At 41.7% G+C, this 72,089-nt stretch overlaps 1 long non-coding RNA gene across 1 annotated transcript; it reads left to right on the forward strand.

The window, feature by feature from the left end:
* Positions 1-33,257: 33,257 nt before the first annotated feature.
* Positions 33,258-40,020, forward strand: LOC149434832 (uncharacterized). The gene is made up of 2 exons (XR_016308612.1): positions 33,258-33,394; positions 39,344-40,020. It is a non-coding gene; the product is annotated as an uncharacterized LOC149434832 (long non-coding RNA).
* Positions 40,021-72,089: the final 32,069 nt, after the last annotated feature.

The raw sequence follows: 72,089 nt of genomic DNA on the forward strand, positions 1-72,089 counted from the left end.
TTTCGATTTTCCAAACATATGTAGCCCGCTAATTTGCCTTCTTGGGGTAATTGAGGATGATATTATGGATAATGCCACAAGAACTTTTTTGAGATTACTATTTTTGTATGCGCAAAGTGTTACATTGGACAAGTCCCTTTATATGAAATGACATATGAAACTAGAGGATGTTCAAACATTTTTTTGCAAATATAGTCTAGAAGGTCAGAGTCCTCAGACACGGGGAAGAAAGCCCTTTAGGGATATAATTAGTGTATTGTGTAAGGTACAGTATATATTCCATCTGTCCACTGTATCATTTTGTCTATTTGTTGCACTGATACACAATATAACACTAAAGCTAGTGTATTGCTATGTGATAGGAGGGTAGCGGTTTACTCCAAAAAGTTTGTGTTCTTTCTATCTCTTTATATGTAGCAACCTCCAGCCTACAAATCCAAAAAACAAACATACAAAAATACTGTATGTACTTATGTTGTCATTTACTGTTTTATTCATGGAATGGCTTTGCTGATATCACGTGTTTGGAAACTCAGTTGAGCCACACTGTGTCATATTATAACTGGATAATACTTGTGGAAATGATTTTGTTTTTTGTTCTTTCCTGTATTGGGTACTATGTTTCGGGAATGGTTATGCTATGTATATTTGTGCATATGGAAATAAAACCTGTTAAAAATAAAAAAAAAACAGGAGTTTGCATTGAACTGTTTGCCATTCTACCAGATCTGGTCACCACTGTCTGGCTTATTGGAAGATGCATTTTCTAAGTTGCCTTCTATGAGCCTGTGGATCCATATCCTAACTACACTAAATCCAGATTTCTTAAGCCGGCCTTACATGGACTGATTTTCGTCTGGTTCAGCAGGGACTGGATGAATTTCGATCCATGTATGGGCAGGCTGATTTTACCAATCAACCTGGGTACAACCAGCCTGTCAGATGTTATTTACATGCGATTACTACCAGTGTCTATAGCCGCTAGCAGTAATCATTCATGCTGGTTGTAAAGGTCCCCCGTTGGCAGAACACAATAGTGCTACAGCGGAAGGAAAGAAAATCAAAACATCTATGGGCTGCCTTACACAAGTGAATTTAAAAAGATGTTTAAAGACCAATAAAAGTCACAGAAATAGATGCACTGTCATACAGACATCGTAATAACAAGCTATCCAGTGTCAATTTGCTATAACAGAAAGGGTGTGGTGTTTTTAGTACTGTGCATTATTTGCTCATTTTAACAATCAACGGTGACAGTTTCATAAAGGTTTCATCACATGGAGTTGATTAATTTAGCACATGCACTCTAAATTATTAATTTATTACAGGTACTTATAGAGCAACGCTTTACATATATATATATTGTACATTCATATTAGTCCCTAACAGGGCAGACTGACAACTCATGGGGCCCCCGGGCAATAGGGGATCATGGGGCCCCTGTGTCCTTACCCGAACTCAAAAAAGCCTATGGAAAAGGTACCAGGGGCATCTCATGGGGCCCCTACTGACCCCAGGCCCTCTACTATGCTTCACATTAGTGTGGGCTTTTTGCTTGCTTTTGGCCCACCTCAGGATAATCTGTTTGTTATACTATCTAAATGAGTTATAAATAGGCTTGTCATAGATAACTATGATTCCTCATCTATTTTCAAGACCCCATCTGATCCCATGACCACTGCTGCATCTGGCAGTAGCTATTCTTGATGAGCCACCTGAGATGCTGGACAGTTCCCTGCCTGATCCCTTGGACAACCTTAATGTTGTTTCTGGTGGACTTTGAACTCCCTGCTCCTCCCGTGAACTTTCTGTTTAAGGCATGCCTTTGCACGTCCCGTTTTCAGATTTTTATGCTCTTCTCCAGCCAGAATCTTGCTCCTTGTGCTCCTGCTGCTGTCTGTATCTTCATTACCACTCTTTATTGGCCTTTGACTTGTTCCTTTACTACATTTCTGCTTGATACCAACCTGCAACCACTTGTTATCAACCTTTGGCTTGTTTACCTACTACACTTCTGCCTGATTCCTACTTGCTACATCTGCTACCACACCCTGACTTGCTCACCTTCTGATGGGGCAATCCTGGGGACCACGTCTTTGTACTAGCATGCAGTGAAACCCATCTCCACCATCAGTAGCTCTCGAAAAGACCAGCTAATGCTTAGACCCATCACTTTGGGTGAGCCTGTGTCAACTGCCTAGGGGGCCTGCTTCTGTATTTATCTTGCTGGTTTCTGTGTGAGCCTTTCCACTGATATAGCTACTGACCTCCAAGCTATACCCCTGACTCTGACACCAATGTGATTTTTATGTATGCGAATTGAATGTTTGAAGAAAAAAATGACTGTGAGAAAAATGAACAAAGGCTGTTAAAATATCTTTCACAGATTAAAAGATTAAAGTTTATGGGAAGGGGTTAGAACAGGGGTGGGCAAACGTTTTGACTTGAGGGCCGCAATGGGTTCATATATTGGACCCGGGGGCCGGACCAAGAGTAGATGAATGATGTGTATGTGTCATCCATAGTAAGTATAGTAATATTCCCCCATAGTAAGCATAGTAATTCATCCCCCATATAGTAATTCATCCCCCATAGTAATTCATCCCCCATATAGTAATTCATCCCCCATATAGTAATTCATCCCCCATAGTAATTCATCCCCCATATAGTAATTCATCCCCCATATAGTAATTTATCCCCCATAGTAATTCATCCCCCATATAGTAATTCATCCCCCTATAGTAATTAATTCCCCATATTAATTCATCCCCCATATTAAGTCCCCAAGTCCCCCCTGTGTCAATTTACCTTCTTTTGCTCCGCGCGTTCCTCTCGCCGTGTTCCCGCGCCGTTCCGGTCTTCAGGGCGGACTGTGAGAGGAGCCTAGCTCCCTTCACGTTCGTCACGCTGCCCCGCCTACACACATCCTGACAGCCATCCTGACAGTATCACGCTCCGCGGGCCGGATTAAAAGGTCCGCCGGGCCGTATACGGCCCGCGGGCCGTAGTTTGCCCATTGCTGGGTTAGAACCAAGGTCATGTTTTTAATGCTATTATGGGCCCCATTAAATAGAATTCTTTTCACTTCCTGTCTAACTAACAACAACACAGACAGCAAAATAAGTTTCACACGGGTGGACCGATTGGGTCTGCCTGTCCGTTTTTCAAGCAGACACGAGTGGACCACTCATTGTTCTCTATGGGGAGGCAGATGTAAATGGCCATGTGTCCGTATACACCTGCCTACATCCGATCTGCTAAAAACAGATGGATGGGGATCCATTCCCCATCCGTCTAGCAGATCGGATGACAGTCAGATGTAAATGGACAGGTGTTCCATTTACATCCAACCACACCATAGAGAACAGCAGGATGTGCCCGTGTCCCGCTCTGCACAAGTGCAGTAGACAAACCTGTAATCCTTCTGCTCAGCGGGGCTCAGCAGACAGATCCCCTGCTGGGCAGGCAGATACGCTTGGCAGAGTCCACCCATGTGACAGGATCCTTAATCGAAGCTCTTCTGTTGAATGATCTTAACTGGTCTCTTTCTATTGGTACAGAGCCACAAAAGGCAACAGCTTATCTCCTGTCATTATTATTATTACTACGAGTTTATATAGCACCAAAGGGTTTGCTCAGCGCTGTACAATAGGGGGGACAATACATGGCACAGTACAACAACAACAAACAATGTACGAGGGGTAAGAGGGCCCTACTCTTACGAGCTTACAATCTAGGAATTGTGGTTTGATTAAACAATGTTATAATAAGAATATGAAGTTCAGAGAGTATGACATCTTTTTATTTGATATATTTCCCCATGAACTTACCAGCCAGCTGCTGAGCTTCTGTGTGGTTTTACCAGCACATCAAAGCTACAAAAAAAAGTGTTAATCCATTTCCCAGCACAAAAAAATGTACTTTTGCTGAAATCTCTAGTAATGATTAAAACATCTGTATAGTAACTTTGTCAAAAAGTCTGATCACACCTATTCTGGAAAAATATATGTTGCAAAAATGTTCACCTTTTGTTATATTTTATGCTTTATATTTTAATTTCATGAAGAGGATTGTGTGCATTGTCCCAGGTTCAGATTTCCCATTGATAAGTAACATTTACGTTTTTAGACTGGGGTACCTCAGGATTTTGCATATTTTTAAAGGGTGCTGCGAAAAAAGGTTGGGAAAAATTGTTATAACATACTGTAGCTGCTTGCGGTAGTCACAAATATAAAGTCATCAGCAATAGCTGATTAAACAAATGTTCAATACATTCATTAAGTATGTAAAGAAAACTTCACACACTGTATAGTATGTGTTATGTGTTAAGCATTTAACTGCCTACAATGTAGATTATCAGATTACAAAATTATGATATCTACTTCCACATTTCGTCTGTCTACCACCATTCTTTTCAACCACCATGTCATAAAACTATGAAAAATATGTCAAAGTGCTTGGAATCACCTTTATCAACTGAGGAAAAAGTATGAAGAAAATTCCAATGTGCATTCTTAACTACCGCACATAATGAAGTGAAATATAAAAAGCACCCAACCAGCTCAAGGGCTTGCATTTGTGTTCCTAAAATGCACTAAACAAGTTTTTGGTTTTAGCTCATCATCAGATCTGGCTCTGGCATATAGTGTTACCATGGAAATTAAAATAATCAGACAAACGTATGCCAAAAAATGGGAGTGGAACTAAAGCCTCAATTGCCAGGAAGATGGCCGCAGAAAGGCATGATTTTGTTGGATGTTCCATCTTTTTTTTTTTGCTGGCAAACATACATGTCTCATCAATGGGTCTGCTTCTGAAAATGAAAGTGAAGAACTACAATTCAATTATATGGGCAAAGTGGTAGATTCAGGTAGTGTAGTAGGTCCCAGTGAAAATGTAATAATATCTTTCCTATCTTTTCAACTATGTCTGTCATCTCATATGCAGACCCTTAATTATTACCTCTTTTCAGCAATTTCTGTATCTGTCGATACACTTTTTTTTCAGTAAAGAAAAGTACTAGTCAGCACCCAAACAACTCAAATTAGAGACCACTGCCTAATTACTGCCCTTATTCCTCTCCAGCTTGATGAAGTTTTTGCATATGGTAGTAGGGTTCATTTTATTTAAAGCCCAACTCCAGGAACAGTAAAAACTCTCCCTTGCAGTGTAGCTGCCCCACACTTCAAGGGTTACATACTCATTTATGTCCTAGGGACAGGAAAATAAGTTTTACTTACCCAATCCTCTGTTCCCTTGACATACAATGCTCCCCTGTGCTCCAATGGTGCACTGTTCCTCACTATCTTCATGTCTAATGCAGATTGTGATGACGTCAGAGGGCATTCAACTTCTGGAGCATAGGGCAAAAGAAACTGTTGGGACCCAACCTACATCACTGAGGAGCCCATAAGATCCGAGGATCAGGTAAGTAAAACTGTTTTTTTTGGTGCCCTAGATGCAAAAAGCATTAAACCCTTGCAGTACCGGGCACCTTCAAGGGTTGTGTAAGGGAGGACTTTTACTTTACGTGGGTTTCAGCTTTAGCAATTAACCAAAGGTCAGCCCTGTCCTAGAGTCTATTTTATTGGCAAATTTGCTAATTATATTGCAAGCCTCATATGCAGACAAAATGACCTAGGTTCCTACCTAGCCTTCCTTTAGTCAGACAACATTTCAGACTTGCAGTACATTCTTCCTATAGTCAGTGCGCATGTAACAGGAATGGACCATACAGATTAATAGGCAGCTCTTACCTAGCTCAGGGTATACTCCTTCCCTATATGGACATTTCACATGCACACTGAACAGAACTCAGACTCAAGGCTTCAGTGAAATATATCCCCCCATTTTTAAGGGGATAGAAAGTATGGTATGAAACCTCCAAGGAGGTTTTTCAGGATAATTTACAGCCCACCTTGAACTCACAGTTTAAATTAACTTAACAGATTCCAGATTCATCAAAACAAAAGATGTTTAATAGTAGAAAAGCCTTTAACATGAAAGCATGCAAGCATGCTATAAGGCCCCCTTGCTATCCATACGAAAGCAGTGTTTTTCCTGCAGTGGTCCAAAACTAGGGATGAGGTGCTGGTTTGGTCCAAACCCAAGTTAGGACTAAATTGTGCATATTTGGAGGTTTCAGCAAGCCCCCAAAACAATCCGCTCCCATTGTTCACTCACTGCAAATGGCATCTTATGTGACATCACTGACCAAATCATGGTCATGTCTGTATTTGGTCACAGATATCCCCATGTCCCCCAGATCCCACCCATTTGTTTACATTTAGCATCAGGGACTGTCAGTGATGGGACGGGCGGGTTATGTCAGAGGCTTAGTTCACAGCGATTGACATGGATCTACATCACTTGATGAGATGATTAATGATAGATTTACATTGTGGGATTTTTTTTTTTTTTTTTTTTTAATAAAGGGCTTGTTTAAAACCATGTAAGTGTGTTTATTTACTGTTCACTTTTCTGTGTGAATAAATGGGGATACTATGTTCCCATCAGATTCTGAGAAGCCCCCTGCCTGTAAATCCCCAGAGCCTCCAAGTCAAGAATTTGGGGAAGAGGCCCTTGTCCTTATCAATATGTGGACAAGGTACTTTGCAAGGGGGTAAAACCTGCAATTTTGTACTCCCTCTTTATTGATCATGCTTGGATAATGGTTTGGTATGGATTTTGGAGGTTCCGAGCTTTTACTTTAGTTTTTTTGTTTTTTTTTGCATGAGGTCTCCCTTGACATCCATACCAGACCTTCATCAAGGACTTAGGTGTGGTCTGTATTTTTACCACACACTGATTATTTTTATGTTTGGGTCCCCAATTAACATCTATATCAGATCCTCATCTAGATAAAGGTCTAGTTTAGATGTAGGGAATAGATAAGATATGATCGTGATACCAAATTTGGGGTTAACCCAGAGCAGGACCCAGGTATGGGACAGTAATTTGTTTTTATAGTTATACCTTTTATTAATTTTTTTGATACAAACAGAACATAAAATACACACATAAATAAAAACAAAGAAAAAACTTCACCAATACATAAATTCCAATTGCATCGTCTTATCCCCTACCCCCCCCTTCCTCCCACTCGCCCTCCCCTCTATTTCCCCTAGTCCATACCGCAATCCTAGTTTCTATTGTTTCTCGTGATTATCTATCTATATCTGTATTCCTTCCCTCCTATCTCCTTCTCTCTGTTGGGCACTCCATTAGAACTCCCTCTAATACTCTTCCACCTATATTCCAACCAGTTCCAGATATCTTTTAGTTGTTTTGAAAGCCAACCAACTACTCCACATTTTCCTAAATGTTTCTATTCTACCCTCCTCAATATGACACAACTCCTCCATACTGTAGATATTTTCCACTCTATTAACCCAGTCATTTATGCTTGGCGGGTCTGGGGCAAGCCAAAATTTGGGAAACAAGCCCTTAGTCACACTAACTAGATGATATAATACTGTGTTCTTATGTAATTTTATTAAAGGTTCAAATTTATAAAATGAACATGTCCACGGGTCTCTCTGTACAGTAATCCCACACATTTCCTGAATATTTTGTAATATTCCCTTCCAGTAATCCTGTATTTTTGGGCAATCCCACCATATGTATGCCAGTGTACCCTTTCCCCACATCCTCTACAACATAAAGCTGAAACATCTACTTGTTGTTTATGTGCCTTACTCTGTGTAATATACCATCTAACCATACATTTGTAATTCATTTAAACTGTGCTCATTATCGTTACCTCATGTGTTATTTTCAATATATTGTTCTTTTGTTGCTCATTCAATTTTGATCCAAGCTCCTGTTCCCATTTTTCCAAGAACTGGGGAGGATCAGTACCCTCCATATCCATAAGAATCTTATAGATCCTAGAAGTGCCCTGTTTAGGTGCTATAGTTATGTTCAACAGTTTCTCAAATGGATACTGATCCTCCGACGTCCTCAGTGGTTGTGGGAGTATTGAAACAAAATGACCTAATTGACCATACCGAAACTTTTCTAATGTGAAAAATAAATCTTTTTTTTTCTTTAAATCAAAAAAGTGTGCAATTTCCCCTTACTCAGTATATCTTTCAAACATATATTCTGATTTTTAATCCATTACCCAGAGATATTATCCATCCCTGGGGGAAAATGCTCCATTCCTGCCAAGGGAATCATAATTGAATTATATTTCCATCCCTTTTGCGTATACATTCTACCCCAAACAAATATAACTTTGTCAGCGGACTAATATTCACACCTAATGTGCGGAATTTATGTGGCACCCAAACCATCTTCCCTAACTGTGCCTTACTCAAAATCTCTTCCATATTCACCCAACCTTTCCCTTGTGAATTTAATACCCAATGTATTATTTGTGATAATATCACCGCTTGATAATAATTCTTAATTTGGCATACCCAGACCCCCATTCCCTTTTGCCCTACAAAATACCTCATGCCTAATTCTCGGTTTCTTATTTGCCCAAATAAACTTAAGTATCATCTTCTTTACTATTCTGAAAAAAGATCCTGGGAGCATGTGAAACTTATGTAGGATTTTTGGTACTATCACCATCTTTACCAGGTTTATACGACCTATCCAGGAAGTGCCACCTTTTGACAATCTCGCTAGTTCCTCTTTTATTTTGTTTACTAAAGGAATGCAATTTGCCTGGTACAGGGCTTTTATTGAGCAAGTTAGTTTAATTCCCAAGTAGCCTATTTCTTTTTCCCTCCATGGAAATGGAAAGTCTTTTTGTTGACTCAGCCTCTCAACTTTTGGTATATTTAGATTTAAGATCTCTGAATTTGCAGGTTTTATTTTCAAATTTGATAGCTCTCCGTACTGTTTTAATAATCTCATTAAGTTAGGCAACGTTATTCTAGGATTTACTATATAAAACAAAATATCGTCTGCATATGCTGCCACTTTATGCTCCACTTCTCCTATCTTTATCCTGCTATGTATGGTCTGGATAAAAGCGCACAGATGTGTCCCAAAGGAAATAAGTGAATGGTATATGTCAACTATGATTGGTGGGGAAAAAACTCACTGCTGCCATGGTAAAAACACATCGGTTTGTGGGAGGTATGAACAGGAGCCAGGCGCTGTGTAGTTTTGTGATAGAAATAATACACCTTATATGGAGGTGTGCCTTTAATAAGTCATATGGTAAAACAATAATAAATAACCAGCCTGTGGCTTTAGGAAGCCAGGTTCCAAGATGGACGGCCCGTCCGCTCAGAGGGAAGCAGTGGAGTAGAATGCCTGTCAGTGCAGGGACCACGTTTACCCGACGTCCCAGCGTCCTGGATGACGTCACCACGATGTGGAGAGACAGAGGGGGGGAAGACTTGACAAAGCGCATGCGCGCGAAACATGTTGTCCCAGCAACCGGCCTCTTCCTTCTAAAGCTGCGGCTCCAGCAAGAGTTCCCCCCCTCTGTCTCTCCACATCGTGGTGACGTCATCCAGGATGCTGGGACGTCGGGTAAACGTGGTCCCTGCACTGACAGGCATTCTACTCCACTGCTTCCCTCTGAGCGGACGGGCCGTCCATCTTGGAACCTGGCTTCCTAAAGCCACAGGCTGGTTATTTATTATTGTTTTACCATATGACTTATTAAAGGCACACCTCCATATAAGGTGTATTATTTCTATCACAAAACTACACAGCGCCTGGCTCCTGTTCATACATCCTGCTATGTATGCACACTTCCTTACCCTCGCCAGGACAGGTTCCAGGAATAAAACAAATAATAAAGGAGAAAGTGGGCATCCCTGTCTGGTTCTGCTACACATTTTAAAGCACTGAGAGAGGGATCCGTTGACCTTAACTGCAGCTGACAGAGTGCTATAAAGCCCGTATCAATCAAGAAAACCCCAGTTAACCCTGTCAAAAGTCTTTTTGGCATCGATTGACAGGAATAATGTCGGCAGATTCTCTCTTTTAACCATTTGTAGGAGGAGCAATGATCCCAGACCATTGTCCCTACCTTCTCTTCCAGGAATTAAACCTACCTGATCCAGGTTTATCCACTCTATTTTTGTAGGGGAGTTTAACCCTTCCAAGTTATAAGTCATAAACTCATTTCAGCTATTATTTCCCTACCCTACCAGAGTTCCCTTCATAAAAAAGCAGATATGGACTTTTTCCCTTCTCCACCTACAACAGTTCCTCATTTTCTTCCCTCCTTCCCTCTGTTTACCCCCTCACCCCCCCACTTCCCCCCTCCCTTCCCCCCTTTTCCCCCCCCTCTTTTCCCACCCCTAAAACCATCCCGGCCTACATATTGCCCTGGAATCTGTCGCAGGAATTTGCCACTAGTGATTCCTAGTGTGGGGTGAAACTCAAAACACACAGGACAACCCCAATCCTTGACTGATGTCATCCCTCAGGTTAGAGTTGATAGCATGCTTGGCCTCCGGACCACCCGCCAGATCCACGTTCTTCACTACCCCACCTTCCCTCCCACCCATTTACTCAACTTGGGGAGAAGGGACTGAGGGAAAGGGAACCATGCCACGGCTGGGGAAAGCTGGGGAATAGGGGGGAAAGATAGAGAAAAGAAAAACTCTCCCTTAAATTATTAATTAATTGCATGTATCCCTCCATTCTCCCCTCTACTTCTTCAATTTGAGTTAATATCCGACCCAGGTCATTGTGTAATTTCCCGATCTCATTTTTCATGGACATCTCTAGTTTTGCGAACATTTCTGTAATTTAAATTTTTTTAAGTGATTGTGACATGGGTCCTTGCTGTTTCATATTTTCATGTTCTCTTACACTTTCCCTATTTACAGATTCTTTAATCTGGTTCTCTTCCAGTGTCCCAAGTGAAAATCTGGATTGATCTGTGTCATACATTTTAAATCCTTCATGCTGATTCTCCCGAGTTTGGGTCTTTGGGCTTTTTTCTTGCGTGGGCATGTACTTTCTTATTGTGCTAGTGTTTACTTTTGATTGGGAAGTTTTTGACCCCACCCCCTTTAATTGATCTACTCTTCATTTTGTTAAAGAATTATAGTTCATTTTCCTCTGTTCCAGAAATACTGACCACAGGATAGCCCTCTTTTTTCTTCTTCTAGAGTCCCAAAAAATCCCTTTGTATCTTGTGTATAGAGAGAAGTAGACCCACCGACCCCCAAGACCCCATAGGACCCTCCAGTAATGTTCTTTTCCTTCCACACAGTAGTCCCAGCAAACAATTATTTACTGCAAAAGCAACAGTTCTTTAAAGATTTTTACTGCTACCTGCGGCAACTCACCATCACCTTTTGTGCTGCAAGTGCACTTCTACTCTGTCCCTGTTCGCTCCTTCCTTTCGGTCTGATCTTCCAGCCATGGTTCCTGGATTAGGATATGTGCTATGGAGTCTCCACCAGTCAGAGGTCTTGGGTTATCTCCAGGTTTTGGATGTAATACAGGGGTTTCCCTGTATGTACCGCCATCTCCTTCAGCTCACCTGCAACTTCAGGGGGCTTCAGCCACTGCCACACAGGCAGGCCTCCCACCCCTGCTCCACTCCACTGGGCCCACAGGACCCCCCAGCCCTGACCCTGAATCCCCGCCGACCTCCCACAGGCTCCACGACCCGCAGGCGGGCAGCCAGCACACTCCACCCGGGATCCTTCACTGCATCAGCCGCCAAGGGAGCATGCAACCACTGGACCAATTGACCCACAGACTTCAGCATGGGCAGGGCTCAGGTAGGCTCTAGGGCTTATCCCTCGTGGTGCTTATAACGGGCGTCCAGAGCTGCTGCGCTGTGCTGCCTCACAGCTCCAAGTTTCGGCTCCTCCCCCCAATGTATAGTAATTTAAGCACGTTATGGGAACAAGCTTATATCAAAAATATGACCACAGCACAGCCACAGCATGTACGTCATTTATGACAGAGAGAGTAGAATTGTAATGTTTATTGGAAATTCTCCACTGAATGAGTTCCTGTGGAAAAAACTGTATGCCACCTAAGTTACTTTAGTAAAAGAAGTTATGTTTAAGAGCAACGTCTGGTCTGATTTACTTGAAGGGAGAATGTGCTCTACAGTGTATTAGAGAACTGAGGAAGGAAGTGTACAATACCAGTTAACCCTTGAGGTTATGAAGTGAGGTGTTATAAGGATGGGCAGCCAGTTCGGCAGAGAGAATGGTGTTGGCCAGTGTAGGAGGCTCCATAGGTAGGGGTTTCTTGGTACTTGGTGCACTCCAGTGAGAAGCTGGGTGGCTATCTTAGGGCCTGCTGTGAAAGAGAACCCTCCTAGGGAATGGGCCTGGAAACGTGTGTGCAAGACCTTGAGACAAAAGTGCGGTGGCTCCACTCTTTGGCTTTGGGCGGGGCACTATGAAGTATACAGTGTGAGAAGAGATGGTGGAGGAAAATCAGCGCTCAATGCTATTTCCCTCAAAATGACTCTTTAGTTGTTGGGATAGGTTTCAATGTATCATTCTGCATGTGGGGCCCAGTAAAGAAATATGGCCTCTGCCCATGAGGAGGTACTTGTCTACATGTGAAACAATATAAATCTATCAGCATCACTCCCATGCTAACATGTTGAAGGGACTTGTTGGAATTTTTTCCTAAATCAGCAGCTGCAGCTAATCAGTGTATTATGACAGCTAGGGGTACCGCAGTCAGAACACAAAGTTTTGGTGTGTGTGTGTGGGTGTGTGTGTGTGTGGGGGGGTCTTTCATCCACTTCAGTTATGTGGACAGAGGTAACTGTTTTTTTTCCCCCGCTAGTTGAACAAAAGAAATAAATAACCGTATACGGCCAGGCTATCTTACTCCCTTCCTGATAAAAGTTGTGAGCAGGACAAGAAATGAGGCCAGATCAGAGTTTTAATTCTTTCCCAGACAGGGGTTCTAATCCATTCTCACTCTTTTCAAAACTAAGAAAAACATTTTGAATGGATATACAATTGTACACCTATGGTCCTTTTTCCTCTCTGTTTAAAACAAGCCCTGGACTGTGCTGTTATTATCATTATTTTCGTGTTATAGTTATCTCTCATTTTCATAGTGCTATCATATTCTGTAAATCGTAAGCATATACATGTCTTTGTTACATGATGGTCTCCCATTCTGTTTCACACTGGTGGGTGTAGCCCAGCTCTAACACATAACAGCCGTAGTGCTGGAAAACCTCTGAACATTTCATTATAAATAATTGTGTTTATTGGGACACGCCTTCCCCAAAAGAGATTCTGCTGCTTAAGGCGATGACACTAAACACAGGTGTGGTTGATATTTACATAAATCAAACCATTATTGGACTACACTGTAAACTGTGAGTTTCACTGGAATTCTAATCATCTTTCTTTTGTTTCGTAATTGATTAATTATAGCATTATTGTTTGGCTTTCAAACAATAATGCTATTGTTTGTTTAGCTTTTTTTCTTAACATTGGTTGGTAGAAAAAAATAAAATTGAGGAACGAACTACTGACAAAATAATAAAGCATGCAAGTCACTGGATGGCCAACTGACAGTGTTCTGATCAAGGGAATGTTCACACTATATGGGGTGACACACAAATCTATCTCTCAACCCCCCACCCCACCCCCTCGGTCTCCGCCCGAATCACACGCCTACTGAGCGACATATCAGACTGGATGTCGCTCCACTTCCTTAAACTGAACCTCTCCAAAACCGAGTTTCTTGTCTTCCCCCCAGCCCAGACACCACTCCCCATTGACTTCTCCATCACATCCAACCACGCCACCATCAAAACCACCTCGCAGGCCAGAGTACTTGGTGTCATTCTGGACTCCAACCTATCCTTCCAGCCCCAAGTCCAATCTTTAACAAACTTGTGCAGACTCCACCTCTGCAACATCCCCAAAATACACACGTTCCTAACCCCAGAAACCGCTAAACAGCTCATCCACTCTCTCATCATATCACGACTCGACTACTGCAACTCCCTCCTCACTGGCCTGCCTCGCCGCTGGCTATCTCCGCTTTAGTCGATCCTGAATACGGCTGCCAGACTCATTCACCTTTCTAACGGCTCCATCTCCGCCACCCCCTCTGCCAATCCCTCCACTGGCTTCCGATTGCGCAACAAATCAAATTCAAAATCCTAACACAGACGTACAAAGCTGTCCACCATACTGCCCCGAACTACATCACTGGGATTCTCTGTGCAAAACCATTACACAGAGCAAGTAACTATAAACCTGTTTGTTATTATTTTTTTTTATTATTGTTAAAAAAAATTAAAGTTGAAAAGCTCCACAGTTCTTGCAGCGCAGAGGTAGTCTAGGGCTTGTTTTAAAGATTGTTTTTGTATAAAAAAATATATAATCAAGTCTCCCTGGAACTTACTGATAAGCTCACCCATCTATTCATACTTCATCATACCAAACCTGATATCCATTTATTCCTGGCTTCTTTTTCTACCTGCTCTGGTACTACCCAAAGATACTTAGTGGAGGCAAATAACCGTATTGCATGATCTCATGCCTTCCTTGGTGCAACAAGACCCTTGACTAGGCCTGTTGGGTGATTTGAAATATTTAAAATTAAACCTTTATCTGCGCATCTTTTTGCATGAGCTATTGTTTATGTATCAGGCTGCAGTGTCATATACTCATTTTTGACCTGTTATATCCAAGGGTACTTCTAAATTCCAAATATCTGTATATGTGCGACGACACACAACTCTTTTGGTTTAGGTTTTCATAGTTTCTCAACTGATTATCCTCTAAATATATGGTGTGACGGAGCACAGGCAGGACAGAACACACCGAGAAGATGATAAACACTCAAAGCTTTATTGAATTATGACAATCACTCAATTTGGGTCTGAGGGTAGCATCCAAGTACCCAGAGCAGGGAAGGAGCAGGGAAGAGGCCAAAATAATTGTAATCTGGCCCCAGGGAGGGCAAACTTGGAGTCCCTGGTAAATCTTAATCCAGGCAGGGAAGAGTAAGGGGGGGAAAGTTCATGGGTAGTCCACACAGGGGGAAAACAGGGGGCAAGGACACTCACGGTTCTGGCAGGGGTTTTTCCTGGCTCACAGCAGCCAAGAGCAGGTAGCGACACTTCTCAGCACACAGCAGAGGATCCACACAGCGGGTATTTCCAGCATACAGCAGCACGGGCATTCCTGGCCATACAGTATTAGGCAGTGTAGCAGTGGGTACTCCTCCTGAGCCCCGAGTATTAGAGTGTTCAGCAGGTAATAATCCTCAATCTCCCGGAGTATTATGCAGAGTGCCCAGCTTGTAATAGTCCCAACATCTCCCGGAGTATTATGCAGAGTGCCCAGCTTGTAATAGTCCCAACATCTCCCGGAGTATTATGCAGAGTGCCCAGCGGGTAGTAGTCCTAAAATCTCCCGGAGTAGTATGCAGAGTGCTCAGTGGGGTTGGCTGAGGGAGTCTGGCCTCAGTGCAGCCCTCCCAGCAGCTTCAGGCAGCAGCCAAACAACCAGAGAGTCCTGCGCCTGCCTTCTTAAGGCCGGGCAAGATACTCCTGGTTGCCCTGGCAACGTCCGGCCCAGTGCTGCATTGCTGGGCAACGAGGCACGCCCCCTGGACACGGGCAGCGCTCTCGAGAGTGCGGCCTTTGTCTCCGGAGGGTGCAGGGAGTGGGAAGCCTCTTGCCTGTGCTGCACCCGCCGACAGGTTGGCGGCCCTGCTCTGGAATCCCCTAGCGGCTACATGGCCAGGAGAGGTGTGAGGTCCGCCGCAGGGGTCACTTTCCTCCCATCCTGCGCAGCCTGTCTTCAAAGAAGAGGGTGAGGGGAGACGGAAGACACAGGCACCGGGGGGAGGGGGCAGAAGAGGAGCAGGCACTCCGTAACATATGGGATTTGCTATATATACTGTATAATTTGCCAATTTGTAATACAAATTGGCAATCCCTTTTACTGAACATGTACAACATACAACAGGTGCATGTCTTTGTCAGCACTTATGTTCTTACTTTAAGCACAGTTCAATAGTAATAAAAACTCATTTGGATTAAAAAATGTATCATCAAGTTTTTTTTAACATTTTGTTCTCAGTCCTGAATTCTCAGACTGTTATATAGATTCCTTTTTCGGGAACCTCATAACCACATAATATATTACTTTTTTTTTCTTACTTGGACCTAAAGTGTTTGTTTCATCAAGTAGAGGAGTTTTGTAGTTTCCTCCCAATGATTGCACAGTAACAAAGCAGTTTGTTGAAATAAGAGACATCTGTATTCTTACACATTGGATCCTAGCACTGAGAACAGCCAATTTTCCCAGTAATACTAGTGAATGAGCTGAGAAAGCAGCAAACACCTGCATTCTAACAGCTCAGGCTGAATGTGAATATACAGAGATTACATCCAGACGTAGGAAGTGCTCCAGAGGCTTTTCAGCTGTCACCACCAGATTGAGCATCAACACAGCTCTATGGACAAGATCCTGAATGACTATTCATCCTCTTATTACCAGCCTTGACTTAAAGGGTTAACCTCCTTCTAGAGTTCAGTTCGAGGCATCTTAACATTGAAAAGTCTGTTAGGCTGCCAGAAATGCATCATATAGGACAAAGTAAACCTGTTCAGCTAATGAAGGTGTTAGCATGTGAATGATAAGTATGTTACAAGCTGATGTCTTCATTATTATAGCATTTTCCAGTATTTATAAATAGATTTTGATTTATATAATATGCTTGGATTAATGTATGAAAGTCAAGCTGAAGCAAACAGTTAAGTGTTATTTGTAATTCTAATATTATTCTATTCTATTCAGCCACTATGGTGTCCTTTTATCATGCAGTGGTAAACGACCGCTGCTCAGTTCTCCAGCATTCTCGGAGAAGAAAGTTCTTCTCTGAATGCCTTTTTATGAAGGGAGAAGCGATCTACAAACGCTTTCAGCGCTGGAAAATGGCCGCAAGATTACAGTAAGAGATCAGTCAAACACCGTTTACTAAGCAGCGGTAAATTATCGCTGCTTCGTTTGCAGTTCCTCCGATTCTCCAGCTCTGAGCTGAGCTCTGAGCTGGAGAACCTAGAGGGAGAACACAGATCTCCAGTGAAGGGCTGAGATCGCTCCTTCATATACTGGCCATCTGTGTGCTGAGATGATCAACGAAGAACGTGTTCTCCACTGATCATCTCTGTTTCCTAAACCACTAATGATCGGAGATCAGCAAGGATCCTCAGGATTGCCGGTGATCTCTGTTTCATAAAAGGACACCTATGTTCGCTGTATGCACTTTCATCAGACATCTGAGAAAGTTTAGTGACCTTACGTTTACCAGCAGTTAGGGGATATAGTTTGGTCACAGCATAGGACTGGATAGTGAAGTAGCAGCAAAATACTGATCACACTAAAATAGTGAAGCACTAAAATAAATCCCTATATACACATAATAAATACCATATCATCCAGTAAAAAAATTTAGCTATCTGTGGGATATCTTAAATACATAAAAATATCAAAAAAAATACCTCATAATAATAAATAAATCCGTGATAAAAAATAAATGACAAAATTAATATTCCCTTAATTATTCTTCAAATTAATCAGTGATGTAAAATCAAAATCCGTGATTATAATATTCAATAAAAAATGAAATAAATATATCCGTGATAAATTGTGACAAACCTATGAAATTGGAATTAATAAAACTGTGATTCTTAATCCAAAATACGTGATTAATAATTTCTGTGACGAACCATACATCCAAATATTCCATAAAAAAATATATTATATATTAAATCCACTATATCTTGTGATAAATAAATACATAAAAACTTGTGTCTAAAGCAAAAAAAGTCCATGCAATAAGGTAAAAACACTCAGTGATCTTCACTTCTAGTGCTCAAAGAAAGAAATCCTCCAATGGCAGCAATGCCTGCTCACCTCCCCACCTCGACCCACACAGGGCCACAAGGCTATAGCTCTCCTCAAAGGCAATCCTTTAATCCAGGCAGCTCAGCAAGGGATCACAGGACTTCCACTCCACCTCCTCCCAAACGTCATATAGGACACAAACAGAACTTCCCATAGTGTAATACTGTTTATTAAGACACTCGATACAACATATTGTTTCCACTCACATGTGTTTTCCTATTACAAAGCGCTTTCCACCTCATTCCATGGGTGTATTCACATGCAAGGAGGGAAACCAATATGGCCGCTGCGTCCGGACATGCGTCCCCACGTGACCGGAAGTGACGTATCTCTGAACTGGGAATGGCATTCCGACGTGTTGCGTCACGTGCGTTGTGACTTCATCAGGGTGATGAAGTCACGTGACCGGAAGTGGCGTATCTCTGAACTGGGAATGGCATTCCGACGTGTTGCGTCACGTGCGTTGTGACTTCATCAGGGTGATGAAGTCACGACGCACGTGACGCAACACGTCGAAACGCCATTCCCAGTTCAGAGATACGTCACTTCCGGTCACGTGGGGACGCATGTCCGGACGCAGCGGCCATATTGGTTTCCCTCCTTGCATGTGAATACACCCATGGAATGAGGTGGAAAGCGCTTTGTAATAGGAAAACACATGTGAGTGGAAACAATATGTTGTATCGAGTGTCTTAATAAACAGTATTACACTATGGGAAGTTCTGTTTGTGTCCTATATGACGTTTGAGTGGAGGTGGAGTGGAAGTCCTGTGATCCCTTGCTGAGCTGCCTGGATTAAAGGATTGCCTTTGAGGAGAGCTATAGCCTTGTGGCCCTGTGTGGGTCGAGGTGGGGAGGTGAGCAGGCATTGCTGCCATTGGAGGATTCCTTTCTTTGAGCACTAGAAGTGAAGATCACTGAGTGTTTTCACCTTATTGCATGGACTTTTTTTGCTGATTTTAGACACAAGTTTTTATGTATTTTTTATTTATCACAAGATATAGTGGATTTAATATATAATATATTTTTTTATGAAATATTTGGATGTATGGTTCGTCACAGAAATTAATAATCACGTATTTTGGATTAAGAATCACAGTTTTATTAATTCCAATTTCATAGGTTTGTCACAATTTATCACGGATATATTTATTTCATTTTTTATTGAATATTATAATCACGGATTTTGATTTTACATCACTGATTAATTTGAAGAATAATTAAGGGAATATTAATTTTGTCATTTATTTTTTATCACGGATTTATTTATTATTATGAGGTATTTTTTTGATATTTTTATGTATTTAAGATATCCCACAGATAGCTAAATTTTTTTACTGGATGATATGGTATTTATGTGTATATAGGGATTTATTTTAGCGCTTCACTATTTTAGTGTGTGGTACTTTATGACTTATTGGTTAAGGCAGAGTGATAGCAGCTGTTAGGATAGGGACGTATTCATATTAAGCGCAGGAGGATATTCCCATTTTTTACTTCTTAGCAAAATACTGATGAGGTCATTCTTCTGCCCTTAACTTCTGAAAGTTTGTCCAGGAAGACTGTAAGCAGGTGCTTTTGGAGTGTCATTTAATGTATTTCTGTGGTTGTATCTATTGCATGTAGTTATACAGACAGTTACATGCTGTCCAGGATGGGAAATTTAGCTGTGTCTAGCAGCTTTTCCCAGGCTTTCTGAGTCCTTCCCCCTGCTTCAAGCCACATAAATACAAGAGGAGGGCTCAGAGCTCTCTCTTCCCCAATGGAATTTTAGAAGGACTACTGCAACATATAAGCCTTGCTGGAGCATATGGCCATCTTCTGGGTCACTCTGCTAGGATTCTCCTTGGACTAGGAACTTGCCATCACTGGACTTTTGCTGAATGGACTTTTCTTCCCTGAAAGGTATGAACCTGGGCAGCCTGCATTGGTTAGTTGTTGAACCTTGCAGCTAAATGTTAAGTAAAGTTTCATTAACTGTTTCAAGCCTGGTCTGAAGTTACTATAAAGGTTCATGTTGGTTTATGAAAGAACAGGGCCTGTAAAGCACAAGGGGTACAAATGCAAGGCCATTACAAACTGCAGCCTGTCATGAAACGAGATTACCTATCATGTCCAGTAGCTTAGGGGGCAGTGCTCCCTCCGGTTCTCTACAAGCAACAGGAGTGAGCCCAAGTTGTGGATACCACAGCCTAGCCGTATGGTACTGGAAAGCAGGAGCAATTAATTAAGTGCATGCATGACGTCCGCGCTATGAGCAAGGCTGTCACTGGGAGTGAGGTGGCAGAGGTACACTGGACAGGTGGAGAAGGCAGGGGCTCAGCGGTGTACCCCTCCTAAATGCAACCATTCACAGACAAGGTGTGTAGTAATATGAGACAACGCGTTTTAGAGAGGGACATTGTACATGTAACTACTGCACACAGTGTATGGCTTATCTCTAAGTCGGGGTATTGCCATAATGTCTGACTTCACATGCACACATGCAAAAAAGGTACCCCTGTGAGCAGGGAGAGTAGGCCCATCCCACATCTTGGCACAGTTGGCAGGATACTCCCACTCCCACAAGGCCAACTGGCAGCATTTTGCAAAGTAGAGGTGTCCTGATTGGTTAAGATTGCTGAAATTCCCTCCCCCATTCTACTGCACAGAGGATAATGTGAGGATGATATTAGGACAGATTCAGGTAGTCATGATAGGTATATGTAAAATACATTTAATGATTTTTTATAGCACAAGAGAAAATTTTCACATTTTGCTTTTGTGCTTTCCTTGTACATTCAGCAATAAAAATCTACCCTAAAGGATGTTATAACCTAAAGTAACAAAATAAAATATTTTTTTTTACTGAAAATGGGCTATGATTTACACTGTTGCATTGTAGTAATGCAGCAATATGGTAATGCACTACCACATTTCATGCGTGTTGGTGCACTTCAGAGCCATTTATTCGAAATGGTACCCCAACACACTTTCCCCAAACACTTGCATTGCAGCATCCCTAAATTCTTGCCTAGTGGCTTTAACTGCAGTGCTGACCATTGTAAGGCAGTAAGTTTGGCTGTACAAATTACATAATTGTCTTATTGAAGATATACAGTACTTATAGTAAATTTCCTTATTAGATTTTAATTTACATTACATTTTATTAATAAAAAAAATCTTCAGCTACAACCACTTTAAATCCTCATGCACACTGGATGTTTTTTACAGCGGCTGTTTTTGGCTTTTGGCGGTTTTTTTTCTACGGCCAGTAAACTCCCCAGCATGTTATCCTATGTGTCCATGCATACATAGACTGTAATCAGCGTTTTTTGGCAGGGGCATTTTTGGCTGGAAAAAACTAGTGGGTTCCTAGAGGAGTATTTTAGCGGCAAAAAAGCTCTAATGCTGAAAAGCACAGTAAAACACGGTAAAACGCAGCAAACCAAAGTTTTTGGATTTTTTTTGAGCAAAAAAAAAATTATTTGGGTAAACATAACGCTAAAAAACACAAATGTGGATAAACATGACAAAATGCCGCTAAATGCTAATGCAAAAGAAGGCTGAAAGACATGCATTTTTAACTTTACTTTACCCAGCTAATGCTACCAGCAATATTAAAACTCCCACTGTGCATGGAAGTCTTGAGCTACCAGAAGCATATGCATGTTTCACATCAACAGAGAATGTCAATTGTTTTTGTTCAGGAAATCAGCTAAGATTATATGAATACATATTATATGGATGAAACCATGCATTTTCCAAAATATAGAAGTAATATTTGCAATATTTACAATAATTGCAAATTTACGGTAATCCTAGTTTGACCTCCCCAAACAATTCAAGGTCAGTGATCCCCCTCATTGTCAGGCCAGTCAAAAATCATACCTCACATCTTTCTGGGATGGGAAAAACCAAGTCAGCATTAAACCCATTGATGCACTTTTTAACACAACTTTAACATTTGAAAAGAACACATACATTAAATTAGATGCTGGAAGCAAGTTTAATGTAATATAACACTTTTGTTAAAGTGTTTCTAAAGTTAAATATTTTTTTCCTAGGTTTTGTTTAGAGTGGTGAGTGGTTAGAACTCTCATTAGGTTATGTCTCTCTCTATTTTTCCTGGTGACCACTACAAATGAAGGAAAATCCCAAATCTTTGAGTTGTCAAGAGAACAGTTGTCTGGGGATCAAAAAAACAGAGTTGGTGAGCGCTTGAATAGATACACAGCAGCTGTACACCAAAAAAGGCACCATATACAACCTTCAGAAACGTAAATATTCAAAAGAGGGGGAGGTGCAGCGCTATACAAAATAACAGACAATAATGAAATTAAAAGTCAAATTCATATAATAGATAGTGACTGTGTGCTAATAAAATAAAGCCACTGGATGGTGGCTATAAAGTGAAAGAAGTGCAAGATAAATAGATAAAAGAGTCCAATGAAGGGGTGCTCTTAAGATCCAAGATGATCGTCAGACATCCAATGATTGGAACAGCCAGGTGATAAGTAATGTAAGGATTGCGCACTCACCAGATACGCAATCTTTATGCACATTTGTATATAAAATCACTGGACCTCTGGTGTCATCAAATTGGTTTGGTCAGATCTGGTCACATGGCTTTTGCTGCCTGGCACTCGGATAGATGCGGCTGCTCTGTAGATCTGACTGGTTTTCACCAGAGCTCAAATAAACAGAGAAGGCCACATAGTGTAATATCCTTGAGGTATTTTATTTAGTATACAGGCACAGGATAGCAGAGACAATTCAATCAATAAAAAGATTTACTGACCCAGATGTAAACAAACGCCGGCGGCATGACGTCCAACCTAGGGAAAGCTACAGTAGGTTGGACGCCACGCCGCCGGCGCCACGAGGGGTCCCGGCAGCCATCTTTTTTTACATCTGGGTCAGTAAATCTTTTTATTGATTGCATTGTCTCTGCTATCCTGTGCCTGTATACTAAATAAAATACCTCAAGGATATTACACTATGTGGCCTTCTTTGTTTATTTGAGCTCTGGTGAAAACCAGCCAGATCTACAGAGCAGCCGCATCTATCCGAGTGCCAGGCAGAAAAAGCCATGTGACCAGATCTGACCAGACCAATTTGATGACACCAGAGGTCCAGTGATTTTATATACAAATGTGCATAAAGATTGCGTATCTGGTGAGTGCGCAATCCTTACATTACTTATCACCTGGCTGTTCCAATCATTGGACGTCTGAGGATCATCTTGGATCTTAAGAGCACCCCTTCATTGGACTCTTTTATCTATTTATCTTGCACTTCTTTCACTTTATGGCCACCATCCAGTGGCTTTATGTTATTAGCACACAGTCACTATCTATTATATGAATTTGACTTTTAATTTCATTATTGTCTGTTATTTTGTATAGCGCTGCACCTCCCCCTCTTTTTAATAGTTGTCTGGGGATGACTATCTAAGATGGAATTTCTTCGCACTTCCTGTTGTATCAATAGGACAAGAAGTGAAAAAAATCTCATCAATGGGACACAGATGGAAAAAAACTGAAATGGATTTTAACCACTCCCTATCCTATCCAGATTGGAAAAAACAGTTTTGGCTATATATATACTTTATTTTCAATAGTTTTTATTGAAGGGTTTTATAACATAACATAGCATGTAAGTACGGTTCATTATCAAGTATAGCAGTACAACTTGGTATGAAATATGTTCCCCACCAGTTGGCTTGGGGTAATGGTGACGATATAAATATACTTTAGATAACTTGTACATTCCTTTACAGAGGTCACACCAGAGCAAAAAGTGAGACAGTTGAAGAGGAAATAGTAGCAGAGGTGTTTACATTCAATAAAAAGAGTTGGGATCTATGAAACACGAATGTGTGTTGAGTCAATTTATATAACTGTTATATGTTCAGCCATCTTTGAGAGCTAAGGAAAGGAACAAATAGGGAAGAAAATGGCAAAACAAAATTTACAGAAACTAGTAGCATTATGGTTTCTTTAAAGAATAGGTTTTATTAAAATTTTCATACAGTCCAAAAAGAACACATGTACAGTTGGAAAAGTCTTTTCAGTGCCAAAGATTTTGTTACATTTCCATAGTCTTGCAAGTATAGCAAACACAAAAAGAAGCATGATCCACACATGACTGTACAACTTGTGGTCTCATTGCCTTTTTAAAAAAGTAAAAGGGCTATGTTGCTATACAATCACATGCTTGTGTAAGTATGCAAGGTTAGGAAATATGTATAAGCAAAGAAAAGCCGGAATTCCGCTGTATGCTCTGCAATCATGCGTTTATTGGCGGCCACAAATGTCAACACGTTTCAGCCAAACTGGCCTTATTCATGGATGTAGTAGCACCTACTTTCATGTATTAGGTTTGGAGATATTTTTCTTGAATGTGAGAAGATAAGTAACTGATTGATAAGTCTATGTAGTTTGTAGTTAGGTTTGGTTCTGAAGTCTGGAACCACTTTTATTTTTGGCTGTTTCGGACACCAAGTCTTGCACTAGCACTTTGTTCAGTCTCCAAGAGAAGAGAGAGGTTTGGATGTATGAGGGGAGTGACAGTAAAGAAGATAGGGACATGATCCAACCATAGTTGCGAAGCTATATGTGCCTTGGGGAGCCAACTAAGCATACAGTGTAATATCAGGAACTACGTAATCCAGTCTACTGTATGAGGAGTGTGTGCACGGATGACAAGTCTAATCCCTAGTATTAAGTTATAAGACATGCCATAAGTCAATCAATTGTAAATCATGTAGTTGACATTTTGATCTATGTAGTTGAGCTAAAGATGTATGTGATTCAGTGGCCATAGTATCTAAAATGAGTTCTACCACCAAATGCATGTAAACTTATAAAATAGTAACTCCATCCATAAAGGTACTAAGCTTTCAAAGGAACCCCTTATAATGGTTATTTTACCCTGCTTTGGTAAATAAGCATTCAATAGTGTAAACAGATGGTCATAGAATTTGCATTTCATAACTATAAATCTTCATCATCTTGAAGTTCGCATACAGTACATCAAAGATTGGGAGAGTGGAATGTAGTCCTATTACTATGGCTCTGGAGTTTTGCTAGTAAGAGTATTGGTAACATATCAACTAACATAATGTTTTGAGGGCATGTGCAGTACACACTTTTCTTTAAACTGTGTCTCCAGTAGAAACAATATGTGAATTCATTGTTTGTGCATGTTATAAAGTACTTGGGAACCTTTCTGCAGAACACTCAATCATCTCACATTAAGAGAAGCAAATTTAAGTCTTGTCTTTGTGAAGTAAAAAAGGGAGGTCTACTTGGAAACTTAGAGGTATGAGGACCTCGTTGAGCCTCTGAGCAGGAAAACATGAGGCAGAAATGGGAAGGTGACACACACGAACAAATCTGTGGGTATTACTAGAGTGCGGGGGGTTACACGTTGCTAGTGGGGGGTCCAACTTACTCTAAGAGGAAGTAGTAAAGTTATAGGGATAGGGTGGAAGAAGTGAAAAGGTTAGGGAAAAGCTGAGAAAAAGAAGATCTTTTCACAGTAGACTCCAGTTGTCAAAGGCTGGGGCAGAAACCTATCTGTGGAAGAAGTCTGTAGGGCAACATAAACACTTGAGTTTTAGGGGTAAACTCTATGTAATTAAATATAATCAGGGAAAGAAGAGGTCTTAAAATGAGCAGATGTTTCATCTCCCATGTGAGCCATGAGGCCAGAGGGGGTGAAAAAGGTACCACTGAGGTTAGCACCGCACAAGTTTAAACAGTATTGAGCAAAATAGTTTTATGGGTGTTATGATTTTATGTAGTAGTTGATGTTATGTTCAGGTCCAAAGTATGCCTTTAAATGCAAACTTTTAATCTTCTATTACCAAAGCTAATCATCCTGCACAAAAGCCATAGGCAAGCGGAATTTTTAATATTTCACATTTATATAACATTTCACTCTTAATAACTGTAGTTTTGTCTTCATATATGATATCTCTGACATGTGGTGCTGTGGAAAATATAATGTATATTTAAAAACACAGTGGTGGTGTTGACAAGGATTTTTCAGCTCTTCTGTCCCTTTGGATATGTTTTAACTATTGATCAAATGATGGTTCCAAAGGCAGCCACAGACGTCTTCATCTTCCTCAAGCATTACTATGACTTTAAAACAAAAATTTCTAATGCAACATATTTCTGACAGCTGACACAATTACCTATTATTCTACATGCTAGATGAGAGTCATAATTGATCTTCAGATTGTTTGGAAAACTAGTGCATAACAGGTGTAGAACAAATATTACGTGGACTTCAGAGCAACAACAATCGCTAAGTTATGCAACATGGTGGTTAAAGTGTTACTAAACCCAGGATTTTGCGTTTACTATATCTGGTCTCCCACAGTACACGGAATATGGAAGTGCAGTTATTCTAGTATATATAAAGTGATAAATAGCTTTTCTCATCAGCAGTTAGAGCAGTCTTGTGACTTCTATCAGTGTCAAGCAGAGCACTGGTTAAAGCTTGTAGGAGGAGCTTTCTTTCTGCAGAACCCCTGACCTCTGTCTGGACAGTGCTGATTGGCCCTGTGCTGATCACATGCAGTCTCCCAAGAAAAAAAAACCTCTCTAGCAATACACGCTAATCTGAGCATATGCAGAGTGTCTCCACGTGATATGTCTTATCAGGAGATAAGAGGGGGACACTGGAAGAAGGGTAGGATTAGAGAAGTCAGGATCAAACAGCCTTTTTAACCGCTTTCAGCCCACCTGCTCGCAATGCACTGCAGCCCCGCGACTGCTGTGTTCCGCTGGATACAACGGAGTGAAGATCCCGGTAAATGGGACCCGGTGATCATGTGATCACTGTGTGATCACATGATCACAATGTAAGTAAAGCTGTTATGAATCAATCTCATTCATAACAGCTCTGCTTCTCCTCCTAGTGAGCTGTGATTGTCCCACAGCTGTCACATGATACATGGGGCCAATCACAGCACCCTGTACCATGTACCATGTGACCAGCTCCAGCCAATCACAGATCATTATCTTTAGTTGTCAAAAACCTAATTTATTCATGACAGTTCATGAATGAGTTAGGTTCATGACAGCAAGCTTTGCATTGCAGGATAAATTATCTTTATTTCTCCCGCAAACCTTTTCTTATCAGCAGTTAGAGCAGTCTTATGACTTCTATCAGTGACAAGCAGAGCACATGTTAAAGCTTGTAGGAGGAGATTTATTTCTCCTCTAGGAGGATGCAGAACCCCTGATCTCTGTCTGGAAAGTACTGATTGGCCCTGTGCTGATCACTTGCACTCTACCATGAAAAAAACCCCTCTCTAGCAATACCCACCAAATTGAGCATGTGCAGTATCTCCACACGATATGTCTTATCAGGAGATAAGAGGGGGACACTGGAAGAAGGGGAGGATCAGAGAAGAAAGGATCAAACAGCCTTATAACACAATGCAGAGGATTAACCCCTTAGGTTCCACAGTGAGTATAACAAACATGCTTTACTGCATATACGGACTGATTTTACTGTTGTGGGTTACTACCACTTTAAGTGGTTAGAGCTCTTATCTTACAAGGAAGGAAGCCTGGGTTCTCTTCCCACTATGGAATATGTATGTATTCTCATATCTTTAGGGTTTGTTTCTGGTAATAAAAAAAAAAAACCCAAGTTGAGTTTGCTCCACTAATATCCAAAGTGGAAATACTGTAAGTATACTCTATGTGACTTCAGCAGACTGCTTACATTGCAAGGTCTAAGGGAAGAGGTTGTTATAAATAGTTATGAGCTGAGTAAAATATGCCAGCATTATACAGTCCCACATCACAATAAAACAGTCAGGCTTAGTGGATGGGGTGTTTTGAACTCTGTATGTAATTCTACCATTACTTGCAAACAGTAATATATAATATGTATAACAGGTGGATAGCAGGCAAATGGCAGTCTTATCCCCAAAGCAGCCGGATTGCCGATTGCAAACACTGGACATGTTCTGTTAAAAGAGCAACTATTGTGAAATAATTTCTTTGAGACCACTCATGTAACATCCATGAATGTGGAACTAAAGGCAAAACTTTGTTTTTCATTTTGAATACAGTCAGGGAGGGTTATACCCGATTTTTGCCAACTGTGTCCCGTAGGGGAGATTTCCCTATATTTGCCTTTCCCACAACCATAACAGACTATCACCGGGGTCACAGGGGGATTTCTTCTCTAATTCCTGTGCTGGTGACAAATCAAGAGGTGGTCTAATCCATCTCCACTCTATCCAAAACTAAAAAAAAGTTTTGCCTATAGTTTAATCAGGGGCGGACTGACCATTTGGAAACTTGGGCACTGCCCGAGGGCCCGGGGTCAGTAGGGGGCCCCATGAGATGCCCCTGGTACCTTTTTCATAGGCTTTTTTGAGTTTGGGCAAGGACACAGGGGCCCCATGATCCCCTATTGCCCGGGGGCCCCATGAGTTGTCAGTCCGCCCCTGAGTTTAATAGAGAGTACATAAACTGTTTATGTAATCCTTTTAACCAACTCCTGCCCACCATAAAAGGAAATGACGGACGGGAGGCGGCTCTCTTGTTCTGGGAGGACGTCATATGATGTCCTCCCACTATAACTGCGGAGGCACACAGCACAGCGATTGGTGGTGAGCTGTATCCCTGGGACACAGCAGATCACTGATCACAGTAAAGAGCAGATGACACGGGCTCTGTCATGTGATCAGCTGTGTCCAATCACAGCTGATCACATGTAAACAAGGAAATGCTGGTTATCGGCAGTCCTTTCCTCACGCTGACATCGCGTAAATGGCATTCCTCAGAGGGGACATGTACACTGATCAGTGCCCTGATAATCAGTGTAGCCTCATCAGTGCCACCTGTCAGTGCCCATCAATGCCACCTGTCAGTGCATATCAGAGCTGCTTTTCAGTGCCAATCAGTGCCAACTATCAGTGCCAATCATCGATGCCTATCAGTTCCAGTCAGCGATGCATATCACTGACTGTCAGTGCCGCCTATCAGTGCCCATCAGTGCTACCTAGCAGTTCCTCCTATCAGTGCCATATATGAGCGCTGCCTTTCAGTGCCCATCAGTGATGCCTCTCAATACCCACAAGTCATTCCTGTCAATGCCCATCGGTGCCACCTACCAGTGCTTCCTCATCAGTGCCGCCTATTAATGCCCACCAGTGCAGCCTATCAGTGCCCATCACTGCAGCCTCATTAGCTAACATCAGTGAAGAAGAAAAATTACTTGTTTACAAAATTAAATACCAGAAACTAAGAAAAAACTTTTTTTTCACAATTTTCAGTCTTTTTAAGTTTGTTTAGCAAAAAAACCCTAGTGGTGATAGAACACCACCAAAAGAAAGCTCTATCTGTCTAAAAATATTATAAAAATTTTGTTTGGGTACAGTGTTGCCTAACCGCGCAACTGTCATTCAAAGTGTGACAGCACTGAAAGCTGAAAATTGGCCTGGGCAGGAAGGGGGTAAAAGTGCCAGGTAAGTAAGTGGTTAAAGTACTTGTTTTAGAAAATTTCTTACATTCAATGTTACATGTCTAACTGCCCCAAAAGTGACTGCAATAATGACAGGAGATACTATTTCTGCAGGGTGGGGGTTAGCTGGTTCACGTTATACTAATGGTTAATGCCAATATTTTTTAAACAGGTAGGAAAAACCATTAGGACTTGTGGCAATGAGATATGAACAAAAGCCTGCTGACAAAGGCCCTCACTGATTCATGGCTGCCACGTAGATTTAGGTTCTTCCAGGTAGGATGAAGGACCATTCAGGGCAGTATATTTTATTTTGGTTTTTGGGTTTGACAAAACTCAAATCTAGGTAGATATAAACAACACAAATTAATTCAGCTCTGTATTTATTAATACATCATTAAAGGCTCTTTTAAAATTGCCAGCAGTGTAAGTACCTGAATTTGATCTGGTATCAACCTCTTCCAATCCCTCTACAGCAGGGCTGGAGTATTAAAGGCAGAAGCAGAACATGGCGCCAATCAGTTCATGTGCTAACAAGAAGCATGTTGATAGGAGGAGACGCATCGCTGTCCAGTCACAGGCTGGTGGTAAGTCCAGGACAACCTGGGCTCAGAGGAAGTTTGGTAAATGACAGCATTAAACAGAGGACATTTATCAGCATAACAAAATTACTGTGGATAAAGCATCTGGATTAAAGGACATTATGAAAGCAAAAGCTGATTTTGTTATTTTATTGGACTATTCATATGTATGCTGTTAATTTAGGCTGGAGATCTGTTTTAATGCACTTTAGCTGTTCTATTTGCCAGGGATGTACTGAATAAAGTTGTTCTGAATTATGGATACCATGAAAAAATATGTAGTGGTAACATAGTTTTTGCTCAATAATTAGCCTACCTTGCAAACAATATCTATTATTTAATATACAGTACTTTCTAGTGCAGTAAATTGAACTTTTTTGGGGTTATCTTTCACTTTCTTGTTTTTGCAGTGGTGTGAGTAGCCCCTATGTTACTGATAAATTAGCACCGATAAAGTGTCTCTACACAGTTAACCTTATTTCCCATAGTACTGAAACACTAAAACACAAATGTCAGTAACTTTTACTACAGTGACATTTTATTAATTAATCAGATTCTTTTGGAAATTGGTTTGTATGGTTGCCAATCTTTGTTATAAAATATAGTGTGATGGTACCTGTTAAGCCTTGAACCTATCTAGGCTTTTATTTTATTTTACAACTAAAAAAATTGGTCAAAGCAGTACGTTTTCCTAATTCATAAAGGAGACCTCTACTTTCAAAACAAATCAAATGTCGAATTTTTAACTTCAGGTCTGGTCCTCTTTTCAGTTGGTCAGTAGCAAAATTGAGAGTTTTCATTTCCCCAAAACATTTTTGAAAATTAGTTTCTTTTTTAAGTCTTTATTTATTCGTGGCTTTGCAGATTACAGACATTATACAAAACACATGGTGCGTGAGGCTATGATAACACAATTGCAATAAGCCATTAAGTAGAAAAAATTGATAAAAGAACAAAAGCTGAGTTAAGCAAATTAAAAATAATAAAGATAAACATTTTACTCGACTTCAGCTGCTGATCCAGAAACAACATTCAGTTAGGCTGAACTGACTCTCTCGTAGTCAAGTGCATAACATAACTTGATTAAGACTAGAATTTGTAACTGGTCTTTTAGTAGTTACGTATTTAACAATAACAAGAATCAGTAAGAGTAATGTAAAAAGGAGAAAACATCTCTGATCTAGTTATGCTGACAGCACGAAGGTTCTAAAGGGTGGGGTAGAGCTTGATCATACTCAAGAATGGGATTAGCCCATTTGAAATTTCAGATGAGGTAGGCTAACAGATAATTAGGAGGGTGGGGTAAGAGAAAAAGTAAATGAGAGAACAAAAAAAGGGGAAAAAGGGGAAAAAGTGGAAAAAGGATAACAAGTAAACCAAAGGGTCACTCTACTTAGGTCCAACACTACTCAAGATCCGTAATCCAAGAGATGCCAATAAGGTGGCATTTCCAGTGGCCGACTCAGATTGGGAAAGGGTCTGCAAGTAGCCATTGGTGCTGCACCTCTCCCTAAAAGTTTCCTCATTGTTGTTTAGAGTGGCAGTCAGTTCCTCCGTGCGGAAGATGTTGATTTTGGAATACCACAGGACCCTAGGCGCAGGTTGTGGCTGCATCCAAAATGATAGAATACAGTCCTTGGCCACATTTATAAGATACATTGTGAGTGATTATTTATATTTCCAGATGAGTCTGTCCATCAAGTGAGGGAGACATGCAGCAGGGTTCCCACTAAGGTCAAGTGATGTCAGTTGTTTGATGGTGGTTATCACCTCCTCCCAAAAGGGCCACAATTTGGGACATTGCTAAAAGATATGAGACATTATGCCCACCGCTTAGTTGCAGCACCAGCAAGTATCTGGAATGCTGTCATCCATTTTGTGCAGCACATAAGGAACACGGTACCATCTTGAGAGAATTTTGTATCCCACTTCTTGGTACTGGGTTGCAATAGGAAGAGCTGGTCAACTTGTTGAGGGGTGACCTGGTTCCCAAAGTCCAATTCGCATTGGTGCATGAATGAAGGGAATGGGTCATCATTGAGCGCAGCCAGGACAGCATACAGCAATGAGAGGATATGCCTGGACAGTTCCCCTTTCCTGCAGAGTGATTCAAACAATGTTAGAGTGCATGGGGAATAGTGAGATCTTTGGAATGCCTTCAGACAGTGTCAGTTTGGGTAGTACTCCAGAAATCTAGAGGGCGGTCTGTAAGCCAGGCAAGGTAAGCTTGAGAGCAAAGCCCACCTTGAGGCCAGATATGTATGAGATGTGATTTCCCTTGTTGGCCTAATCTCCTGTTCTTGTTTGTAAAGTCCGGGGGAAAATCTGGGGTACCGATTTCCGGTGTCATGGAAACAATTAGGGGTTTTTGACAAAAGTTCAACTTATTTAGCTTTGGAATCAAATGGAATATTAAAAGAAGATAAAGGATTAAATTTGGACAAGGTTGCATACTTACAAGTTGATAGTAGGTTAAGCACTAGATATAAACAGAAGATGTATAGTAGGAAACATTTGCAGTTCTGCCTAACAAAATAGTAACAAATTAATATTTGTCTAAATAGATATTTGGCCTGCTTGCTTGCAGTTATTTCATTGCTACTCTCATATCCAGCTGAGAGACATCTTTTTTTCTGTTATTTCTCTCTGGCAAACAAAGGGAGAGCATTTCATTTACCATACTTGAACATCCTGAAACGTAAGTATATTTTTCTGCTTTCTTTAATTTTTCCTAGCTCACATGGTCCTACAGTATTTTAATTGTAGTAGAATGTTTTAGTAGTTTTTAATGGTGGCAAAACCTGGTTTAGAAACAGATGGAATATTTTAAGAAATCAACAGTATCATTATTTGCCGTGTCAAGTTCCTAAACCCTGTGCAAAAAAATTTAATATTCTGTATCTGACACTGATGTTTTTCTACTCCTCCTAATGCAACCTTCCTTAAGTCTCTTGTTCATGATCTAACCTAGATGACACCAGAAGAGGTGAAGGATGATTGAAGGTGTGTTAACAAAGCCAGCAGTGCTATTACCCCAGTCTACTACTAAAATGCAAGTCTGGATGAAATGTGTCTGCTGGATGTGGTTATGTAGCTTTTGGAGTCGTGCCTACTCCATGGGTTGCTGAATCTTGCTGGGAAAAAACATATCAACTATTTGATGAAAACCAAATCTAAGGTAAGGTGTTTTTGGAAGAAAAAAATATACGTAGATTCAAATTTTCTGATCCCCAACCCCAGAACTACTTTTGGCAAAGGAACCCCTTCAAACTTGGAACTACTTTTAACACAGTATTTTAAACATATACACTTCTTTGCTTTCTTAGAATCTCTTTCAATACATCCGGTGAAGAGAGGAATGATAATACAAAGGCTTGCAAAAAGAATTTGGTTGGAAGCAAGCAAGATGTTTAACTATATGGATGTGTCCCACAGTACCCCAGTATGGGAAATTTTAAATTTCCTCCTTTAGCTTTCCAGGTAGGTGGAAGGGATTGGAAAGGTTTTATGATAATCTTTAACTGTGTTATTATAATTCATTGAAACTTAGGAAACGTCAGACCAGCAAGATTGTCATCCCCTTCATTGACAATGCGAAAGGATATTTTAGTCCAGGAACTGAGAATGAAAACAGAGGGTATAATTTACTAAAGGCAAATAGCCCATTTGCTTTACAACGGAATTTTCCTTTAGGATAGTGAGTGAGGTGAAGCTCTGCTAACCTCCATAATCCAGTAATGTGCAAGCAAAAAATACTTTTTTTTCATTTTCCTTGCATGTTATTATGTATTCTTTGCAAGTGAAGATATCGATAGAACAACCTTAATTTCTCTTCTTTGTACAAGTTACTGCTCAAGGAGCTGCCTTTGGAGGCATATTCAGGTCTCTGTGGCAGCCAACAATAAACTCATCCACTGGTTTATCATTCAAAATGTTTAATGAACTACAGAGTGCTTTTACAAAATGCATATGTAGTGTTTCCAAAATGGTCTGGGGAGGTTTTGGGAAGTATTATGAATAGTACTGGGTATATTGCTTGCTTTATTGCCACTAGACCCGAAGAGCTGTTTTTTCTGGATTTGTGGTGATAAAATAAAGGACCTTTGTTAACACATGACTTTAGTTAACATGACACTACCATTTATTAAACTAATTTCTAAACCTAGAGAATGTACCTAAAATGTCCATGTGGTGCAGTAGTAAGATTGGTGTAAACCTATAGTACATTCATCTTTATCTTAAGGTTTACCATATTTTCAATCCTTGTTTTCTACTCTTATAACTTAACATTACACTTTTTTTGTTGTTCTTCTTACCTAGCCATTTGACAGTGCTTCCCTTGTTGTGGAAGTGGAACTAATGTCCACATACTGGTATGTGGGCTTTAGCCATAATGTGCAATTATGCATAGCACATATTGGCACTCTTACCATGCAAGATGTCTTTCCCTGGGGATACATTGTCTGCGCTCCCTCTCATCACTGTCACCAGGGTTTACTGTTTTTTTCTGGTCTTCTTCTGGATCCAGAGTCTGCAACCATCTTGGTTGGTTGGGCCAGAATGACAAAATGTACACACATGCACACAGGAGTTATGTCTTCTTGGCATTGGACTCATACCCTTAACATCATAGACTAAGGTATATAGACAGTGCAGTGTACACTTCAATAAGTACTAGCAGGTGTGTGTGTGTGGGGGGATTTTATGGCAGAAGATACATACTAACCTTCTAGCTATTTTTGTAAATGACAAGATTAAATGTGCTTTAAAGAACAAACAATTTTTTTTTAAATTTTGCAAAGAGCGGGGAAAGGATAGAACTCTGTCAGATGTTTATAGCTGTCTCTGTATACATTAGGGAGTTGTATGGTCACCTGTCTAGAAGCAAGCCAAATTTCTGCAGTGGGGCTCACATAGTAATAGAAGTATTTTTATTAAATTTGGTAAAATATTGCTGTATATAAGAAAATTAAGTTGTGACTGCTAATCTCATTTCAGATTGCCATTAAAAACCATATCTTTATCGGTATAAATATTGTGTCTAAAATCATAAAGACATGAAGAAAATGCATTTCCCATACATGTAGAGTTTGTTTTCAATTGACAGCACATATACTTATATTTGTCTAACCATTCTTCCACTGAAATACTCACTACCTAATTACAACCCCAAATGTGAACAATGTATATATTCTGTCAGAGCTGACTTTATAAGTAATAATGGCAAAATGATCTGTCTTGTGGGGTACAGGCACAAATCTTAAATAAGTTTCTCAGGCTATGTGGCCCACTTCATCAGAAAGAGGTGGAGTGAAATTATGCAAGTTATAAGTGAGATTTAGTTTATACAGGAATAATATATCATATCATAACTCATACAAAGCTATGAAACAAAATAATAACTTACACGTGTGTTTATGTTGGAAGCATGTTTCAATTCCAGCTCAAATGTCCAGGTAACGCCCAACTCCCAGTCCCAAGAAAGGGAACTGGGTGCCGGTTGATTACAATTGTCAGAAAAAAGGAGCGATAAATATATACTCATATGGCTAAGCTTATCTTCCAGAAATTGAACAGTGCAGAACTGTTGCTTTCTCTTTTTCGTGTTTCCATCATCTAATCCTGGGGTCTTCAAACTCTTCCACTCCTTAACCCCTGAAGTGAAAATTTCAAATTGTTCATTGACCCCCATACTTCTATTATTTGAAAATAATGTAATAAATATTACTTTAAATAATATTACTGTAGTAATAATAATAATTAATAATCCTAATAATAAGTTTCTTGTGAATACTGTTGACACTATTTCTTGGTCTCACCAGTTGCCATTATGGTTGTTAAAATGGTGAATTGTCAATATTTGACATTCTGCATTCGGTTCTACAGTATGACACTACTCCAGTCTCTATTGATGTACTTATTGGTTCTACAACAGAGTTTGAAGTGAGTGTACTCACCTAATGACTGCCATAGTGTCTTGTGGACACAGCTGATCACATGACATGGTAAAGGGCCAATCACAGTGCCCTTTTTCCATGTGATGTATCGCATGACACAGCTGATCACAATGTAAATACAGTTGCCGGTTATCAGGCCGGTAATTGGCAACTGTATATACACATCAGGACATCAGTGCAGCCCCAAGGGGACATCAGTGCAGCCCCAACAATATCCATAAGTGCAATCCCAGAAGTGTCCATCGGTGCTGCCAGCCACTGTCCATCAAAGCTGTCAGTGTCCATCAGTGCAGTTCCAACAGTGTCCATCAGTGCATCAGTGCTGCCAGTCAGTGTTCATCAGTGCCACCAGTCATTGTCCATCAGTGCCGCCAGTCAGTGCCATCTATCAGTGACGTTCAGTGCCACCTATCAGTGACGCTTATCAGTGCAGCCTCATCAGTGCCTCCTCGTCAGTGCCCATCAGTGCTGCATATCAGTGCCCATCAGTGCTGCATATAAATTTCCATCAGTGCACATCAGTGAAGGAGACAAATTACCTGTTTGCTAAATTTTATAACAGAAACTAAGAAAATTATTTTTTTTTAAAAAATTTGTTTTTTTTTGTTTGTTTATCAAAAAATAAAAAACCCAGTGGGATTAAATACCACCAAAAGAAAGCTCTTTATGTCTCAAAAAATGATAAAAATTTAATTTTGGTACAGTGTTGCATGAACGTGCAATAGTCATTCAAAGTGCAACAGCGCTGAAAGCTTAAAATTGGCCTGGGCAGGAAGGGGGTGAAAGTGCCTGGTAGGCAAGTGGTTAATTGACCAGAATCAACCCTCCAGCAGTTATTGACCAACTAATGACTGCCAGACGTTTACTGACCAAGCCATTTTATCCTTCCTTTAGAACCCTAGTAATCAATATAGATCACTTTGTGGAACTTTGGTCCATTCCAAGAAGTCCCAATCATTCTCTTTACCAATAAAGTTGTGTAAGAATTCCTCCTCGCTGCTCTTCATTGGGCTACACATGAGCATTATTGCAATGGGACAGGCATCCTTATCCCGACATTCTCTATAAGACAGTGCTGTGCAATAATATCAAGAACATCATGCCTATAAAGATAAGCAAAGACAAGAACAAATTACCTTAGCACACAGCTGTTCATCAACAAAGAAAACCCTATAAAAACCTTCAACAGCACTAGACAACAGTAAAAGTAGACTTTAGGTTTTATATCCAACTGAGACCTCTGTTTTTACTGAATGAATGGAGGCATGGGTTAATATCTTTTACTGGCAAACGGTTCTGTATACTAGATGAATTTTGATTTCTGCATATAGTTAGTTATAGTGCCCTCCCATTGCACTAATGAAGAAAACGTTGACTTTAAACACACTTTTAGGCAAAGTGATCATTTGAAAGACCTCCTTTGGCTCCCTGGCAGACAGTTAAGGAGAGCTGAGAATTTTGGCCTACAGAAAAGGTAAGCATGTTTTTCGTACACAGCAAAACTGTCAGATGTTAGCTCCGGGCCTTGTAATTAGTTGATGATGGGCATCTTCAGTCTATGGGGCCATTTAGACAGATTTAAGCACTGCATTCATAGTTTATATGATACAGACTAGAGCGCCGAATGCAAACCACAAATATTTCTTGCAAAACCATCAGACTAAAAGTTAACATTACATCACCAATGGGGATACCAAGAGGCAGCTGTATTAGACATAAAGAAATATTACTTGAGAAGCTGAAAACGTTTACTACTCCACTTCCTTCATAAACCTATGACGGTTTCGTTTTATAGTTCATAATACATTGTTGACATCTACTATCCCTTTGAAAGCCTCTAGCAATATTTCATAAAGTTCTTAAACCGAAAATCTGAAACATGTATGATTGTTTTTATTTTACCTGTTTAAGTCAATAGAAACTCTTCACAGATATTTTTGAAGTAATGAGGCCACAGTATATTAAAGCTGAACTTCTGTTTCAGAGAAAAAATACAAAATAAACAGCCCAACACTTTTAAAAATGTTAATTACCATTAGTCTGGCTCCATCCCACATAGAAGGTCTTCTCCTTCCCACAGATAGTGCTCCTGTTCTGGGTGAAATTATACCAGTTTGATTCAACTCGCTTCCTTCGGGCCCCGGCTGCCCTGTACCCAGCCTCACAGGGTGTGTCATCACACTGACTTCGGTCAGTACTACTGCACCGAATGTCGAGTACATATTGTTATGGTGCAAAAGGAATGACTGTAAGAGAATAGGAAAAATGTGGATGTCTCCAGAATGACCAGAATGCGTTTGGAATAAAGAGCATGTCTGCTTTTATTTTTTTTTTATATGTGCAGTGTGCGTATGTGTGTAAGTGGATGGGAGATCTTAATGGAGGGGCAGATCAACTTTACAGTCGAAAGTGTAATTGCACCCAAATGTTTTTCTTTTAATTTTGGATGAAGAGGAGAAGGGCGTGTCAGCTGTGGCTGTCTACTTAGGTGTGTAATTACTTGTTCACTTCCCAGCTATTGGCAGAAAACACTTCCAGGATTAGGTGACAATCCTCTAATGTCAATGGATACTTTGGACTCTTAAATAATTACAATTATTAATATCCAATTGTGTCATTTTAATTCTGATAATAACAAAAACAGATTACTATGTAAATTGTTAGGTTAATCCAGGTAATTCCAGATGAAAAATTCTGTTTGCATTACTAATCTTATCTGAAAAGAATTAACTTAATAAACTACATAATGTACTAAAATATATTGTTTATATTTACCATGTATTGTTCAAGATATTTGAAGATTTATGACTGGTATAAAAGCAGTGTATTACTGTTCACCCTATTTGACAGCTGGAAAATAGTATTACATATGTATTTCTAGTAACATAGATACCCATGGAAGCAATCTACAAAAGTCAGTGTCAATGTTTCATGGATTAAAGAACAAAAAAAGCTTTAGCAAAGCTTCAGAACTTCTTAGAGTGTGTAAAAGCTTGCCAACCCCTTCTTGACATTTCATCATAGTAATGGGCCAATAGGAATGTAGGGGGTGGCGGTACAGGGGATAGTAGCAAGCTCTGAAAATACCCATAACAGCCTGGCATTCAGCCATAAAAACAAGATATTAGCGGCTGTTATGGGCACGTGGAACTTTTTTTTTTTTTTAAGAAAAAACTATTATTTAAACTAAGCCTAACTACTATTTTTTGGATGGAGTGGTAAAAAGTAAGATTTTGGGTCAGTTTGCATTTTGGGATGAATTGCCATATTTTAAACATTTTAAAATGGCACAACGAGCCTTATGTTGTATTATACTGGAGGAAGGAGGTGGATATTTCCAAATGACCAAAATCTTACGTATGCACTTTGTTTTGAAATTAGGGCAAGTGTTATAATAGTTTCACTTTAATGTGGAACTCTAACCAACCCTCACTTCCCCTTCACTGAATCCAATGTGTACTTTTATTTGCAGTCTTTTGCCTCATCTGAAGATGTCATCAGTCCTTCCTTCTCTTTTTCTGCTTGATGCTGTGCCCCCAAAGGGCATTGTATTTACAGCCTGGGCTCAAAGAAAATGGATTGGATGATGATGGGCATCAATCTACCTGGAAGGGGAGCAGCATCTGAGTTTATAGTATATGATGCTATAATAAAAGGAGAGTAACAAAGAGCAGTAAAAACAAGAGTTCTAATAAAAAATAAATCAAAATGTGTTGATTTTAAATCACAGCAGCTGTTGCACATGCAGAAATTCTTCCCTGGGCTTGAATCTCCTCACCAGTAAACCCTAAAAGCAAAGATCTAGATGTGGATCAGTGACAAACTATCACTCATATGCTACAATTAACCTGCTATTAAGGAACTATGCAGTAACAAATACATCAAACTTGACATTAATGACTGCTCACCACTAGCATAATACCTCTGGTTTGCCAAATACAGCACTCTCCTGCTGTCATTCCCAACTTCCAGATGAAAGAAAGCTACAGTAAGTGATGTCAATGCAGAACAGGGCAAAACACAGGCTTGCGGATAACATCACATACTCAACGAATGGCAGGGTTTTTAATACTTTAATGGCCACCTGGCAGATGAGTGTTGATTCTAGTCCAGAAATCCTTTAATAAACATCCACGCGATGACACCTCATCTGTGAAACATTTGGAGTTTTGTGATAATCCATCCAACTCTTCCATTTAGAAACACAAGTAGCACTGTGCTTCTAAAGTCACACTGTATATATTCTTCTTCTCTTTCCTTGCACACCATGGGACATCTGAAACCTGTAATACCTCTGCAGTTCTTTGGGAATTAGGCTAAGATAATGTCTGATACATTGTGAAGGTCCAGCAGCTATTTACATATGAAGCTGCCCACTGATTTTGAAGTATGAAAAATATTATAGCTGACACCTCTTTGATCATTTGCTCTGTTAAACACAGTCTTCTTTCTCTTCAGCTTATACTGTTATGTGTCAGAATGAAGAATGAAATGAACTAGCACATGCATATTGATGTGGATCCACCCTACAGGAAGTCTGCACCCATCACTTAGCTATTTCTAGTGGAAACAATAACAAACACCCATGTCTCTGCTTAAACAAAGCCATCACAAAATTGACATTTTGGCTTCCAAAATTCATGATTTATAACCCCACTAATTGTATGTAATATAATGAGTTGATGGTAGTTTATAGAAGCCTTGGCTTTGCCAGTGCAGATAGTATAAAAAAAAGCTGACTAACACTACTGAAGAAAGTCTGGTGAGTTACAGTTTCAACCTGGGAACCTAGCGGCATGGAGATGAATTCATCATGATTTTGTTAGATTTTTATATAGTTGTAAAACAATCAATATATGCAAATACCATTGATTTATGGCAAATCCCCAGGATTTGCAAAGTTCAGAAACCTTTGGCCAAAAACTTTGCAGATTTGCCATGAAAAATAAAGACCTATAATGGTGTGCATAGCCATTCTCCCTGGTCAGCCTTGATTTAAAGGAGCAATTAATTTTAGGGATTGATAACCTTGCCCCCTTTCTATAAAAAGGTGTGCTCCCAGCAGCCATAATGTTAGTGTATGGTGGACTGTTAGGGAGAGATGACAATTCTATGCAGGAAGTGATACTTTTAAAAAATATATATATTTTTTAAATTTTTGGCATTGGTAAATGTCCCTCAGGGCAATAGCTAGTAAGGGTAGGTGGGGCAGCAGCAGGGTGTTGGTTGTTTGTCATGTCCTCCATGTTTTCCAATTAACGCGCTGGGATACATGAGAGGTCTACCCCTGGGGGGAGGTTCTTCTAGGCTCTGCTAGGGACCTAGTACAGGGTCTCTCTCTCTCTACTTCACACACATGGGGTAACTTTGCTTTAGTGCCATTTTTACTATTGCCCTGGGACAAGGCTGAAGTTTCTGTCATGGAAAATTCAACCTTATAGCAGGCCTCTACTCTTAGAGATGAACATGCACCATGTACACTTGCACAAAAACTGTTCTACAGTAACTCTCATGTCCCTGTGTAAATAAGCCACCTGTCCAGCATTTCCCACTACTGGTCCTGGTAGCAACATGGAGCCCTGCCATGCACATATCAGCATAGGGAGTGCTGACAACCTCTCCTTCTCAGCAAGAGGCAATTCCTCCTATAACAGGTATATTCCACTGGCAGGCTGCTTGCTGACTGTACCTCCATTGCGCTTAACAACCACAAGTGTAACTTGCATTAAGGTGACTCATAGCATGTAAACTCTTCCTACCCCATGTACTAGTGACCTGAGCTGTAGACTAAGTGTGAAGTTATTACTTGCATTACACCCCTTTGAGTAATTTCAGACCAGGCAAAAGGCAAAGTTTCAATGCTTTACTGAGTTATGTGCAACATTACAAAATTCAACAGAACTTCAACAAATTGGTCCATTTTCCTGAGTCCCTAGTCCTAACCAGGCTATGTGCTGTCCCGGCATACCTGCAAAGGTGAATTCACATAGTTGCTTTATCTGGCAAAGGCAAGTTCCAGAAGTTGGTCTCCTCGTGATGACCCCCAAGTCTTTATGATGTACAAGGTGTTTGCACCCTCTCTACACCTTTTCCAGGTGACTTTATCTTCGTGGGATTCCAGGCAGATGGCCAGGGCTCGGGAAGTGGACCAGATTTCTCTCAAAGCAGATCCTCCAGACTTTAAACCAAGGCCAAAGGTACAGGCCATCGGCCTCCTGCACGCTCTCTGACTTGGGTCACTGTCCCAATTTATACTCACAGGTGCAGTTGGTCAAACCCAAGAATTCCAACCTGTGAGACCATTAACCCCTACCCTCCTGGCTGGGACAGCACCTACCTAACTAGCTCTAACATGCTTACAAGCTGCCTTTTCATTTCTTTTTTAACAATACTTTTCTTTTAGCTCACCCCTAACCATTATAAACTGAATTGAAGGATCAGGACATAATTTTGTTATAAACCTGATGTTTCTACATTAGAACTTCAGCTGAAAGACAGTGAGTACATATGGCTAATGATGTATCATCCAGTATGATATGTATCTAACGAGCAGGGCCCTCTGTTTCCTCTTGTACCAAATTGTATTCTAACTGTTATGTCTACCTTCATTTTGTAAAGCGCTGCGCAAACTGTTGGCGCTATATAAATCCTGTATTATAATAATATCCAAAAAAATGCAGTATTTTTTAAAGATGCTAAATAAAGGTAACTTTATTGTTTTGTTACAGGTAATAAATTACTTCACTTGTAGTGTCATGCTTTTAGTTAGAGATCTACATCCTGATAAAGTACTGTAGGGACTGTATTACTATCCACATTTATTTTAATACTATATTTCAATTTAGGCTCAACTCCAGGCTGGCCAACAAAATAGTGACCAACCCCTTCCCCTCCTCATATAGAGGATATACTGTTTGTTTAATCTAGGGGGCATGTAAATAGAGAGTTATAGTTACAGTATAACATGGTAACTTGGTAGTTGGCACTCTGGACTCTTCTCCCCCTCTGAAATAGAAGGTGTCATGGAGCTGGCCCTTCCCCCCCATCCTCTAGGCTTGCTGCCTGCCACCCCCCACCCCTCAGCAGACCCTCACTCTTCTGTCCTGTCCATGCTCGGACTTCTAGTCCTCTGTGTCCCTGACACAGGCAGCCCCCAGCAGCCCCTCACGCCCCTGTTGCCTGCAGTCTGGCCCCCTGCTGAGGGAATCCACAAATAGGTCCACTCCTGTTACCCCTCCTCCCTGCCCCCTTCATGCCTTACAGGGACAAAGGCCTTGTTCCCTGGGCAGTCCAGAGACCTGGGGGATGGGGCCCATTGCCATGGTAACCCGACAGGAAGTCTCAGGTTACCACTGCAGCAGCAAGGAGCCCAGCTCTGTACTTGAGAGAGCAGGGCAACCCCCCTTTGTGTTCTCCTGGCTATGTGTGTGAGAGAAGACTGTGCTGCAGTGCCAGCTTCTCTAATATGACCATCCCCCGTCCCCCTTCTCCTCTCCCTGGCTGACCGGACGGCCCGGCTGCTCCCTCTCCTGTGTGGGGTAAACTCTCTGCTGCCTGGAACCCCTTCCCTGCCTGGACTTACCTCTTGTTCCCTGTGAGCCTGCGGGCTGGACATCTTCCCTGGCTGGACATACTTTTTGTTCCCTGTGAGCCTGTGGACTGGACATCTTCCCTGCCTGAATTTCACTCTTTGTTGCCCGTGAGCCGAACGGACTTAACTCTTCCCTGCCTGGAGCTGCCTGTGTGGATTAACCCTGTGTTGCTGGTGTGGACTGTAGCCCTCTGTGTCCGGCTCCCTGCATCCAGTAAGTGGACTAACCCCATGCTGCCCAAAAGACTGAGCCCAATACTCCCCAGGAACCCGAAGTCCCACAAAACCACCCCACCCTTGCCTTATCGAACCCTGTGGATTACCATACCCCTGTTGTTCCATATTGCCTTCCAAAGAACTTTACTGTGTTGCTGTGTCTGGTGTGGATCTGTGGACTAAAGGAACTGTTGCCTGTGCCCCAAAAACCTCCCCAATAAACGCCCGCCCGTTGGGTTCTGTGCAATCTGTCTCTGTGTGCTCTCTGGTTCTCATGACAGAAGAGCTAAGAGAAAGTGTAACCAAAAGTCTACCTGCAGAAGTTCAAGCCATGTTGTAAGACTACACTTGTACAAGAAACTTCTACTGATGTCGACATTGTGCAGAAACACACTGGGATTGATTTACTAAAGACAAATAGGGCAAATGTGGCATTCAAATTGCAAAACGATTCTCTCTTAGCTTAGAGGATGTGGTAAAAATGCACTTTGCAAACAATACCCTATCATGTGCAAGGAAAATAAAAAAAAAAAGATAAAGGAATTCAGCAGAGCTTCACTTCATTCACTATACTAAGGGAAAATTGAAATAAATGAAATAAACTGAGTAAAGTGAAAGTTTCTTGAACATTAATCACTCCTATACATCATAAGCAATAGCCTGGTCTGATCGTATAGCAGAGGTGGTCAGGATCTACAATAAGGAGAGATAGTGTACAATAGCTTCATGCCATTGCTGCTCTCTAAGATGATCAATTAACTGTTCATGCTGAAAGTACATTGGGGATCGGAATCCATTCTGTGGCTTGGTAAGGAGCTAAACCAGACAAAGTTGGGCGCACCAAGAGGGAAGTGTGGTCCTAGTGTTTGCAAGGACCTGTGAGATAGGTCTCACTATAACTGCAGGTTACATTATGGTAACAGGCCCTTATCCCCATTTTGAAGTTTACATGACACACAGTAACAATTTACTCTAGTTCTAGTAGTAGAACTCATACTAGTAGTAGTAGTAGTCTAGTTATAGTCTTTAAAGCTACTTCTAATGTACAGAGAGCAGCAGAAATAGCAGGAGTATAGGTCTCACTTTTTATTTCATATATATTCCTTCTTATACACTCACCAAGGTATGTCAAGAAAAATATAAGCAATGACAACAATGACAGGATTTTTGAACAGCATGTTTTAATTGACTTACTTGTGATTGACTAAACATTTCTGGTTGAGGCCTATTCCAAGCATCAACTATTTGCTGTACAATAATACTTTCCAAGGTTAGTTTTGAATTTGCTTCCTTCTAGGTGGAGGTCATGTCCCCATGTTCTTGATCTTAGCTATATATTGAAAACACCGCCCTCTTGAAACTAAAACCCTTAATGTATTCAAAGGTTTCCCGCATGTCCTCTCTTCCCTTTCTTTACTCAGAATTGTACATATTAGAGTTCTGTAGACTCTCCTAGAGAGGGATATGTTTTATCCCTCAGACCTTTCATCATTTTTGTTGCCCATCTCCAGACTTGTTCTATCTTATTAATATCTTTTTGTAAGTTAGGTTTCCAGAGCAGTATTCTAAAAAAGATCTAACTAAAGATCTACATAAGTGAATTAGGATCTTCTTCTTCCTGTTGGTGATCACTCTTGTGAAGCATTTTAGAATACTATTTAAAGGGGGGTGGACTCATGCGCTGCCAAAGATATAAAAACGAAGAAGCTGCTGACACCTAACTAGACTAGAATAGATGAAACATAGGTACATATGGTGGTGTAGCGCTAATACCATGTGATAATTGACATAAAAAATTAAATAAAAAACTCGATATTAAATTGGTGAATACACAAATAGTATGAGTAAATATATAGGTGTACAGTGGTGCACCTAATGTGTATCCCAAAAACATGCCATCAAGAATGTGACTAAATATAAGTGATAGGTGATTAAAGTGAAACAAATATTAACCAAATATAAATACATGTGATCATAAATGAACAATATTCATAAATCATATAGCACAAAGTCCCAAACGTATAACTGTGATGAATCAGTCTTTGACCGTGAAAAATAATATGTGCTCAAATGCATTCATTTTCTATTTGCTTTCATTTATTGCCTGGTCACACTGCTTGTTCATTTTGCAATCAGAAATACGTATCTCCAAGTCTTTTTCCTCTGTAGTTCTAGATAATACTGTACCCCAATATTATACACTTGCAGAGGATTAGGTTTCCTTAAGTGAGCATTTAGATATCTTGGACTGCAGTTTACACTGCTATGGCCAATCTTCCAACAATGCCAAAGCATGTTCCATGTTACAACCGCGTCCAGGAATATCAACCCTATTTCACTTTAAAACAGATTAAATAGAACTGGACCTGGTACAGAGCTGTGTAATACAGCACTATTGACTGGTCTCTGATCTGAGTGATACAGTATCTATCTTTTAGCCTACTTCATATCTGCTCTTAGTAAAGCATAAATGTTACTGAGGGCAGATTATGTTAGACTAATCTGCATGAATTTTTTGACTATATCAAGGGTGATACTGTGGACATAGCCGCTCTTGATTTCAGCAAAGGATTTGATACAGTTCAACATAATGATTCCATAAATAAGCCGTACATGTTAGGACCAGAAAGGATCAGAAAACAATATCTCATATTTCAGCACTATTCTTTTGTAGCATAATGACAGATTTAATCTAATCCAGCAGCCCTAAAATGATATAATATTCAAAGCAAATAGGTAGATTTAAGGCATCAGCTAAGCTTGTGTCCTGTGGTTAAAGGTAATAGAGCTGAAAAATTAATATGTCTGTCAGGGCTCCCAGGTATGACCAGAGGTGTGTGACTGAAGCAGGGAAACGCAGACTTCAGATATGTTATAAACAATGTAATTTATTAACACTAACAATACAAACATAAACGCAGTAAATACTAAACATAATACAGTGCAAACAAACCCAACCAACCACCCACAGATAATAGTACATACAAGCAAGCGTCGTCAGGCAGGCCGAGTCAATATCAATTGGGCAGGTAGGTACAGGGGGAGCAAGCGGAGAATGGTCAGGGTCACAAGCCAGGGATCAGAACAGGTAGCAAGCAGCGTAGTACAGAGGGTAAGGCAGAGGGATGGTCAGGGTCACAAGCCAGGGATCAGAACAGGTAGCAAAGGAACAGAAACAGGATGCAGGACAGATACAGGGCCCAGGACAAACACAACACCAAGGCAGAGTCTGCAAGTCTGGCCATCCCTTAAATACACCAGTATCATCAGTTCCAGGTGTTAGCTGGCTGAAAGGTTGAGTCTCTGATTGCTGGGAGCACCCGCTGGCCAGCCCTGGTACTGCAGATCAAAAGGCAGGTGAGTCCCACCATTGCTGGCCAGTCCATTCCTGACAGTACCCCCCCTCAAGGAGCGGCCTCAGGACGCTCCAAACAGTCCTAGCTGGGAAAAATGTTCCACCGCCCGGGTCTGGTAACTGGCGGGATATCAAAGACTGGCACACCGGGCAGGACTCCGGGCAGCGGTACACCGGGCAGAGGCACATCGGGCTGGACTCCGGGCAGAGGCACACCGGGCAGAGGCACACCGGGCAGGACTCCGGGCAGAGGCACACCGGGCTGGACTCCGGGCAGAGGCACACCGGGCTGGACTCCGGGCAGAGGCACACCGGGCTGGACTCCGGGCAGAGGCACACCGGGCTGGACTCCGGGCAGAGGCACACCGGGCTGGACTCCGGGCAGAGGCACACCGGGCTGGACGCCGGGCAGAGGCACATCGGGCTGGACGCCGGGCAGAGGCACACCGGGCTGGACGCCGGGCAGAGGCACACCGGGCAGAGGCACATCGGGCTGGACTCCGGGCAGAGGCACATCGGGCAGGACTCCGGGCAGAGGCACATCGGGCTACCAGGCGGAGCGGCAGGCACCGGGCCCCCGGGCGGAGCGGCAGGCACCGGGCCCCCGGGCGGGGCGACAGGCCTCGGGCCCCCGGGCGGGGCGACAGGCCGCGGGCCCCCGGGCGGGGCGACAGGCCGCGGGCCCCCGGGCGGGGCGACAGGCCGCGGGCCCCCGGGCGGGGCGACAGGCCTCGGGCCCCCGGGCGGGGCGACAGGCCTCGGGCCCCCAGGCGAAACTACAGGTCTCGGGCCCTCAGGCGGAGCGGCGGGTGCCGGACCCCCAGATGGAGCGACAGGCCTCGGGCCCCCAGGCGGGGCGACAGGCGCCGGACCCCCAGGCGGAACTACAGGCCTCGGGCCCTCGGGCGGAGCGGCGGGCGCCGGACCCCCGGGTGGAGCGACAGGTCTCGTGCCCTCAGGCGGAGCAGCGGGCGCCGGACCCCCAGGCGGGGCGACAGGCATCGGACCCCCAGGCGGGGCGACAGGCATCGGGCCCCCAGGCGGGGCGACAGGCATCGGGCCCCCAGGCGGGGCGACAGGCATCGGCCCCCAGGCGGGGCGACAGGCATCGGGCCCCCAGGCGGGGCGACACGCATCGGGCCCCCAGGCGGAGCGGCGGGCGCCGGGCCCCCAGGCGGAACTACAGGTCTCGGGCCCTCAGGCGGAGCGGCGGGCGCCGGACCCCCGGGTGGAGCGGCAGGTCTCGGGCCCTCAGGCGGAGCGGCGGGCGCCGGACCCCCAGGTGGAGCGACAGGTCTCGGGCCCCCAGGCGGAGCGACAGGTCTCGGGCCCCCAGGTGGAGCGGCGGGCACCGGACCCCCAGGCGGAGCGACAGGTCTCGGGCCCTCAGGCGGAGCGGCGGGCGCTGGACCCCCAGGTGGAGCGACAGGTCTCGGGCCCTCAGGCGGAGCGGCGGGCGCCGGACCCCCAGGTGGAGTGACAGGTCTCAGGCCCTCAGGCGGAGCGGCGGGCGCCGGACCCCCAGGCGGTGCGACAGGTCTCGGGCCCTCAGGCGGAGCGACAGGTCTCGGGCCCCCAGGCGGGGCGGCGGGCGCCGGACCCCCAGGTGGAGCGACAGGTCTCGGGCCCCCAGGCGGAGCAGCGGGCACCGAGTCACCAGGCACGACAGTGGGCTCCGAGTCAACTGGCATGACCGCTGGCACTAGGTCAGACATTGGATCGTCTGGCTGGACAGCGGGCATCGGGTCACCAGGCATCAGGTCATTTGGCTCGACAGCGGGCACCGTGTCATCTGGCAAGGCAGTGGGCTCCGAGTCAACTGGTATGACCGCGGGCACTGGGTCAGACATTGGATCGTCTGACTGGACAGCGGGCATCGGGTCACCAGGCATCAGGTCATTTGGCTCGACCGCGGGCACCGCGTCATCTGGCAAGGCAGTGGGCTCCGAGTCAACTGGTATGACCGCGGGCACTGGGTCAGACATTGGATCGTCTGACTGGACAGCGGGCATCGGGTCACCAGGCATCAAGTCATTTGGCTTGACAGCGAGCACCGCGTCATCTGGCAAGGCAGTGGGTTCCGAGTCAACTGGCATGACCGCGGGCACTGGGGCAGACATTGAATCGTCTGGCTGGACAGCGGGCATCGAGTCACCAGGCATCAGGTCATTTGGCTCGACAGCGGGCACCGCGTCATCTGGCAAGGCAGTGGGCTCCGAGTCAACGGGCACGACAGTGGGCACCGGGTCATCAGGTACCGGATTGTCTGGCTCGACAGCAGGCATCGGGTCACCAGGTATGACAGCGGGCACTGGGTCACCAGGCATCAGGTCATTTGGCTTGCCAGCGGGCACCGCGTCATCTGGCAAGGCAGTGGGCACCGGGTCACCAGGCATTGGATCGTCTGGCTCGACAGCTGGCATCGGGTCACCAGGTACGACAGCGGGCTCTGAGTCAATTGGCACGACAGCGGGCACCGGATCAGGTACCGGATCATCTGGATCAACAGCGGGCATCGAGTCAACTGGCCTAATAGGATCGTCAGGCTGGATCAGTTCATCATGCTGGGTAGAGGCATCAGGCTGAATGCCGGCGTCCGGCTGAGTAGAGGCTTCAGGCCGAGTAGAGGCTTCAGGCCGAGTAGAGGCTTCAGGCCGAGTAGAGGCTTCAGGCCGAGTAGAGGCATCAGGCCGAGTAGAGGCATCAGGCCGAGTAGAGGCATCAGGCCGAGTAGAGGCTTCAGGCCGAGTAGAGGCTTCAGGCCGAGTAGAGGCATCAGGCTGCATACAGGCATCAGGCTGAAGAGAGGCATCAGGCTGCGTACCGGCATCAGGCTGAAGAGAGGCATCAGGCTGCGTACAGGCATCAGGCCGAGTACAGGCATCAGGCCGAGTAGAGGCTTCAGGCTGAGTAGAGGCTTCAGGCTGAACCACGGAAGGCAGGCTCACCGGTTTGGATACTGGCAGGATGGTATTGGTTGGAAAGAATTTTCGCTTTTTTCTGGTTTTAACTACTGGAGCACTGCAAGTAAACGCAGGTCTGCAAACGAATGGAGCAGCTGGAGACAGAGAAGAACTGGAGGATGGAACAGGAGAGGGAGCAGTTGCTACAGAGGGCTTTTTCACAGGGTTAAAGGCAGGATAGGTGCAGCGAGTGGGAACAGGGTACTGACATGCGGTAGATAGCCAAGTATACTGGGCTGTAACTGGAGGAGCTGTTGGGAATACAGGAGTAGAGTTAGAAGCAGGACTGGGTTTTTGTAAGCTGACTGAGGCTGGGTGCAACAAGTCTGTCCATGTCTGCAGTATGGGTTGAACAAAGCTGAGCTTACACAAAGCCTGTCTGGTCAATGACTGCACTGCGTCTATACAATCTCTTAGTGTCTGTGGTGAACATGTGGAATAACGCTCCAGAAAGTAACCCACATCATCCTCTAATAACCACACCAGGGACTCTACCTGGTCTGCACTAAATGGTGGCAAAAATTCATCCCTGCATTCGGGGGAACCAGATGAAACCAACTCTGCACAAACCTCAATCAAAGGCTGCACCTCAGAGAACTCTGTGCCCTGATCTACTAGAACATGAGCGAGCCGTATACATTCTAGCAGTTCATCCCGGGTATACTCCTTCAGAGTTTGATAAGCATACTCCCTGTCATCAAACACTAGCAGATATAAATACGCAACCTCATCCAGATCCATCCTTCCCATCAACAAGCCAAGATGGCTTCCCTGTGCAGCCACTTCTGGTCAGGATTGGCCTTGGTGTAATGTCAGGGCTCCCAGGTATGACCAGAGGTGTGTGACTGAAGCAGGGAAACGCAGACCTCAGATATGTGATTAACAATGTAATTTATTAACACTAACAATACAAACATAAACGCAGTGCAATACTAAACATAACACAGTGCAAACAAACCAAACCAACCACCCACAGATAACAGTACATACAAGCAAGCGTCGTCAGGCAGGCCGAGTCAATATCAATAGGGCAGGTAGGTACAGGGGGAGCAAGCGGAGAATGGTCAGGGTCACAAGCCAGGGATCAGAACAGGTAGCAAGCAGCGTAGTACAGAGGGTAAGGCAGAGGGATGGTCAGGGTCACAAGCCAGGGATCAGAACAGGTAGCAAAGGAACAGAAACAGGATGCAGGACAGATACAGGGCCCAGGACAAACACAACACCAAGGCAGAGTCTGCAAGTCTGGCCATCCCTTAAATACACCAGTATCATCAGTTCCAGGTGTTAGCTGGCTGAAAGGTTGAGTCTCTGATTGCTGGGAGCACCCGCTGGCCAGCCCTGGTACTGCAGATCAAAAGGCAGGTGAGTCCCACCATTGCTGGCCAGTCCATTCCTGACAATGTCAGTGTGGACTGAAGAGCTCAGGAGGAGCTCGCTGTACTAACCATTCGATGTTAGTACAGTGATCTCCCCAATGAGTTATTGTGCTCTGAAAGGGGGACTGCCCCCCGCCTCCAGAACACACCAATCATTGGTTGGCAGCTATCAGGAAACTAGTGCAGCTATGCTAGTTCTTCTGCAGCTCATGCTAGTTCTTCTGCAGCTCATGCTAGTTCTTCTGCAGCTCATGCTAGTTCTTCTGCAGCTCATCCTTGTGCATGTGTATCAGCACACAGACAAGCCCAGGCTAATACCCAGAGGCACTGAGATGTAGGCACATTTCTATACACCATTGCTCATCAGTGTGCACATCTTCCCGCATTGGCGCCAAGCTGCCTATTTAAAGGAGACTGTGCTGTGTACTAATCGCTGGATGTTCTTCAGCTTCCTGTGACACGTGTTCCTGCGTTGCTGTTTGTACTGACTGATCTTCCATTGCTGACCCGGGTTGCTCCTGACCTTGCTCTGTGGATTCTGGATTCTGACCTCAGCTTGCCTTAGACTACTCTCTGCCTGATCTCCTTGTGCTGACCTCAGCTTGCCTCTGACTATTCTCTGCCTGATCTCCTGGTGCTGACCTTTGCTTTGCTTGCTAACCAGGTACCGACCCTTGCCTCCTGACCACACTTCTCACTGAGTATGACCCTGGCTCACCTTGACTAGATCCCTGACCATGGCAGTCACCAGATATCAAGCTATCAGCACCCGTGCTTTTTTGAGCCTTGTACCTCTGTCGCCACATTTAGGGGTGCTCGGACCAGAGCCGCAAAGGGAAGCCCTCTCATCAACTCGGCCTTCAACCAAAATACTTGACACCAGCATTGATCGGATGTCGAACAGAGTCTGGTTTTCCAGCATACCCATTCGACAGAAGCATGCCATTTGGCCTGCTTCTGTTTGATAGGTGGGTGTACACAAAGGGCCAAATGTTGGACGGTTTCTATTGAACCAGCACATACTGGACCATATTCGGCCCCTGTGCATAGGGCTTTATGCTATTTCTAGTCTTCCAGTCCAAACTGGTATTTCTGGCTTCAGACAAAATATAAACAAAATTAGGTTCCATGTTTTCAAATAATTCCTCTCAACTTTTAAAAGTCAGACTCAGCACACATTTACAGGACTCATAAAGTGTTCATTTTTCCAGAAGAATGAAGAATGTTCTATTGTCTTTCAAGGAAGAACAGTTCATTGGGTGTCCAGCTGTTTTCACAGAAAAATATCCACCCATACTAATAGCTGTCATCTGCTAAACATCCTGCTTTACAAGAACAGAAGAGGAGAGTCTTTTCTGGTCTAAACTGTCCCTCTCAATTGAGATATGACCCTAATGCTCTGAAAAGCTCTAAATGTAAAAAATATTAATAATAAATATCACCATACTCTGCTCTGTGGATAGATAAACCTAAAATGAACAAATAACCCTAGTGTCCAAATGATGAATCATTGCAGCGACAATATATTAATAACCCAAGTGAATAATATTAAAAACCAACAGGTGAACATCCAAATTATCAGATAAGCCCCAAGTGATTAAAATCAAATAAATGTGGCATTGTGAACAAACAAGAATGATCACAATCATCAAATTGCTTTATATTGTCCAAAAATATATAACACCCAGTGCTGTGTGTAAAAACGTCCAACACAAGATTCTCCACAACATCACTGAACAGACAAGGAAATCTTCATTATCTGTTCCACCAAGTGCTTCAATTCTCATACCACCCCCCATCAGGCTAAGACTCACCAAAAATCCATGTCTCTCTTAGATATGATTGGCATGCTGTGCTCAATGGTTAGCACTTTTGCCTGTAAGTACAAGGGTCATGGGTTCAAATCCCAACCACAGCACCACCTGCCTGGAGTTTGCATGTTCTCCCTGTGCCTATGTGGGTTTCCTCTGGGAACTCCAGTTTCCTCTCACACTCCAAAGACAGGCTGGTAGGTTAATTGGATCCTGTCTAAATTGGCCCTAATATGTGTATGTATGAATGTGAGTTAGGGACCTTAGATTGCACACTCCTTGAGGGTTAGGGACTGATGTGAATGTACACTATATATGTGTAAAGCACTGCATAAATTCACGGTGCTATACAAGTACCTAAAATAAATAAACATAAAAAGTAGATCACTGCCTATTTCTTGGTCCTGCAACTCTAAATATATTCCACCAGTATGGCTCCCCAGATAAGATGCAAAAAAGACAAAGACTTTAATAGTGTAAAACCATATGACAAACCCCATTATTTAAAAGTAAGAAAGCTACTCACAAAATACAAAAACCTTATACACGCATTAATATATCGCATCAAAAAGGCTACGCAATCCAGCAGCTGCAAACTACCATCAGTGGACCAGCCCAAAGTATTGATCTCGCACCAGTTCATGACACATCACTTTTGGTGGACAATCAGCCACACCCTGACACATTTCCTCCTTCCAGCTTTGGCCAAGGGATGGCTGGGAAGAATGGCAACACACTATTTATACCCATTCCATCAATGGAGTTAGCTCCTTGCTTCCTGAATAAAAGATAAAAAATGCAGCACATATATAAAAATGCCTCCAGAATTTAGATTGATGGAATGAAAATAAAAACCCCAAATATTCCAAAGGATGATCAAATATGTTGAAGAAAATCATATGAATAATGACAACAAGTGATGTCAGTGGCTCCACCAAAAGTGACATACCGAAAGTGATGTGTTGGGTACTGGCGAGAGGCCAATACTCTGGGTGGAAGTCTGCTGGTGGTAGCTTGCAGCAGCAAGTTTCTTACTTTTAAGTAAAGGGGTTTGTCATGTGATTTTACACTATTGGAAACTCTGTCTTATATGCATCTTACCTGGGAAACCATACTGGTGGAACATATTTAGAGTTGCAGGACCGGGCGATAATATTTTTTATATTGAGAACAGCATGCCGATCTTATCTAAGAGAGGCATTGATTTATGGTTAGTCTCAGCCTGTTGGGGAATGGTGTAAGCTCTGAAGCATACTTGGTGGAACACACAATGAAGATTTACTTGTCTGTTCACTGAAGTTGGGAAGTATCTTGTGTTGGACTTTTTTATGCACAGCACTAGGTGTCATGTTTTTGAACTATATAAAGAAATTTGATAATTTTGATCATTTTTGTTTGTTCACAATGTCACATTTATTTGATTTTATTCACATGTGTTTTAGAGTAATCTGATAATTTTAATGTTCACAGTGCTACATTTGTGGATTTTAATATAATTGTAAAAAAACAACAGAGACCGCAGCTTATCCTATTCTTTCATATCATTCATCTTAACACTACACAGGTCACATTGCAATAGGTAGCAACTGCAGTCATGGCTTAGATAAAGAGAAATGAGGTCTCAAGTCTTGCATACTAGGAAACTTGGAAGACAGAAGTTTGTAAACAGCATATAAGATAAATATACTTATCCACGGAGGTATCAGCCATGGAAATCTAATCAATTCACTTTTTGTGCATGTATGCACAGTGCTTTAAAGGGAAAATAAACTTTCTATATCTGACACAACTCTTGCCAATCTGCCTTATGGTTACCCATATGGAAGAAAAATATATTTGAAATATTTTTGAAAAATATTCTTCCCAAATATATTCACATATATTTGAAATGCTACAATTTTGTCCACATTCAATATATTTCAAAATATAATTCAATAAACATACATATATACATATATATATATATATATATATATATATACACATACACACATACACACACTGCATGTTGAAATGCGTTTTTATTACAAAATATATGGAAAAAATATTTTTAAAAATACATTTCAAATATACTGTATATCTTTAAAAATATTTTTTTTAATACATTCTTCAGATTGTTTTAACATATAAAAAAGTAATTTTAACAGAATTTTACATATATTTGTAAATGCATTCCAAAAATGTAGATTTGTATTTTTAAAGACATACAGTATATTTGAAATGTATTTTTAAAAATATTTTTCATATATTTTGTAATAAAAACACATTTCAACATGCAGTATGTATATATCTATATTTATTTATTTATTTATTGAAATATATTGAGTATGGCCAAAATTGTAGCATTTTAAATACAAGTGAATATATTTGGGAAGAATATTTTTAAAATATATCTCAAATATATTTTTCTTCCATGTGGGTGTGAATGATATACTCTTACAATTAAATGGTACAAAATATTTCTTTTAATTGCCCAAACATGAAATGCCCTCCAAAAAAGTAAGAAAGAGCTTGGGTATTGTACAAGGTGTAGTTATAGATATTATTTGTGTGCTACCTAATAGTGACTAAAGTGGAATGAATGATGCTGCAAAATTGGTAGAAAAAAGGTGAAAAGTGATGAATATGGATTACTGCCAACACCTAATATGTAACACACCACAATATGCAAATAAACTAAAAAGTAATGGTGCAGTGCAATCCAAAATACCAATATATATAATAAAATTACACAGTATGGTATCAAGACATACATAAAATAAATATGCTTATAAAAAATACCAATGGGGTGTGGAGACACCCAAAAATTCAGTGCTGTGAGGGTCTAAATCATCAATTCTATACAGAAACTCAATACAGTGACACAGGGGCGGACTGACAACTCATTGGGCCCCCGGGCAATAGGGGATCATGGGGCCCCTGTGTCCTTGCCTAAACTCAAAAATTCCTATGAAAAAGGTACCAGGGGCATCTCATGGGGCTCCCTACTGACCCCAGGCCCTCGGGCAGTGCCCGAGTTTCCAAATGGTCAGTCTGCCCCTGCAGCGACATGAATACTATTCATAAAATTGTGATGTTAAACATATAACTCAAAACAGTCCACATCCATACACAATGTGTATTATATTCCAGCAGACATCAATTCTTCATGTGAAAACCTCCATCATTGTGACTAGGAATACATATCGTGCTCTACCAGCTGTGAGAAATGGCCGCTCACCTCTAGCCATAGACTCACATAGGTCAAATGCATAACAACCAGAGGTGTCTGATTTTCATGCGCATTTGACCTATGTGAGAGTATGGGTCTAGGCTAGAGGTGAGCAGCCATTTCTCACAGCTGGTAGAGCACGATATGTATTCCTAGTCACAATGATGGAGGTTTTCACATGAAGAATTGATGTCTGCTGGAATATCATACACAGTGTATGGATGTGAATTGTTTTGAGTTATATATTTAACATCACAATTTTCTGAATAGTATTCATGTCACTGTATTAAGGTTCTGTGTAGAATTGATGGTTTAGACCCCCACTCCAAACCCCATTGGTATTTTTATAAGCATCTTTATTTTATGTATATTTTGATACCATTGTATTATATAAATTGGTATTTTGGATTGCGCTGCACCATTACATTTTAGTTTAATGTACAAGGGCCATGAGAGCTTGGGGCCCTCTATGATGCAGTATTTAAGGGCAAAAAGCTCATAAGGAATTGTTTAACTAAAAATTTAAATTCCTTACTTTGAGCTACAAAGAAGGGGTAATGCTATTTTTTTGTACTCTGTATAAGGTGTAAAATACATTTGAAAGAGTTGTTTCTATAAGCATTTATTTGTAATGATAATGTTTGGTACAACCTTGGTTATTAGCTTCTTTAGTAAAGTACAGCATCCCTGACAAAGTTTTGAGTAAAGAATGCATTGGGCATACATGACATCAATTCCTTTCCAACACTGCTTATGAAGAAAAGTGATACTGTATAGATTATCCTGTATACTGTTGGTATATATGTTGGTGTGAGTGCTATTATGGGTTGTAAATGATTTTCACAAACTAGATCACACCACTAAGTCTATCCTTACCATTAAGTGATCCAGAGGAATATCTATTAATGGGGATGAACTTTGATTTTGAGTTAAAGGGGCATTCAACCAGAACCCAGCCAGTTTGGCTGACAGCTGAACAATTTGGTTTTATTTGGCTAGTTTGCCCATGCAGATATTTGTCTGCTATTTGAAAAAAAAAAAAAAAAAAACAGCCAGGGTACCCAGGTGATGTCCATGACTAAATATGGTCATGGTCATATTTAAATACAGACCAAGCTCTTCAACAAATGTGACAGTGACTGGAGTTAGGACAACCTATAACCCTGCAAGGGAACCTTGAGTGGTTACAGCAACAGCATTTTTAAAAAATCCTCATACCATATAAATACATATTTAAATAAAGGTTACTAGGTATGCAATGTTTCGATTTGTCCCAAACCCTGCCTCTGCTACTTTAGCTGGACACCTTGGTCTACAAATAAAGTGGCAAATATATCTCTCTAAATAAAAAAAACGTATAAAAACAGCGCAAATAAATATCATATGTGCAACTCAAAAAATCTCAAATAATACAGAGAAAATGTATTGTTGAAATAGTCCCACTCCAAAAATATAAATAGAATATGGTGAATAGAATAAAGTGATTGTTCCAAGACCCTTGACCAGTATTCACACCCGTTTGTGTTATAATCACACACCGCACTCACCAGATATTGGTGAATAAAACGCCTTCAATTTGGACTCAGGAATCCTAGATCCCCTCGAATTAGCCTCCAGTCTCCAGGTGTAGATAGAAATCCCCCAATTGTAGGTAAGACAGAGGATGGTGCTCAGCACTGTGCCGATATTCAGGAGAGCCTCCATGTCACCACAGGAAGTGGAAATTCCGTATTCTGATTGGTCAGACCCCAGAGAGAACCTCCCACATCACTGACAGACCATTGTCAAAGTCACACCAGAGTTCCCTCAACATCAGCTAGGGGACATGTGATTATAACACAAACGGGTGTGAATACTGGTCAAGGGTCTTGGAACAAGGACTTTATTCTATTCACCATATTCTATTTATATTTTTTGGAGTGGGATTATTTCAACAATATATTTTCTCTGTATTATTTGAGATTTTTTGAGTTGTACATATAATATTTATTTGCTCTGTTTTTATATGTTTTTGTTATTTTATTAGTGTTATCACTAAGGAGCAGCAGCCATTTTTTTGGGGAATTATTTCACAATATTTTTTGGCGCTGGTGATTTTTTTGTTTTTGTTTAATATCTCTAAATGCACATCAATTGAAAAGAATTACTATACTTAATTACACTAGCCAAATATATTCGGATCAGAATAGTGTTTTTTTTGTTTGTTTGTTTTTTTTTCTTTTTTCATAACAGTGCTCCTTTCAACTTAGTTGAAAAATTATGTCCCTTTTGTTATAGTTGATGAATGTAATAAACGGAATCTGTTCTGCCCAGTTTTACACTTCAATTAGCCCAGGCAAGTCAAAATATAGGACGTGGTATGTATACAAAAGCACAATCACATAAGTGCACAATCATATGTTTAACACATGTTCCTCACTTGATATCCACATAATAAATATCTAAATATGTGTAGCTTTAGCTCAGATATCTCTGATATGTGGAAGGTTTAAATATCCCTCTTGTTAAATAAAATGTGACTATGCAAATGAAAACGAATTAGTAAACCAAGCACACGCACACAAATGCAGAACAATTAGAGAAGTTATTATTAGTCATAAATAATAAATGTGTATTAAAAATAAGTTGGGCGTAGTCATAAACAAGATTTCCTCCACCCTGGTGTGACTTCATTCACACAATTAACTTTTCAGATTCCTCAACACTTAAGGACTAGAGAGTTTAATAACCCTGGCTGTACAAAATAACACCAGCAATGCACAGAAACACTAGCAGGAAACTTTTCCATAAAGGAATTGCCTACCTAATATAACACAAAAACAATCATTCCGAATTTTCTTTGTAGTTCTGTGTAACCATTTCCATTGTTTGGAAGACTGAAGATGTACCATTCAGACAGAACAGCCCTCATAGGTCACTGTTGTTGTGTTTGGTCATTTCTCAGTACCAGATTTCACCACCAAGAGGAGCTGCAGACTTCAGCTGAGTTCTCGTAAGGTTGTAAGGCCAAGGAATACTGGGACTCTACCAGGTTCCATGAAACCTGAATTCTGATCTTAACTGATTGCCCTCTGCACTATAGCAGAAGTACCGCTATAGGGCAGCAAAGCTGCGCAAAATCACGTATATATACGTGATTTGCATTTCCGGGTAGGGGGTGTGCATGCATGCACGCCGCCCTGTCCATGCTGCTATTGGTGGCTAGAGATGTCAATCACTGGGTCCCGGCTGGAACTCAGCGATCCTCAGGGAAAGCTGACAGGGGAGAGACCTGTGTGTAAACAACAGGTCTCTCTCCTGTCAGCATGGACATGCTGTTTCGTATCGCTCTGCACAACAGAGAGATACAAAGCAGCATGTCTCCCTAGTAAAACACAGCACACACGGTAAAACACAAACAGCACACAGTTAACCCTTTGATCGCCCTAGATATTAACCCCTTCCTGCCCAGTGTCATTAGTACAGTGCCAGTGCTTTTTATTAGCACTGATCACTGTATTAGTGTCACTGAGGATATCAGTGGTAGTTAGTCAGTTCCCACCCAGTGTTAGAATGCCTGCCGCAGTCCTGCTATAAGTCGCTGATGTCCGCCATTACTAGTAAATATATAAAAAAAAAAATTTCCAGTATACATACATTTGTAAACTATAACTTTCACGTAAACCATGTAATTTACACATACTGGGATTTTTTTTTAGCAAAGACATGTATCAGAAGATTTTGGCCTAAATTTATGAAGAAATTAGTTTTTTTACATTTTTTTATTGGATATGTTTTTTAGCACACAGTCAAAAATATAGTTTTTTTTTCAGAATGGTCATTCTTTTTTTGTTTATAGCACAAAAAATAAAAACCCGCAGAGGTGATCAAATACCACAGAAAGAACGCTCTATTTGTCGGGGAAAAAAAGGACGTAAAGTTCATTTATGTACAGCATTGCATGACCGCGCAATTGTCAGTTAAAGTGACGCAGTGTTGTATCACAAAAAACGGCCTGGTCAGGGAGGGGGGTAAATCCTCTGGAGGGCAAGTGAGTCCAGACCTCGTTTATGGAGCCAATATAAGGTTTTACCACTTGAAGAAAAACATTTATTTTTTGAGCATTACAACATCACTTGACTTAAGGTTCACGATAGATATTTTAGAATCTCTGTAGTCAGGCAGTGCAGAAGAAGCCCCTTATTTATTTCATGACAGGTGTACTTTAACTTGATCTTTAACTTGATCTTTAAAACAGCATACATGGTATTTCATGATATTTTATCATTACTCTACATGTAAAAGAAAGTGTTAAAGTGGAACTCCAGAAATGATCTTTTTTTCAAACTTACATTTGTTTAGCTTGGCTCGATGTAGGTATCTACATATGATATCCGGAGGGCTGCTGAAAATCACTGTAGCACTCCATGCAACATACAGGGATAGCTTAGATCTTCCGGGTGCTGCTCTAGCACTTTCTCCTCTGCACACTGAACACAAGGGGTGGATTTACAAAAACTGATGTACTCAAAATCTGGTGCAGCTGTACATACTGTAGTAGCCAATCAGCTTCTAAGGCCGGCCATACTTGGGTCAAAATTAGACCGATTTTTGTCCGGAACTCGGACCTAAGAATAATCGGCCAATTATCGCTCTGTTAGTGGGTCAATGGCACCGGCTGATTTTCGTGGTTCCTTCCCTTTTCGGTCATCTGGCATGTTGAACAATTCATAAAAAAACTACCGATTTTCAACTCAATGATGGTCAAATCGTACGATCGTTTTTCCAAAAAGAATATGCGCATGAGCTGGGACCTGGAAGGAACAGAAGTTTCACCTGTTATATGGGGTGAACTTTATGACTTGGTTGGCCGATTTTCGAAATCATTGATGGCACCATCGGATTACCGAGCAAACAACGGTTTCAATTTTCGGACGAAAAATAGTTCGGCATTCGAACCATGTGTGGCCTGAATAAGGCTTGGTTCGCACCTATGCTTTTTGCTTTTGATCTGTTTTATAATGGTTTTGCATTGTTTACACATATGTTTTTGCTGCGTTTCTGCAAAAAGCACTAAAAAAACACATTGGTGTGAACCGGGGGTCACTTCAGCTTGTTCAGTTAAGCTTTGGCAATAAAACTGGAAGCTGATTGGCTTCTATGCAGAGCTACAACAGATTTTGATCTTTCCACTTTTAGTAAATAACCCCCACGTGGTCACTTGGCACTACCGTTATTTAGAGAACACCTTGTATTTTTTTTATAGAATACAAGGTGTTCTCTGATTGGATGAGGTGGAGAACATGGCGTCATCTACCTAATCTAATCAGGAAGTGCCTTGTATTCAATAAAAAAAAATACAAGGCTCTGTCTAAATGGTGGTGGTGCCAAGCAAGCGACCCCTTTATGCTCAGTGTTCAGAAGGGAAGCCACTGGAATAGCCCCCAGAAGATCATGGCTATCACTATATGCAGTGAGGTCTACTACAATGATTTTTAGCATTCCCTACAGCTCGCAATGCATATATTAGAGATGGATACTTACATTGAGCCAAGCTGGACCATTGAACGTTTATAAAAAAAGATAATTCATGGAGTTCCACTTTAAGTACAAATGGCATGAACTTCATAAGAACGTGTTTTAAATGTAATTGGATTAATATAATAGGATTCATAACTATAGGCACCCCAAGGTGTCAGAACAGTCCCCAGGGTACCAGTGATCCTCCAGAGAGTTCTATGAACCCCAGACACCCCACATCACATGATAAAATGCCCAATGCCTGAGCAAACTAAAGAAATCAGGCTTTGTCATGATGGGCACTGGGAATGTGGAGAGATGCCTAGGCTCTTGCTTTTTCGCACCAAGTTTCTCAAAGGGTTCTGTAGGATCTTCTCCCAGGGCAGGATATGCTTAGAAGATGGCCCAAAAGTGTATTCAATATAATACCGTACAGGAAGAACATGAACTGTCAACATGAATCGAAGAGAACATAAAGTCATATATTTATTTTAGAGATACAATTGTTTTGACACACACCTAGATTCCTGACAAGGTGCTCATATGTGTTATTATTCTGTTCAAAGTGACATATAAATTAAATGCAGCCTTACCATCAGTCTTGCACAGTTGTACAAAATCTTCTGTGAAATTGTTTACTCTCATTTTAGTGCACACTGAGTTTCTCTCAATGTGTATTGGAATTTGCAGCAAGTCAGATGGAGCGTACTTTATTTCATGGCTTTAGGACCTCCGGTATTATCTAGCTCCTTACACCCCACCCTGACTGTCTCTGGCCTGCCCATTTCAATAATTGGATTTCAGTTTTTTCAATCACAGAGGCTCAGTATCACATGTGATTGGCCCTGTGCTGAGCGCATGAACTCTCCTGAGAAAAAAAACCCCTCTTTAGCAATACAAACCAAACTGAGCATGTGCATCTTGCCCCCAAGGCTGTGTTATCAGCAGATGGATTAGGGACTGTAGAAGAAGGGGAGGATCAGAGAAGACAGGATCAAACTCCCTTTTCACACAATGCGGATTAACCCTTTAGGTTCCACAGTGAGTATAACAAGCATGCACATACAGACTGATTTTACTGTTGTGGGATTAGTAACACTTTAAACAATCAAGTGTGGTACTGACGGATTCCTGTCATAGACATAGAATCATATAAAAGGATCCTAGATGGAATAATTTATAAGGCCTTTAAGAAAAATGTTATACATAAATGATGTGAATGTACAATATATATGTAAAGCGCTGCGCAAATTGACAACGCTATATAAGTACCTGTAATAAAGAAAGATAGAAAGAAAGAAAGAAAGAAAGAAAGAAAGAAAGAAAGAAAGAAAGAAAGAAACAGTTGAGTTCTTTAAGGTACACCACCTGAAAATACCAGTGTGTTATGCACTGCCTAAGGTGAATAAATTATTTAGAGACCCTCCTGGGAGACCTATCATCTCTGGTCGAGGTTCCCTTACAAAGATAACTAATTAATACATTTATTGTACTTTACAGCTGTTTGTACCTAATCCTTTTTTCTTATGTAAGGGATACCTCTCATCTTTTGACCCTTTTGCATGACATTAGAGTTCCAGAACACACACTTTTAGGCTCTCTACTCCTTCATATGGCACCAACAAGAAATACAAATTTTAGAGAAGACACTCAAGGCAAAAGTATAAGGGATAACATAGTATTCATTTATTACAGGTACTTATATAGTGCCATCAATTTATGCAGTGCTTTACACATACCGTATTTTTCGCTCCATAAGACGCACCTGACCATAAGACGCACCTAGGTTTTAGAGGTGAAAAACAAGAACAAAAAAAATATTCTGAACCAATGGACTGCAGACACAGTACAGGGGATGACCAGAGACTGTGGACACAGTACAGGAGATGACCAGAGACTGCGGACACAGTGCAGGGGATGACCAGAGACTGCAGACAGTACAGGAAATGACCAGAGACTGCAGACAGTGCAGGGAATGACCAGAGACTGCAGGGAATGACCAGAGACTGCAGACAGTGCAGGGAATGACCAGAGACTGCAGACAGTGCAGGGAATGACCAGAGACTGCAGACAGTGAAGGGAATGACCAGAGACTGCAGACAGTGAAGGGAATGACCAGAGACTGCAGACAGTGAAGGGAATGACCAGAGACTGCTGACCTTTGGGGAGGGAGGGGGAGCGGGTACCTGAATTTGACAGGTATCCGCTCCCACTTCCGCGGAGTTGTCCTTCCCTCTTCTTCCCGGGCCGGCTTCTGTGACAGCCGGGTGCCCACTGCGCATGTGCGCTTTGTGAATAGCCTGGCGCCTTCTGGGACCTTTCATGTGTCCCAGAAGACACCGGATCATTCACAAAGCGCAGCACATGCGCAGTGGGCACCCGGCTGTCACAGAAGCCAGCCCGGGAAGACTGCAACGCTGGAGCGAGGAACAGGTAAGGCCCTGCAGGAGAGAACAGCTGAGCGGCCGGCCCGGTATTCTGACATGGTGGTGGCAGAAATACCGGACCGGCCGCTTTATATTCGCTCCATGAGACGCACTGACATTTTCCCCCCTTTTTTGGGGGGAAAAAAGTGCGTCTTATGGAGTAAAAAATACGGTATATTGTATAATCACATCAGTCCCTAACCCTCAAGTGGTGTACAATCCAAGGTTTCTAATGTACATTCATACATACACATATTAGGGCCAATTTGTACAGGAGCCAATTAACCTACCAGCATGTCTTTGTGGGAGGAAACTGGATTACCTGGAGGAAACCCACGCAGGCACAGGAGGAACATGCAAACTCCAGACAGGTGGTTCCATGGTTGGGATTCAAACCAACAAGCCTAGTCCTGCCTTCTAACCATTTAGCCACTGTGCTGCCCCCAGTACATTTATAATAGAACTTTTAGAGTTACTTTTAATGCATAACAAATTCTATTTTCATGGATAATCCTTTTGTCAGGGCTAGGGTATAGCAATTGGCACTACATGTCCCCGGCATATGCCAATGTCTACCATAGTGATTGGGAGAAATGGCTTTTGGACGGTGGCCACCATTGGTGTAACTTGACCAAATGGTATTATATAAAGAGAAAAGATAGATTTGGAAACTGGAGGCAACTACCTCCTCCCCCCCCAGCCCCCATATCATTGTTACTATTCAAAATGTATACAATAGGAATACAAGAGTTATTGTTTTTTTCCTAAGAATTTTTTTACTCCTAATATTATTTATATATATATTATAAATATTTATATATTTATTATAAATATTTCTTCAATTTTCACAATTTTTTTATTGCTAATGTTATATGAATTTGTAGCAATTTCTTTGTAAATGTTTATTTCAGGGAGTAGAGGGCACTTAAAAGCTGACCTTTATTTCAGGTGTAAGGTCCGCTTTAGGTAAAACTTGCTGGTCTTTTCCCTCCCCAACCTGTGACTATGCACTGAGACTTAATGTAGCATACTGATGAGCTGATGTATATATTTATTACAGATACTTATACAGCACTATCAATTTGTGCAGTGCTTTACATATATATATAAGGGGGTACCACCAGTCCTTCTGTACAGGGCTCAGTCCTGCAGGGGGGCCCAGGCAGCTGGGTGAATCGGATGTGGGCAGGAAAGGTGAATGGGGCAATTACTGGAACCAATTCCCTATATGGCTCTCTCTGCAGCAGTTGAAAGCTGGGTTCTTCTCCTCTCCCCGCTTTCAGCTGCTGCAGAGAGAAACATACAGGGGATCAGTTCCAGTCATTTACCAGCCTCTTCCATTCCTGAATGTACACAATGAGTGATCTGTACTGATCACTCACTGTGTTCATTAATAACTGAACCCTAGTAAACTGTGTTTTTTTTGTGGGCATGGGGGGCCCTGTTGGGTTGGCTGTAAGGGGCCCTGTGGTTTCTAACAGCAGCCCTGTGTATATATTGTATATTCACATCAGTCCCTAAGCCTCAAGGTGCGTACAATCTAAAGTCCCTACCTTACATTCATACATACTAGGGCTAATTTTGACAGGAGCCAATTAACCTACCAGCATGTCTGTGGAGTGTGGGAGGGATCTGGAGTATCCGGAGGAAACCCATACAGGCACAGGGAGAACATGCAAACTCCAGTGCCGTGGTTGGGATTTGAACCAACGACCCTAGTACTGCCAGGTGGAAGTGCTAACCATTTAGCCACTGTGCTGCCCTCACTTGGCTCTCTCCTCCTATCAGTGTGTTCCTTGTTAGCATATGAGAACTGCAGTACAACTGACTGGCTCATTGTGCTGCTTCTCCCTCTCCTAGTCTGACTTGAAGCCAATTTGTTCAGAGGCTTGCAAGGGGTTGAAAATATATCAAATTAAAGTGTTACTAAACCCAGGACCCTACATTCACTATATCTGGTCTCCCACAGTACACAGAACATGGAAATTCAATTATTTTAGTAAATATAAATTGCTTAATACATTTTCTCATCAGTAGTTAGAGCAGTCTTGTGACTTCTAGCAGTTTCCAGCAGAGCACATGTTAAAGCTTGTAGGAGGAGTTTTCTTTCTGCTCTAGGAGGATGCAGTTGTCCTTTAACCCATGTAGAGAGTATTGCAGTATCAGTGATAAGACCCAGGCTGTGAGTGCCATCATTCACAGAGCCTATTATAGAGGTGACCCGACGCAGTGATACCTGTCCAAGGGATCCTGAAGGGAACAGAAACCTGGCCTGAGTTTGGAGCAGATGACTTGAACATACCTGATGAGAAAGTAGTAATCTCAAATGCGTGTTTTTGGCGTGCTTCTGGTGAGTGCGCCCTTCACTTATTAAGTCACATCATCTGTCACCCCTGCATAAGAAATACAAGCACTTTGATTGTGATCTGACGAGATGCTCACGTTCAATTTTTTGGCCTGTGTTATCACTATTACCACCATCATGTGGTTGTAATTATTCTGCACTTTATATTTATTCGATTTTAATGCTTTCATTCATAATAATTTTTTATGTCGTTATTTTAAGACATATTTATCACCTTTTACCTCCCTTATGATTGACTGAATCATTCAGCTTTTCCATATATTACTTTGTATCAGTGCTGCACCTGTTTACACTGACATTATTGGGAGGTTTATGGTTGCCTTTGGTGTTCTAGCAGCTGTTGTGTTGTTGTAGCGCTCGTTGAAACTTCTTCTATAGCTAATGCAGAGTATTAGCCTCTTAGGTTCCACAGTGAGTATAACAAGCATGCTTTACTGCATATACAGACTGATTTTACTGTTGTGGGTTTAGTAACACTTTAAGGTTCTTACAATGCTTGTAGTAAAAAATGAATTTAATGATGTATTAACCTCCCTAACGGTATTCCTGAGTGTAGCTCGGGGTAAAATGTCAGTGACAAAAGCGGTAACCCCGAGCTACACTCGGGCTTACCATGCGGCACTGCATAGGGAGTCCCTGCAGCACTTACCTTGTCCTTCGCTCCCACGATGTGTCCCCTGCAGCGTCCCCGGCCATCTCCTCCGGCCAATGCCGTCCCTGTGACGTTGGGACGTACGGGCGCCGCCGGCGGTGGGAAATTTGAAAATTTTTGGAAACACATTTTTCATAGTAAAACATTGCTGTTTCAACCCATTTCACATACAGTCATGGCCGAAATTGTTGGCACCCTTGATATTTCTCCAGGAAATCATGTATTTCTCACGAAACGTATTGCATTAACACATGTTTTGCTATACACATGTTTATTCCCTTTGTGTGTATTGGGACAAAACAAAAAAAGGGAGGAAAGAAAGCAAATTCGACATAATGTCACACAAACCTCCAAAAATGGGCTGGACAAAAGTATTGGCACCCTTTCACAACTGCGGATAAATAAGAATGTTACAAGCATGTGATGCTCCTGTAAACTCACCTGGGGCAAGTAACAGGTGTGGGCAATATAGAAATCACACCTGAAAGCAGATAAAAAGGAGAGACGTTCACTTAACCTTTGCATTGTGTGTCTGTCTGTGCCACACTAAGCATGGACAACAGAAAGAGGAGACGAGAACTGTCTGAGGACCTGAGAACCAAAATTGTGGCAAAATATCAACAATCTCAAGGTTACAAGTCCATCTCCAGAGAACTAGATTTGCCTTTGTCCACAGTGCGCAACATTATCAAGAAGTTTGCAACCCATGGCACTGTAGCTAATCTCCCTGGTCGTGGACGGATGAGGAAAATTGATGAAAGATTGCAACGCAGAATAGTCCGGATGGTGGATAAGCAGCCCCAAACATGTTCCAAAGACATTCAAGCTGTCCTGCAGGCTCAGGGAGCATCAGTGTCAGCGCGAACTATCCGTCGACATTTAAATGAAATGAAACGCTATGGCAGGAGACCCAGGAGGACCCCACTGCTGACACAGAGACATAAAAAAGCAAGACTACAGTTTGCCAAAATGTACTTGAGTAAGCCAAAAGCCTTCTGGGAAAACGTCTTGTGGACAGATGAGACCAAGATAGAGCTTTTCGGTAAAGCACATCATTCTACTGTTTACCGAAAACGGAATGAGGCCTACAAAGAACAAAACACAGTACCTACGGTAAAATATGGTGGAGGTTCAATGATGTTTTGGGGTTGTTTTGCTGCCTCTGGCACTGGGTGCCTTGACTGTGTGCAAGGCATCATGAAATCTGAGGATTACCAAAGGATTTTGGGTCGCACTGTAGGGCCCAGTGTCAGAAAGCTGGGTTTGCGTCCAAGATCCTGGGTCTTCCAGCAGGACAATGACCCCAAACATACGTCAAAAAGCACTCAGAAATGGATGGCAAAGAAGCGCTGGAGAGTTCTGAAGTGGCCAGCAATGAGCCCAGATCTAAATCCCATTGAACACCTGTGGAGAGATCTTAAAATTGCTGTTGGGAAAAGGTGTCCTTCCAATAAGAGAGACCTGGAGCTGTTTGCAAAGGAAGAGTGGTCCAAAATTCCGGGTGAGAGGTGTCAGAAGCTTATTGATGGTTATAGGAAGCGACTGATTTCAGTTATGTTTTCCAAAGGGTGTGCAACCAAATATTAAGTTAAGGGTGCCAATACTTTTGTCCAGCCCATTTTTGGGGTTTTGTGTGACATTATGTCATATTTGCTTTTCTGCCTCTGTTTTATATTTGTTCCAATACATACAAAGGGAATAAACATGTGTATAGCAAAACATGTGTTAATGCAATACCTTTTTTGTGTGAAATACTTGATTTTCAGGAAAAATATCAAGGGTGCCAACAATTTCGGCCATGACTGTACATATTGTCCCTAGTGCTTTGTCCTGTGCTCTGCCTGCGTTTTGTCTGTACTTTCTGCCTGGAAACTGAGAAACGTCCATGGCATCCAAAAAGAGTCCCTTTAGGTCAAAAGCGGGTTTAGATCAGCTAGAGAACAGTGATAGTAAATTAGAACCACTTGCAGAATTGAGTGACAATGATTTGTGGGGAAATTCGTCATCATACACTGAAAACGATTTTGCGACTTTGCTCAGCAATGTGCGAACTTGGCGCTATATTTCAAATTTCAGTGTTTTCGGTTTGATTATATTATTGAATTAAATGTATTATTATTATATTATTATTTTTTATGATTATTTATTAAATTATAATTTATGATTTTGCGTTTCAAATTTTATCATACCCGGGATGTTTAATAGACTCTTGTTTGGACAGATTTCAGTGAGTTATTCCTAAAAATTACAGGCCTACAATAAAAAAACTACTTATTTCCATGCAAAATAATGGTACCACTTTCAGCACCAAAAATCTGAAATAATCATACCACTAGGGAGGTTAATGAACGCAGAGCTGCATTATGTGTCATTTCTATGAGCCTGAGGTTTAGCTTTAGGGGTAAAGTACAGTATATAAATGTAAATAGTGTGGTAAGTTTGCTTCCCTTTAACTTCTAATTAGACTTACAGATGCCATGCCTCTAGTTCCATAGTCAGCCTGGCTAACACTTCCCCTACCCAGTCCCACTTGGCTTGACTGACAGCTGGGACTGGCCTGATGCCTACTTTCCAAGCATACACCATATACAGAAGAGGGATCTGAATGGAGCTCTATCCCCACCTTGCTCAGCTTGATTGACAGCAGGCACTGGCCAGATGCCTCATCTTTGACCATGGTTCCTATGCAGAGCAGGGATCTGTGCACAGCCCTTGTGGTTATGTGACTGTCAAATTAAAATCAATTTTAAGGTCGTTGGCAACATTTTACTTTTTTACATATACATAATTACATATGTGATAGTCTGCTTGTTAATATAAGCTTTAAGAACACTTTTTATATCAGAAATACTTGGGATGTGTAAACCAATATAAACTGTTAAGAGACAAACAGAATGCACCAGCCTAGTGCATTATCCCAAGGTAAATTTATTAAGAAAATAGTAAAATCATACTCGCAAACAATATGTGAAAAATAGCATAACAGGTACAGTCACATAGTGCAATAATCGATGAAGCCCAATGGACCCCAAATCTCCTGAAAGGTGCCGTCCAAGGACCTAGACAAAGGCGGACGCGTTTCGGAAACAATCCTTTTCCTCGGAGCCAATATACCCAGATTGTCTTCAGAGAAGACATTTTACATCATTTTATATCATAACATATTAAACACTTTGGCAAAATTTTAAATATAGCAACTCTCGATTATATTTTTAGGTGCTAATACAGGTCCTTGCAGGAAAAAAAAAGTGAATATGACCATTTCCTAACAGTAAGAGAATTATGGAATTACCATTAGGAATGTTTTCTTTTAAACTGGTGTGAATTGGATGGTCACATGATGTATCAAAAGCAACAAGTTATTTTTTTTATTGTGAATAAGAATACTTTCAAGGAAAATAAACTACAGTAGAAGAAATATTATAACCAATTCAAATGAAATATCAGGTATTGTCACCAGAGACCTTGACTGTACAATTAAACAATCACATACTTCACGTGTACTGTAGAATAGAATGTGTATGATACAAACAAATCGTCATTTTGCAGTGAAAGTAAACCTTTACTAGGAAACGAATGAAAGCTTCCATTACTGTCCTGCAGCTGAAAATGCTATTTCCCTAATCTAAATTGATCTTGAATATGTATGCAGGTCAGGTGTTCTGACTTCACTCTGCATACTTGTTCTGGGTTTGTGATTTATGTTGTAGAATAGTCTGAAAGCCAGAGACAGCCAAGTAAGCAAGCTGGCCATAAACAAAATGAAATTCAATATTGACTGGCCAAATTTTGATCAGTGTGTGGGCTGCCCTGCACAACAAAAGTTATATAATACATAATAATGTAATCGCCTTTAGTTGAAGGCAAATGTTAAAAAAAAATTCCATCAACAGCTGCTAGGGGCTGCAAACAAGATAAAATGTCTTGGGGGAGAGGGGGGAGTCCTACATCCATCTTATTTGTGTGGATGGAAGAATTGTTTGTTTTGGGGGGTTCTTCAGGCTAAGTAAGCAGTGGTTACAGAGTCAGTCCACTGATGTTACACCCCCATTGACATTGTGATTGGATTAATGTGGCTATAAATACTGAGCATGTTCCTGATACTCAGAACTGAAGAAGCTGTTTGGATGAGCAGCAAAATGTCTTTAATATTGCAGAACAAGTCCAAGTGACTAACTACTACTAACTATGCCGTGACCTAGATAAATAACCTTCTTGCACCTCAATAATTGATAAAACCAGAACTTTTTATATCATCTTATTTACCAGGAAGCCCTAACAAACTCCACTAACATCAGAGATACTGGAATCCTCTACAAGCACTGAAATACCATACTGTGATAAGATACTGGATTCCCTACTGTGGGCAAAGGGAAGCATATGAGCCTAGCCTAGCTTTGGGTGGCAAGTTTCAGCCCATGTTGGGTTTTCCCTTGTTCTATGATACCATTTAAACAGAGGCAATAGTACTAAGTCTAATAATGGTGTAACATGCTATTGGTATGTTCAGATATAATGCTTATTTCATTAAACTGGTACAATAAGGCTTACCTGTAAGTACAAGGAATATCTCCCAAACATGCACCTTTTAGAAGATATTCACTATTTCTGCAGCCGGTGACATCACCAATGAATGTGCACTGCACTCTGAAGGGGCAGCATGTTGAGTATGCCATCCCTTCAGAGGGCTGAGCGTCGATTATGGTTCCCATGTGCATGCGTGGGTGTGATGTCATCACGGCTTTTCAAATGG

Source organism: Staurois parvus, unplaced genomic scaffold (genome assembly GCF_062004578.1).
Source record: "Staurois parvus isolate SC_StPar_1 unplaced genomic scaffold, SC_StPar_1.0 ptg001664l, whole genome shotgun sequence".
NCBI lineage: Eukaryota > Metazoa > Chordata > Amphibia > Anura > Ranidae > Staurois > Staurois parvus.